Here is a 72,089-nt window from a genome sequence, read left to right as displayed (position 1 = left end):
TCTAGACTCGCCGAGTCGCCCTTGCACTCGACGAGTCCGGTCAAGTTGACCGTTGACCTGCATGTAATTTCGTAGAGTCAGTTGTCTTGTTTGATAAGATCATTAATAAGGGTATGTGGTATTATAGGGAGCCTGCAGATTGGCGGATCAAGTGCGAGTAGTTTCAAGAGTTTATAGCTTATATTCTACGAGGTGAGTCTTCTCACTATACTGCACCCGGAAGGGTTTGACTGTGTGACCGGAAGGTCGGATATGCTATGTCTTTTATATGTGCTATAATTGAAAGGAATAGTTGCTATGCATGCTATGTATGTTTCTATGGGCCGGAAGGCAATGTATTATGTGACAGGAAGGTCAGTGATGATTTATGATATATGTGATATATGTGTTAGAGTAAATGTATTATTTGTTATATATGTTTATGGGCCAGAAGGCAATCATGTTATGGGCCGGAAGGCAATTTATCTTATGGGCCGGAAGGCAATTATCTTATGGGCCGGAAGGCAATTATTTTATGGGCCGGAAGGCATTGTACTGTGGACCGGAAGGTCCGGGCCTGGAAAGGCGTATATGTGTAAGTGGTATACTGGGGAACTCACTAAGCATTTATGCTTACAAGTTGTTATGTATGTGTTTCAGGTACTAGCGAGGACCATGGGAAGGCGCCGGCGTGACGCGTACACACTGCCATTGTTGGAGATCTTGGGGATTCTTTTAATTGTATTTTGAAATGAAACTTGGAGAAAATACTGTTGTTTGAATAAAATATTTTTATTTTAAATGAAAATTTTATTTGAAATTTGAGCTATTACAACATCCCTGCATGTTTTTAAACTAAACAAAAAAGTTAATATCCAATTGTGTGAAAAGATAAAAGATTGAGAGCATTGATTTCAACGATATAACCCTCAAAGCATGTTAACCCAACTCTAGTCCATCAAGGTTATCATGCACATCCCTTGGGTCGCTAAGCATCAACTCTTGATTAGGAAACCTCAAAGCATGTTAACCCTACTCTAGTCCATCAAGGTTATCATGCACATCCCTTGGCTCGTTAAGCATCAACTCTTGATTAGGAAACCTCAAAGCATGTTAACCCAACTCTAGTCCATCAAGGTTATGATGCACATCCCTTGGGTCGTTAAGCATAAACTCTTGATTAGGAAACGTCAAAGCATGTTAACCCAACTCTAGTCCATCAAGGTTATCATGCACATCCCTACATGTTTTTAAACTAAACAAAAATGTTAATATCCAATTGTGTGAAAAGATAAAAGATTGAGAGCATTGATTTCAACGATATAACCCTCAAAGCATGTTAACCCAACTCTAGTACATCAAGGTTATCAAGCACATCCCTTGGGTCGTTAAGCATCAACTCTTGATTAGGAAACCTCAAAGCATGTTAACCCAACTCTAGTCCATCAAGGTTATCATGCACATCCCTTGGGTCGTTGAGCATCAACTCTTGATTAGGAAACCTCAAAGCATGTTAACCCAACTCTAGTCCATCAAGGTCCATCAAGGTTATCATGCACATCCATAGGGTCGTTATGCATAAACTCTTGATTAGGAAACCTCAAAGCATGTTAACCCAACTCTAGTCCATCAAGGTTATCATGCACATCCCTGCATGTTTTTAAACTAAACAAAAAAGTTAATATCCAATTGTGTGAAAAGATAAAAGATTGAGAGCATTGATTTCAACGATATAACCCTCAAATCATGTTAACCCAACTCTAGTCCATCAAGGTTATCATGCACATCCCTTGGGTCGTTAAGCATCAACTCATGATTAGGAAACCTCAAAGCATGTTAACCCAACTCTAGTCCATCAAGGTTATCATGCACATCCCTTGGGTTGTTAAGCATCAACTCTTGATTAGGAAACCTCATAGCATATTTTTTAACTAAACAAAAAAGTTAATATCCAATTGTGTGAAAAGATAAAAGATTAGGAGCATTGATTTCAACGATATAACCCTCAAAGCATTTTAACCCAACTCTAGTCCATCAAGGTTATCATGCACATCCCTAGGGTCGTTAATCATCAACTCTTGATTAGGAAACCTCAAAGCATGTTAACCCAACTCTAGTCCATCAAGGTTGTCATGCACATCCCTTGGGTTGTTAAGCATCAACTCTTGATTAGGAAACCTCAAAGCATGTTAACCCAACTCTAGTCCATCAAGGTTATCATGCACATCCCTTGGGTCGTTAAGCATAAAGTCTTGAATAGGAAACGTCAAAGCATGTTAACCCAACTCTAGTCCATCAAGGTTATCATGCACATCCCTGCATGTTTTTAAACTAAACAAAAAAGTTAATATCCAATTGTGTGAAAAGATAAAAGATTGAGAGCATTGATTTTAACGATATAACCCTCAAAGCATGTTAACCCAACTCAAGTACATCAAGGTTATCAAGCACATCCCTTGGGTCGTTAAGCATCAACTCTTCATTAGGAAACCTCAAAGCATGTTAACCCAACTCTAGTCCATCAAGGTTATCATGCACATCCCTTGGGTCGTTAACCATCAACTCTTGATTAGGAACCTCAAAGCATGTTAACCCAACTCTAGTCCATCAAGGTCCATCAAGGTTATCGTGCACATCCCTTGGGTCGTTATGCATAAAGTATTGATTAGGAAACCTCAAAGCATGTTAACCCAACTCTAGTCCATCAAGGTTATCATGCACATCCATGCATGTTTTTAAACTAAACAAAAAAGTTAATATCAATTTGTGTGAAAAGATAAACGATTGAGAGCATTGATTTCAACGATATAACCCTCAAAGCATGTTAACCCAACTCTAGTCCATCAAGGTTATCATGCACATCCCTTGGGTCGTTAAGCATCAACTCTTGATTAGGAAACCTCAAAGCATGTTAGCCATACTCTACTCCATCAAGGTTATCATGCACATACCTTGGGTCGTTAAGCATCAACTCTTGATTAGGAAACCTCAAAGCATGTAAACCCAACTCTTGTCCATCAAGGTTATCATGCACATCCCTTGGGTCGTTAAGCATAAACTCTTGATTAGGAAACCTCAAACCATGTTAACCCAACTCTAGTCCATCAAGGTTATCATGCACATCCCTGTATGTTTTTAAACTAAACAAAAAAGTTAATATCCAAGTGTATCAAAAGATAAAAGATTGAGAGCATTGATTTCAACGATATAACCCTCAAAGCATGTTAACCCAACTCTAGTATATCAAGGTTATCATGCACATCCCTTTGGTCGTTAAGCATAAACTCTTGATTAGGAAACCTCAAAGCATGTTAACCCAACTCTAGTCCATCAAGGTTATCATGCACATCCCTTGGGTCGTTAAACATCAACTCTTGATTAGGAAACCTCAAAGCATGTTAACCCAACTCTAGTCCATCAAGGTTATCATGCACATCCCTTGGGTTGTTAAGCATCAACTCTTGATTAGGAAACCTCGAAGCATGTTAACCCAACTCTAGTCCATCAAGGTTATCATGCACATCCCTTGGGTCGTTAAGCATCAACTCTTGATTAGGAAACCTCAAAGCATGTTAACCCAACTCTAGTCCATCAAGGTTATCATGCACATCCCTTGGGTCGTTAAGCATAAACTCTTGATTAGGAAACCTCAAAGCATCTTAACCCAACTCTAGTCCATCAAGGTTATCATGCACATCCCTGCATGTTTTTAAACTAAACAAAAAAGTTAATATCCAATTGTGTAAAAAGATAAAAGATTGAGAGCATTGATTTCAACGATATAACCCTCAAAGCATGTTAACCCAACTCTAGTACATCAAGGTTATCAAGCACATCCCTTGGGTCGTTAAGCATCAACTCTTGATTAGGAAACCTCAAAGCAAGTTAACCCAACTCTAGTCCATCAAGGTTATCAAGCACATCCCTTGGGTCGTTAAGCATCAACTCTTGATTAGGAAACCACAAAGCATGTTAACCCAACTCTAGTCCATCAAGGTCCATCAAGGTTATCATGCACATCCCTTGGGTCAATAACCATAAACTCTTGATTAGGAAACCTCAAAGCATGTTAACCCAACTCTAGTCCATCAAGGTTATCATGCGCATCCCTGCATGTTTTTAAACTAAACAAAAAAGTTAATATCCAATTGTGTGAAAAGATAAAAGATTGAGAGTATTGATTTCAAAGATATAACCCTCAAAGCATGTTAACCCAACTCTAGTCCATCAAGGTTATCATGCACATCCCTTGGGTCATTAAGTATCAACTCTTGATTAGGAAACCTCAAAGCAGGTTAACCCAACTCTAGTCCATCATGGTTATCATGCACATCCCTTGGGTCGTTAAGCATCAACTCTTGATTAGGAAACCTCAAAGCATGTTAACCCAACTCTAGTCCATCAAGGTTATAATGCACATCCCTTGGGTCGTTAAGCATAAACTCTTGATTAGGAAACCTCAAACCATGTTAACCCAACTCTAGTCCATCAAGGTTATCATGCACATCCCTTGGGTCGTTAAGCATCAACTCTTGATTAGGAAACCACAAAGCATGTTAACCCAACTCTAGTCCATCAAGGTCCATCAAGGTTATCATGCACATCCCTTTGGTCGTTAAGCATAAACTCTTGATTAGGAAACCTCAAAGCATCTTAACCCAACTCTAGTCCATCAAGGTTATCATGCACATCCCTGCATGTTTTTAAACTAAACAAAAAAGTTAATATCCAATTGTGTAAAAAGATAAAAGATTGAGAGCATTGATTTCAACGATATAACCCTCAAAGCATGTTAACCCAACTCTAGTACATCAAGGTTATCAAGCACATCCCTTGGGTCGTTAAGCATCAACTCTTGATTAGGAAACCTCAAAGCAAGTTAACCCAACTCTAGTCCATCAAGGTTATCATGCACATCCCTTGGGTCGTTAAGCATCAACTCTTGATTAGGAAACCACAAAGCATGTTAACCCAACTCTAGTCCATCAAGGTCCATCAAGGTTATCATGCACATCCCTTGGGTCAATAACCATAAACTCTTGATTAGGAAACCTCAAAGCATGTTAACCCAACTCTAGTCCATCAAGGTTATCATGCGCATCCCTGCATGTTTTTAAACTAAACAAAAAAGTTAATATCCAATTGTGTGAAAAGATAAAAGATTGAGAGTATTGATTTCAACGATATAACCCTCAAAGCATGTTAACCCAACTCTAGTACATCAAGGTTATCAAGCACATCCCTTGGGTCGTTAAGCATCAACTCTTGATTAGGAAACCTCAAAGCATGTTAACCCAACTCTAGTCCATCAAGGTTATCATGCACATCCCTTGGGTCGTTAAGCATCAACTCTTGATTAGGAAACCACAAAGCATGTTAACCCAACTCTAGTCCATCAAGGTCCATCAAGGTTATCATGCACATCCCTTGGGTCAATAACCATAAACTCTTGATTAGGAAACCTCAAAGCATGTTAACCCAACTCTAGTCCATCAAGGTTATCATGCGCATCCCTGCATGTTTTTAAACTAAACAAAAAAGTTAATATCCAATTGTGTGAAAAGATAAAAGATTGAGAGTATTGATTTCAACGATATAACCCTCAAAGCATGTTAACCCAACTCTAGTCCATCAAGGTTATCATGCACATCCCTTGGGTCATTAAGTATCAACTCTTGATTAGGAAACCTCAAAGCAGGTTAACCCAACTCTAGTCCATCATGGTTATCATGCACATCCCTTGGGTCGTTAAGCATCAACTCTTGATTAGGAAACCTCAAAGCATGTTAACCCAACTCTAGTCCATTAAGGTTATAATGCACATCCCTTGGGTCGTTAAGCATAAACTCTTGATTAGGAAACCTCAAACCATGTTAACCCAACTCTAGTCCATCAAGGTTATCATGCACATCCCTGCATGTTTTTAAACTAAACAAAAAAGTTAATATCCAATTGTGTGAAAAGATAAAAGATTGAGAGCATTGATTTCAACGATATAACCCTCAAAGCATGTTAACCCAACTCTAGTACATCAAGGTTATCAAGCACATCCCTTGGGTCGTTAAGCATCAACTCTTGATTAGGAAACCTCAAAGCATGTTAACCCAACTCTAGTCCATCAAGGTTATCATGCACATCCCTTGGGTCGTTAAGCATCAACTCTTGATTAGGAAACCTCAAAGCATGTTAACCCAACTCTAGTCCATCAAGGTCCATCAAGGTTATCGTGCACATCCCTTGGGTCGTTATGCTTAAACTCTTGATTAGGAAACCTCAAAGCACGTTAACCCAACTCTAGTCCATCAAGGTTATCATGCACATCCCTGCATGTTTTTAAACTAAACAAATAAGTGAATATCCAATTGTGTGAAAAGATAAAAGATTGAGAGCATTGATTTCAACGATATAACCCTCAAAGCATGTTAACCCAACTCTAGTCCATCAAGGTTATCATGCACATCCCTTGGGTCGTTAAGCATCAACTCTTGATTAGGAAACCTTAAAGCATGTTAGCCATACTCTACTCCATCAAGGTTATCATGCACATCCCTTGGGTCGTTAAGCATCAAGTCTTCATTAGGAAACCTCAAAGCATGTAAACCCAACTCTAGTCCATCAAGGTTACCATGCACATCCTTTGGGTCGTTAAGCATAAACTCTTGATTAGGAAACCTCAAACCATGTTAACCCAACTCTAGTCCATCAAGGTTATCATGCACATTCCTGTATGTTTTTAAACTAAACAAAAAAGTTAATATCTAATTGTGTGAAAAGATAAAAGATTGAGAGCATTGATTTCAACGATATAACCCTCAAAGCATGTTAACCCAACTCTAGTATATCAAGGTTATCATGCACATCCCTTGGGTCGTTAAGCATAAACTCTTGATTAGGAAACCTCAAAGCATGTTAACCCAACTCTAGTCCATCAAGGTTATCATGCACATCCCTTGGGTCGTTAAGCATCAACTCTTGATTAGGAAACCTCAAAGCTTGTTAACCCAACTGAAGTCCATCAAGGTTATCATGCACATCCCTTGGGTCGTTAAGCATCAACTCTTGATTAGGAAACCTCGAAGCATGTTAACCCAACTCTAGTCCATCAAGGTTATCATGCACATCCCTTGGGTCGTTATGCATCAACTCTTGATTAGGAAACCTCAAAGCATGTTAACCCAACTCTAGTCCATCAAGGTTATCATGCACATCCCTTTGGTCATTAAGCATAAACTCTTGATTAGGAAACCTCAAAGCATCTTAACCCAACTCTAGTCCATCAAGGTTATCATGCACATCCCTGCATGTTTTTAAACTAAACAAAAAAGTTAATATCCAATTGTGTGAAAAGATAAAAGATTGAGAGCATTGATTTCAACAATATAACCCTCAAAGCATGTTAACCCAACTCTAGTACATCAAGGTTATCAAGCACATCCCTTGGGTCGTTAAGCATCAACTCTTGATTACGAAACCTCAAAGCAAGTTAACCCAACTCTAGTGCATAAAGGTTATCATGCACATCCCTTGAGTCATTAAGCATCAACTCTTTATTAGGAAACCTCAAAGCATGTTAACCCAACTCTAGTCCATCAAGGTCCATCAAGGTTATCATGCACATCCCTTGGGTCAATAACCATAAACTCTTGATTAGGAAACCTCAAAGCATGTTAACCCAACTCTAGTCCATCAAGGTTATCATGCACATCCCTGCATGTTTTTAAACTAAACAAAAAATTTAATATCCAATTGTGTGAAAAGATAAAAGATTGAGAGCATTGATTTCAACGATATAACCATCAAAGCATGTTAACCCAACTCTAGTCCATCAAGGTTATCATGTACATCCCTTGGGTCGTTAAGCATCAACTCTTGATTAGGAAACCTCAAAGCATGTTAACCCAACTCTAGTCCATCAAGGTTGTCATGCACGTCCCTTGGGTCGTTAAGCATCAACTCTTGATTAGGAAACCTCAAAGCATGTTAACCCAACTCTAGTCCATCAAGGTTCTCATGCACATCCCTTGGGTCGTTAAGCATAAACTCTTGATTAGGAAACCTCAAACCATGCTAACCCAACTCTAGTCCATCAAGGTTTTCATGCACACCCCTGCATGTTTTTAAACTAAACAAAAAAGTTAATATCCAATTGTGTGAAAAGATAAAAGATTGAGAGCATTGATTTCAACGATATAACCCTCAAAGCAAGTTAACCCAACTCTAGTATATCAAGGTTATCATGCACATCCCTTGGGTCGTTAAGCATAAACTCTTGATTAGGAAACCTCAAAGCATGTTAACCCAACTCTAGTCCATCAAGGTTATCATGCACATCCCTTGGGTCGTTAAGCATCAACTCTTGATTAGGAAACCTCAAAGCATGTTAACCCAACTCTAGTCCATCAAGGTTATCATGCACATCCCTTGGGTCGTTAAGCATCAACTCTTGATTAGGAAACCTTAAAGCTTGTTAACCCAACTCTAGTCCATCAAGGTCCATTAAGGTTATCATGCACATCCCTTGGGTCGTTAAGCATAAACTCTGGATTAGGAAACAACAAAGCATGTTAACCCAACTCTAGTCCATCAAGGTTATCAAGCACATCCCTTGGGTCGTGAAGCATCAACAATTGATTAGGAAACCTCAAAGCATGTTAACCCAACTCTAGTCCATCAAGGTTATCATGCACATCCCTGCATGTTTTTAAACTTAACAAAAACGTTAATATCCAATTGTGTGAAAAGATAAAAGATTGAGAGCATTGATTTCAACGATATAATCCTCAAAGCATGTTAACCCAACTCTAGTCCATCAAGGTACATCAAGGTTATCATGCACATCCCTTCGGTCGTTAAGCATTAACTCTTGATTAGGAAACCTCAAAGCATGTTATCCCAACTCTAGTCCATCAAGGTTATCATGCACATCCCTTTGGTCGTTAAGCATCAACTCTTGATTAGGAAACCTCAAAGCATGTTAACCCAACTCTAGTCCATCAAGGTCCATCAAGGTTATCATGCACATCCATTAGGTCGTTAAGCATCAACTCTTGATTAGGTAACCTCAAAGCATGTTAACCCAACTCTAGTCCATAAAGGTTATCATGCACATCCCTTGAGTCATTAAGCATCAACTCTTTATTAGGAAACCTCAAAGCATGTTAACCCAGCTCTAGTCCATCAAGGTCCATCAAGGTTATCATGCACATCCCTTGGGTCAATAACCATAAACTCTTGATTAGGAAACCTCAAAGCATGTTAACCCAACTCTAGTCCATCAAGGTTATCATGCACATCCCTGTATGTTTTTAAACTAAACAAAAAAGTTAATATTCAATTGTGTCAAAAGATAAAAGATTGAGAGCATTGATTTCAACGATATAACCCTCAAAGCATGTTAACCCAACTCTAGTATATCAAGGTTATCATGCACATCCCTTGGGTCGTTAAGCATAAACTCTTGATTAGGAAACCTCAAAGCATGTTAACCCAACTCTAGTCCATCAAGGTTATCATGCACATCCCTTGGGTCGTTAAACATCAACTCTTGATTAGGAAACCTCAAAGCATGTTAACCCAACTCCAGTCCATCAAGGTTATCATGCACATCCCTTGGGTCGTTAAGCATCAACTCTTGATTAGGAAACCTCGAAGCATGTTAACCCAACTCTAGTCCATCAAGGTTATCATGCACATCCCTTGGGTCGTTAAGCATCAACTCTTGATTAGGAAACCTCAAAGCATGTTAACCCAACTCTAGTCCATCAAGGTTATCATGCACATCCCTTGGGTCGTTAAGCATAAACTCTTGATTAGGAAACCTCAAAGCATCTTAACCCAACTCTAGTCCATTAAGGTTATCATGCACATCCCTGCATGTTTTTAAACTAAACAAAAAAGTTAATATCCAATTGTGTAAAAAGATAAAAGATTGAGAGCATTGATTTCAACGATATAACCCTCAAAGCATGTTAACCCAACTCTAGTACATCAAGGTTATCAAGCACATCCCTTGGGTCGTTAAGCATCAACTCTTGATTAGGAAACCTCAAAGCATGTTAACCCAACTCTAGTCCATCAAGGTTATCATGCACATCCCTTGGGTCGTTAAGCATCAACTCTTGATTAGGAAAACACAAAGCATGTTAACCCAACTCTAGTCCATCAAGGTCCATCAAGGTTATCATGCACATCCCTTGGGTCAATAACCATAAACTCTTGATTAGGAAACCTCAAAGCATGTTAACCCAACTCTAGTACATCAAGGTTATCATGCGCATCCCTGCATGTTTTTAAACTAAACAAAAAAGTTAATATCCAATTGTGTGAAAAGATAAAAGATTGAGAGTATTGATTTCAACGATATAACCCACAAAGCATGTTAACCCAACTCTAGTCCATCAAGGTTATCATGCACATCCTTTGGGTCGTTAAGTATCAACTCTTGATTAGGAAACCTCAAAGCAGGTTAACCCAACTCTAGTCGATCATGGTTATCATGCACATCCCTTGGGTCGTTAAGCATCAACTCTTGATTAGGAAACCTCAAAGCATGTTAACCCAAGTCTAGTCCATCAAGGTTATAATGCACATCCCTTGGGTCGTTAAGCATAAATTCTTGATTAGGAAACCTCAAACCATGTTAACCCAACTCTAGTCCATCAAGGTTATCATGCGCAACCCTGTATGTTTTTAAACTAAACAAAAAAGTTAATATCCAATTGTGTGAAAAGATAAAAGATTGAGAGCATTGATTTCAACGATATAACCCTCAAAGCATGTTAACCCAACTCTAGTACATCAAGGTTATCAAGCACATCCCTTGGGTCGTTAAGCATCAACTCTTGATTAGGAAACCTCAAAGCATGTTAACCCAACTCTAGTCCATCAAGGTTATCATGCACATCCCTTGGGTCGTTAAGCATCAAGTCTTGATTAGGAAACCTCAAAGCATGTTAACCCAACTCTAGTCCATCAAGGTCCATCAAGGTTATCGTGCACATCCCTTGGGTCGTTATGCATAAGCTCTTGATTAGGAAACCTCAAAGCACGTTAACCCAACTCTAGTCCATCAAGGTTATCATGCACATCCCTGCATGTTTTTAAACTAAACAAATAAGTTAATATCCAATTGTGTGAAAAGATAAAAGATTGAGAGCATTGATTTCAACGATATAACCCTCAAAGCATGTTAACCCAACTCTAGTCCATCAAGGTTATCATGCACATCCCTTGGGTCGTTAAGCATCAACTCTTGATTAGGAAACCTCAAAGCATGTTAGCCATACTCTACTCCATCAAGGTTATCATGCACATCCCTTGGGTCGTTAAGCATCAACTCTTCATTATGAAACCTCAAAGCATGTAAACCCAACTCTAGTCCGTCAAGGTTACCATGCACATCCTTTGGGTCGTTAAGCATAAACTCTTGATTAGGAAACCTCAAACCATGTTAACCCAACTCTAGTCCATCAAGGTTATCATGCACATCCCTGTATGTTTTTAAACTAAACAAAAAAGTTAATATCCAATTGTGTGAAAAGATAAAAGATTGAGAGCATTGATTTCAACGATATAACCCTCAAAGCATGTTAACCCAACTCTAGTATATCAAGGTTATCATGCACATCCCTTGGGTCGTTAAGCATAAACTCTTGATTAGGAAACCTCAAAGCATGTTAACCCAACTCTAGTCCATCAAGGTTATCATGCACATCCCTTGGGTCGTTAAGCATCAACTCTTGATTAGGAAACCTCAAAGCTTGTTAACCCAACTCAAGTCCATCAAGGTTATCATGCACATCCCTTGGGTCGTTAAGCATCAACTCTTGATTAGGAAACCTCGAAACATGTTAACCCAACTCTAGTCCATCAAGGTTATCATGCATATCCCTTGGGTCTTTAAGCATCAACTCTTGATTAGGAAACCTCAAAGCATGTTAACCCAACTCTAGTCCATCAAGGTTATCATGCACATCCCTTTGGTCGTTAAGCATAAACTCTTGATTAGGAAACCTCAAAGCATATTAACCCAACTCTAGTCCATCAAGGTTATCATGCACATCCCTGCATGTTTTTAAACTAAACAAAAAAGTTAATATCCAATTGTGTGAAAAGATAAAAGATTGAGAGCATTGATTTCAACGATATAACCCTCAAAGCATGTTAACCTAACTCTAGTACATCAAGGTTATCAAGCACATCCCTTGGGTCGTTAAGCATCAACTCTTGATTAGGAAACCTCAAAGCAAGTTAACCCAACTCTAGTGCATAAAGGTTATCATGCACATCCCTTGAGTCATTAAGCATCAACTCTTTATTACGAAACCTCAAAGCATGTTAACCCAACTCTAGTCCATCAAGGTCCATCAAGGTTATCATGCACATCCCTTGGGTCAATAACCATAAACTCTTGATTAGGAAACCTCAATGCATGTTAACCCAACTCTAGTCCATCAAGGTTATCATGCACATCCCTGCATGTTTTTAAACTAAACAAAAAATTTAATATCCAATTGTGTGAAAAGATAAAAGATTGAGAGCATTGATTTCAACGATATAACCATCAAAGCATGTTAACCCAACTCTAGTCCATCAAGGTTATCATGCACATCCCTTGGGTCGTTAAGCATCAACTCTTGATTAGGAAACCTCAAAGCATGTTAACCCAACTCTAGTCCATCAAGGTTGTCATGCACGTCCCTTGGGTCGTTAAGCATCAACTCTTGATTAGGAAACCTCAAAGCATGTTAACCCAACTCTAGTCCATCAAGGTTCTCATGCACATCCCTTGGGTCGTTAAGCATAAACTCTTGATTAGGAAACCTCAAACCATGCTAACCCAACTATAGTCCATCAAGGTTTTCATGCACACCCCTGCATGTTTTTAAACTAAACAAAAAAGTTAATATCCAATTGTGTGAAAAGATAAAAGATTGAGAGCATTGATTTCAACGATATAACCCTCAAAGCAAGTTAACACAACTCTAGTATATCAAGGTTATCATGCACATCCCTTGGGTCGTTAAGTATAAACTCATGATTAGGAAACCTCAAAGCATGTTAACCCAACTCTAGTCCATCAAGGTTATCATGCACATCCCTTGGGTCGTTAAGCATCAACTCTTGATTAGGAAACCTCAAAGCATGTTAACCCAACTCTAGTCCATCAAGGTTATCATGCACATCCCTTGGGTCGTTAAGCATCAACTCTTGATTAGGAAACCTTAAAGCTTGTTAACCCAACTCTAGTCCATCAAGGTCCATTAAGGTTATCATGCACATCCCTTGGGTCGTTAAGCATAAACTCTTGATTAGGAAACAACAATGAATGTTAACCCAACTCTAGTCCATCAAGGTTATCAAGCACATCCCTTGGGTCGTGAAGCATCAACTCTTGATTAGGAAACCTCAAAGCATGTTAACCCAACTCTAGTCCATCAAGGTTATCATGCACATCCCTGCATGTTTTTAAACTTAACAAAAACGTTAATATCCAATTGTGTGAAAAGATAAAAGATTGAGAGCATTGATTTCAACGATATAATCCTCAAAGCATGTTAACCCAACTCTAGTCCATCAAGGTCCATCAAGGTTATCATGCACATCCCTTCGGTCGTTAAGCATTAACTCTTGATTAGGAAACCTCAAAGCATGTTAACCCAACTCTAGTCCATCAAGGTTATCATGCACATCCCTTTGGTCGTTAAGCATCAACTCTTGATTAGGAAACCTCAAAGCATGTTAACCCAACTCTAGTCCATCAAGGTCCATCAAGGTTATCATGCACATCCATTGGGTCGTTAAGCATCAACTCTTGATTAAGTAACCTCAAAGCATGTTAACCCAACTCTAGTCCATAAAGGTTATCATGCACATCCCTTGAGTCATTAAGCATCAACTCTTTATTAGGAAACCTCAAAGCATGTTAACCCAGCTCTAGTCCATCAAGGTCCATCAAGGTTATCATGCACATCCCTTGGGTCAATAACCATAAACTCTTGATTAGGAAACCTCAAAGCATGTTAACCCAACTCTAGTCCATCAAGGTTATCATGCACATCGCTGCATGTTTTTAAACTAAACAAAAAATTTAATATCCAATTGTGTGAAAAGATAAAAGATTGAGAGCATTGATTTCAACGATATAACCCTCAAAGCATGTTAACCCAACTCTAGTCCATCAAGGTTATCATGCACATCCCTTGGGTCGTTAAGAATCAACTCTTGATTAGGAAACCTCAAAGCATGTTAACCCAACTCTAGTCCATCAAGGTTGTCATGCACGTCCCTTGGGTCATTAAGCATCAACTCTTGATTAGGAAACCTCAAAGCATGTTAACCCAACTCTAGTCCATCAAGGTTCTCATGCACATCCCTTGGGTCGTTAAGCATAAACTCTTGATTAGGAAACCTCAAACCATGCTAACCCAACTCTAGTCCATCAAGGGTTTCATGCACATCCCTGCATGTTTTTAAACTAAACAAAAAAGTTAATATCCAATTGTGTGAAAAGATAAAAGATTGAGAGCATTGATTTCAACGATATAACCCTAAAAGCATGTTAACCCAACTCTAGTATATCAAGGTTATCATGCACATCCCTTGGGTCGTTAAGCATAAACTCTTGATTAGGAAACCTCAAAGCATGTTAACCCAACTCTAGTCCATCAAGGTTATCATGCACATCCCTTGGGTCGTTAAGCATCAACTCTTGATTAGGAAACCTCAAAGCATGTTAACCCAACTCTAGTCCATCAAGGTTATCATGCACATCCCTTGGGTCGTTAAGCATCAACTCTTGATTAGGAAACCTTAAAGCTTGTTAACCCAATTCTAGTCCATCAAGGTCCATTAAGGTTATCATGCATATCCCTTGGGTCGTTAAGCATAAACTCCTGATTAGGAAACAACAAAGCATGTTAACCCAACTCTAGTCCATCAAGGTTGTCAAGCACATCCCTTGGGTCGTGAAGCATCAACTCTTGATTAGGAAACCTCAAAACATGTTAACCCAACTCTAGTCCATCAAGGTTATCATGCACATCCCTTTGGTCATTAAGCATCAACTCTTGATTAGGAAACCTCAAAGCATGTTAACCCAACTCTAGTCCATCAAGGTTATCATGCACATCCCTTGGGTCGTTAAGCATCAACTCTTGATTAGGAAACCTCAAAGAATGTTAACCCAACTCTAGTCCATCAAGGTTATCATGCACATACCTTGGGTCGTTAAACATCAACTCTTGATTAGGAAACCTCTAAGCATGTTAACCCAACTCTAGTCCATCAAGGTTATGATGCACATCCCTTGGGTCGTTAAGCATCAACTCTTGATTAGGAAACGTCAAAGCATGTTAACCCAACTCTAGTCCATCAAGGTTATCATGCACATCCCTGCATGTTTTTAAACTAAACAAAAACGTTAATATCAAATTGTGTGAAAAGATAAAAGATTGAGAGCATTGATTTCAATGATATAACCCTCAAAGCATGTTAACCCAACTCTAGTACATCAAGGTTATCAAGCACATCCCTTGGGTCGTTAAGCATCAACTCTTGATTAGGAAACCTCAAAGCATGTTAACCCAACTCTAGTCCATCAAGGTTATCATGCACATCCCTTGGGTCGTTAAGCATCAACTCTTGATTAGGAAACCTCAAAGCATGTTAGCCATACTCTACTCCATCAAGGTTATCATGCACATCCCTTGGGTCGTTAAGCATCAACTCTTGATTAGCAAACCCCAAAGCATGTTAACCCAACTCTAGTCCATCAAGGTTATCATGCACATTCCTGCATGTTTTTAAACTTAACAAAAAAGTTAATATCCAATCGTGTGAAAAGATAAAAGATTGAGAGCATTGATTTCAACGATATAATCCTCAAAGCATGTTAACCCAACTCTAGTCGAGCAAGGTCCATCAAGGTTATCATGGACATCCCTTGGGTCGTTAAGCATCAACTCTTGATTAGGAAACCTCAAAGCATGTTAACCCAACTCTAGTCCATCAAGGTTATCATGCACATCCCTTGGGTCGTTAAGCATCAACTCTTGATTAGGAAACCTCAAAGCTTGTTAACCCAACTCAAGTCCATCAAGGTTATCATGCACATCCCTTGGGTCGTTAAGCATCAACTCTTGATTAGGAAACCTCGAAACATGTTAACCCAACTCTAGTCCATCAAGGTTATCATGCATATCCCTTGGGTCTTTAAGCATCAACTCTTGATTAGGAAACCTCAAAGCATGTTAACCCAACTCTAGTCCATCAAGGTTATCATGCACATCCCTTTGGTCGTTAAGCATAAACTCTTGATTAGGAAACCTCAAAGCATCTTAACCCAACTCTAGTCCATCAAGGTTATCATGCACATCCCTGCATGTTTTTAAACTAAACAAAAAAGTTAATATCCAATTGTGTGAAAAGATAAAAGATTGAGAGCATTGATTTCAACGATATAACCCTCAAAGCATGTTAACCTAACTCTAGTACATCAAGGTTATCAAGCACATCCCTTGGGTCGTTAAGCATCAACTCTTGATTAGGAAACCTCAAAGCAAGTTAACCCAACTCTAGTGCATAAAGGTTATCATGCACATCCCTTGAGTCATTAAGCATCAACTCTTTATTACGAAACCTCAAAGCATGTTAACCCAACTCTAGTCCATCAAGGTCCATCAAGGTTATCATGCACATCCCTTGGGTCAATAACCATAAACTCTTGATTAGGAAACCTCAATGCATGTTAACCCAACTCTAGTCCATCAAGGTTATCATGCACATCCCTGCATGTTTTTAAACTAAACAAAAAATTTAATATCCAATTGTGTGAAAAGATAAAAGATTGAGAGCATTGATTTCAACGATATAACCATCAAAGCATGTTAACCCAACTCTAGTCCATCAAGGTTATCATGCACATCCCTTGGGTCGTTAAGCATCAACTCTTGATTAGGAAACCTCAAAGCATGTTAACCCAACTCTAGTCCATCAAGGTTGTCATGCACGTCCCTTGGGTCGTTAAGCATCAACTCTTGATTAGGAAACCTCAAAGCATGTTAACCCAACTCTAGTCCATCAAGGTTCTCATGCACATCCCTTGGGTCGTTAAGCATAAACTCTTGATTAGGAAACCTCAAACCATGCTAACCCAACTATAGTCCATCAAGGTTTTCATGCACACCCCTGCATGTTTTTAAACTAAACAAAAAAGTTAATATCCAATTGTGTGAAAAGATAAAAGATTGAGAGCATTGATTTCAACGATATAACCCTCAAAGCAAGTTAACACAACTCTAGTATATCAAGGTTATCATGCACATCCCTTGGGTCGTTAAGTATAAACTCATGATTAGGAAACCTCAAAGCATGTTAACCCAACTCTAGTCCATCAAGGTTATCATGCACATCCCTTGGGTCGTTAAGCATCAACTCTTGATTAGGAAACCTCAAAGCATGTTAACCCAACTCTAGTCCATCAAGGTTATCATGCACATCCCTTGGGTCGTTAAGCATCAACTCTTGATAAGGAAACCTTAAAGCTTGTTAACCCAACTCTAGTCCATCAAGGTCCATTAAGGTTATCATGCACATCCCTTGGGTCGTTAAGCATAAACTCTTGATTAGGAAACAACAATGAATGTTAACCCAACTCTAGTCCATCAAGGTTATCAAGCACATCCCTTGGGTCGTGAAGCATCAACTCTTGATTAGGAAACCTCAAAGCATGTTAACCCAACTCTAGTCCATCAAGGTTATCATGCACATCCCTGCATGTTTTTAAACTTAACAAAAACGTTAATATCCAATTGTGTGAAAAGATAAAAGATTGAGAGCATTGATTTCAACGATATAATCCTCAAAGCATGTTAACCCAACTCTAGTCCATCAAGGTCCATCAAGGTTATCATGCACATCCCTTCGGTCGTTAAGCATTAACTCTTGATTAGGAAACCTCAAAGCATGTTAACCCAACTCTAGTCCATCAAGGTTATCATGCACATCCCTTTGGTCGTTAAGCATCAACTCTTGATTAGGAAACCTCAAAGCATGTTAACCCAACTCTAGTCCATCAAGGTCCATCAAGGTTATCATGCACATCCATTGGGTCGTTAAGCATCAACTCTTGATTAAGTAACCTCAAAGCATGTTAACCCAACTCTAGTCCATAAAGGTTATCATGCACATCCCTTGAGTCATTAAGCATCAACTCTTTATTAGGAAACCTCAAAGCATGTTAACCCAGCTCTAGTCCATCAAGGTCCATCAAGGTTATCATGCACATCCCTTGGGTCAATAACCATAAACTCTTGATTAGGAAACCTCAAAGCATGTTAACCCAACTCTAGTCCATCAAGGTTATCATGCACATCGCTGCATGTTTTTAAACTAAACAAAAAATTTAATATCCAATTGTGTGAAAAGATAAAAGATTGAGAGCATTGATTTCAACGATATAACCCTCAAAGCATGTTAACCCAACTCTAGTCCATCAAGGTTATCATGCACATCCCTTGGGTCGTTAAGAATCAACTCTTGATTAGGAAACCTCAAAGCATGTTAACCCAACTCTAGTCCATCAAGGTTGTCATGCACGTCCCTTGGGTCATTAAGCATCAACTCTTGATTAGGAAACCTCAAAGCATGTTAACCCAACTCTAGTCCATCAAGGTTCTCATGCACATCCCTTGGGTCGTTAAGCATAAACTCTTGATTAGGAAACCTCAAACCATGCTAACCCAACTCTAGTCCATCAAGGGTTTCATGCACATCCCTGCATGTTTTTAAACTAAACAAAAAAGTTAATATCCAATTGTGTGAAAAGATAAAAGATTGAGAGCATTGATTTCAACGATATAACCCTAAAAGCATGTTAACCCAACTCTAGTATATCAAGGTTATCATGCACATCCCTTGGGTCGTTAAGCATAAACTCTTGATTAGGAAACCTCAAAGCATGTTAACCCAACTCTAGTCCATCAAGGTTATCATGCACATCCCTTGGGTCGTTAAGCATCAACTCTTGATTAGGAAACCTCAAAGCATGTTAACCCAACTCTAGTCCATCAAGGTTATCATGCACATCCCTTGGGTCGTTAAGCATCAACTCTTGATTAGGAAACCTTAAAGCTTGTTAACCCAATTCTAGTCCATCAAGGTCCATTAAGGTTATCATGCATATCCCTTGGGTCGTTAAGCATAAACTCCTGATTAGGAAACAACAAAGCATGTTAACCCAACTCTAGTCCATCAAGGTTGTCAAGCACATCCCTTGGGTCGTGAAGCATCAACTCTTGATTAGGAAACCTCAAAACATGTTAACCCAACTCTAGTCCATCAAGGTTATCATGCACATCCCTTTGGTCATTAAGCATCAACTCTTGATTAGGAAACCTCAAAGCATGTTAACCCAACTCTAGTCCATCAAGGTTATCATGCACATCCCTTGGGTCGTTAAGCATCAACTCTTGATTAGGAAACCTCAAAGAATGTTAACCCAACTCTAGTCCATCAAGGTTATCATGCACATACCTTGGGTCGTTAAACATCAACTCTTGATTAGGAAACCTCTAAGCATGTTAACCCAACTCTAGTCCATCAAGGTTATGATGCACATCCCTTGGGTCGTTAAGCATCAACTCTTGATTAGGAAACGTCAAAGCATGTTAACCCAACTCTAGTCCATCAAGGTTATCATGCACATCCCTGCATGTTTTTAAACTAAACAAAAACGTTAATATCAAATTGTGTGAAAAGATAAAAGATTGAGAGCATTGATTTCAATGATATAACCCTCAAAGCATGTTAACCCAACTCTAGTACATCAAGGTTATCAAGCACATCCCTTGGGTCGTTAAGCATCAACTCTTGATTAGGAAACCTCAAAGCATGTTAACCCAACTCTAGTCCATCAAGGTTATCATGCACATCCCTTGGGTCGTTAAGCATCAACTCTTGATTAGGAAACCTCAAAGCATGTTAGCCATACTCTACTCCATCAAGGTTATCATGCACATCCCTTGGGTCGTTAAGCATCAACTCTTAATTAGGAAACCTCAAAGCATGTAAACCCAACTCTTGTCCATCAAGGTTATCATGCACATCCCTTGGGTCGTTAAGCATAAACTCTTGATTAGGAAACCTCAAACCATGTTGACCCAACTCTAGTCCACCAAGGTTATCATGCACATCCCTATATGTTTTTAAACTAAACAAAAAAGTTAATATCCAATTGTGTCAAAAGATAAAAGATTGAGAGCATTGATTTCAACGATATAACCCTCAAAGCATGTTAACCCAACTCTAGTATATCAAGGTTATCATGCACATCCCTTGGGTCGTTAAGCATAAACTCTTGATTAGGAAACCTCAAAGCATGTTAACCCAACTCTAGTCCATCAAGGTTATCATGCACATCCCTTGGGTCGTTAAACATCAACTCTTGATTAGGAAACCTCAAAGCATGTTAACCCAAATCTAGTCCATCAAGGTTATCATGCACATCCCTTGGGTCGTTAAGCATCAAACTCTTGATTAGGAAACCTCGAAGCATGTTAACCCAACTCTAGTCCATCAAGGTTATCATGCACATCCCTTGGGTCGTTAAGCATCAACTCTTGATTAGGAAACATCAAAGCATGTTAACCCAACTCTAGTCCATCAAGGTTATCATGCACATCCCTGCATGTTTTTAAACTAAACAAAAACGTTAATATCAAATTGTGTGAAAAGATAAAAGATTGAGAGCATTGATTTCAATGATATAACCCTCAAAGCATGTTAACCCAACTCTAGTACATCAAGGTTATCAAGCACATCCCTTGGTTCGTTAAGCATCAACTCTTGATTAGGAAACCTCAAAGCATGTTAACCCAACTCTAGTCCATCAAGGTTATCATGCACATCCCTTGGGTCGTTGAGCATCAACTCTTGATTAGGAAACCTCAAAGCATGTTAACCCAACTCTAGTCCATCAAGGTCCATCAAGGTTATCAAGCACATCCATAGGGTCGTTATGCATAAACCCTTTATTAGGAAACCTCAAAGCATCTTAACCCAACTCTAGTCCATCAACGTTATCATGCACATCCCTCCATGTTTTTAAACTAAACAAAAAAGTTAATATCCAATTGTGTGAAAAGATAAAAGATTGAGAGCATTGATTTCAACGATATAACCCTCAAATCATGTTAACCTAACTCTAGTCCATCAAGGTTATCATGCACATCCCTTGGGTCGTTAAGCATCAACTCATGATTAGGAAACCTCAAAGCATGTTAACCCAACTCTAGTCCATAAAGGTTATCATGCACATCCCTTGGGTTGTTAAGCATCAACTCTTGATTAGGAAACCTCATAGCATGTTTTTAAACTAAACAAAAAAGTTAATATCCAATTGTGTGAAAAGATAAAAGATTAGGAGCATTGATTTCAACGATATAACCCTCAAAGCATGTTAACCCAACTCTAGTCCATCAAGGTTATCATGCACATCCCTAGGGTTGTTAAGCATCAACTCTTGATTAGGAAACCTCAAAGCATGTTAACCCAACTCTAGTCCATCAAGGTTGTCATGCACATCCCTTGGGTTGTTAAGCATCAACTCTTGATTAGGAAACCTCAAAGCATGTTAACCCAACTCTAGTCCATCAAGGTTATCATGCACATCCCTTGGGTCGTTAAGCATAAAGTCTTGATTAGGAAACGTCAAAGCATGTTAACCCAACTCTAGTCCATCAAGGTTATCATGCACATCCCTGCATGTTTTTAAACTAAACAAAAAAGTTAATATCCAATTGTGTGAAAAGATAAAAGATTGAGAGCATTGATTTGAACGATATAACCCTCAAAGCATGTTAACCCAACTCTAGTACATCAAGGTTATCAAGCACATCCCTTGGGTCGTTAAGCATCAACTCTTGATTAGGAAACCTCAAAGCATGTTAACCCAACTCTAGTCCATCAAGGTTATCATGCACATCCCTTGGGTCGTTAACCATCAACTCTTGATTAGGAACCTCAAAGCATGTTAACCCAACTCTAGTCCATCAAGATCCATCAAGGTTATCGTGCACATCCCTTGGGTCGTTATGCATAAAGTATTGATTAGGAAACCTCAAAGCATGTTAACCCAACTCTAGTCCATCAAGGTTATCATGCACATCCATGCATGTTTTTAAACTAAACAAAAAAGTTAATATCAATTTGTGTGAAAAGATAAACGATTGAGAGTATTGATTTCAACGATATAACCCTCAAAGCATGTTAACCCAACTCTAGTCCATCAAGGTTATCATGCACATCCCTTGGGTCGTTAAGCATAAACTCTTGATTAGGAAACCTCAAAGCATCTTAACCCAACTCTAGTCCATCAAGGTTATCATGCACATCCCTGCATGTTTTTAAACTAAACAAAAAAGTTAATATCCAATTGTGTAAAAAGATAAAAGATTGAGAGCATTGATTTCAACGATATAACCCTCAAAGCATGTTAACCCAACTCTAGTACATCAAGGTTATCAAGAACATCCCTTGGGTTGTTAAGCATCAACTCTTGATTAGGAAACCTCAAAGCAAGTTAACCCAACTCTAGTCCATCAAGGTTATCATGCACATCCCTTGGGTCGTTAAGCATCAACTCTTGATTAGGAAACCACAAAGCATGTTAACCCAACTCTAGTCCATCAAGGTCCATCAAGGTTATCATGCACATCCCTTGGGTCAATAACCATAAACTCTTGATTAGGAAACCTCAAAGCATGTTAACCCAACTCTAGTCCATCAAGGTTATCATGCGCATCCCTGCATGTTTTTAAACTAAACAAAAAAGTTAATATCCAATTGTGTGAAAAGATAAAAGATTGAGAGTATTGATTTCAACGATATAACCCTCAAAGCATGTTAACCCAACTCTAGTCCATCAAGGTTATCATGCACATCCCTTGGGTCGTTAAGTATCAACTCTTGATTAGGAAACCTCAAAGCAGGTTAACCCAACTCTAGTCCATCATGGTTATCATGCACATCCCTTGGGTCGTTAAGCATCAACTCTTGATTAGGAAACCTCAAAGCATGTTAACCCAACTCTAGTCCATCAAGGTTATAATGCACATCCCTTGGGTCGTTAAGCATAAACTCTTGATTAGGAAACCTCAAACCATGTTAACCCAACTCTAGTCCATCAAGGTTATCATGCACATCCCTGCATGTTTTTAAACTAAACAAAAAAGTTAATATCCAATTGTGTGAAAAGATAAAAGATTGAGAGCATTGATTTCAACGATATAACCCTCAAAGCATGTTAACCCAACTCTAGTCCATCAAGGTTATCATGCACATCCCTTGGGTCGTTAAGCATTAACTCTTGATTAGGAAACCTCAAAGCATGTTAGCCATACACTACTCCATCAAGGTTATCATGCACGTCCCTTGGGTCGTTAAGCATCAACTCTTCATTAGGAAACCTCAAAGCATGTAAACCCAACTCTAGTCCATCAAGGTTACCATGCACATCCTTTGGGTCGTTAAGCATAAACTCTTGATTAGGAAACCTCAAACCATGTTAACCCAACTCTAGTCCATCAAGGTTATCATGCACATCCCTGTATGTTTTTAAACTAAACAAAAAAGTTAATATCCAATTGTGTGAAAAGATAAAAGATTGAGAGCATTGATTTCAACGATACAACCCTCAAAGCATGTTAACCCAACTCTAGTATATCAAGGTTATCATGCACATCCCTTGGGTCGTTAAGCATAAACTCTTGATTAGGAAACCTCAAAGCATGTTAACCCAACTCTAGTCCATCAAGGTTATCATGAACATCCCTTGGGTCGTTAAGCATCAACTCTTGATTAGGAAACCTCAAAGCTTGTTAACCCAACTAAAGTCCATCAAGGTTATCATGCACATCCCTTGGGTCGTTAAGCATCAACTCTTGATTAGGAAACCTCGAAGCATGTTAACCCAACTCTAGTCCATCAAGGTTATCATGCACATCCCTTGGGTCGTTAAGCATCAACTCTTGATTAGGAAACCTCAAAGCATGTTAACCCAACTCTAGTCCATCAATGTTATCATGCACATCCCTTTGGTCGTTAAGCATAAACTCTTGATTAGGAAACCTCAAAGCATCTTAACCCAACTCTAGTCCATCAAGGTTATCATGCACATCCCTACATGTTTTTAAACTAAACAAAAAAGTTAATATCCAATTGTGTGAAAAGATAAAAGATTGAGAGCATTGATTTCAACGATATAACCCTCAAAGCATGTTAACCCAACTCTAGTACATCAAGGTTATCAAGCACATCCCTTGGGTCGTTAAGCATCAACTCTTGATTAGGAAACCTCAAAGCAAGTTAACCCAACTCTAGTGCATAAAGGTTATCATGCACATCCCTTGAGTCATTAAGCATCAACTCTTTATTAGGAAACCTCAAAGCATGTTAACCCAACTCTAGTCCATCAAGGTCCATCAAGGTTATCATGCACACCCTTGGGTCAATAACCATAAACTCTTGATTAGGAAACCTCAAAGCATGTTAACCCAACTCTAGTCCATCAAGGTTATCATGCGCATCCCTGCATGTTTTTAAACTAAACAAAAAATTTAATATCCAATTGTGTGAAAAGATAAAAGATTGAGAGCATTGATTTCAACGATATAACCATCAAAGCATGTTAACCCAACTCTAGTCCATCAAGGTTATCATGCACATCCCTTGGGTCGTTAAGCATCAACTCTTGATTAGGAAACCTCAAAGCATGTTAACCCAACTCTAGTCCATCAAGGTTGTCATGCACGTCCCTCGGGTCGTTAAGCATCAACTCTTGATTAGGAAACCTCAAAGCATGTTCACCCAACTCTAGTCCATCAAGGTTCTCATGCACATCCCTTGGGTCGTTAAGCATAAACTCTTGATTAGGAAACCTCAAACCATGCTAACCCAACTCTAGTCCATCAAGGTTTTCATGCACACCCCTGCATGTTTTTAAACTAAACAAAAAAGTTAGTATCCAATTGTGTGAAAAGATAAAAGATTGAGAGCATTGATTTCAACGATATAACCCTCAAAGCAAGTTAACCCAACTCTAGTATATAAAGGTTATCATGCACATCCCTTGGGTCGTTAAGCATAAACTCTTGATTAGGAAACCTCAAAGCATGTTAACCCAACTCTAGTCCATCAAGGTTATCATGCACATCCCTTGGGTCGTTAAGCATCAACTCTTGATTAGGAAACCTCAAAGCATGTTAACCCAACTCTAGTCCATCAAGGTTATCATGCACATCCCTTGGGTCGTTAAGCATCAACTCTTGATTAGGAAACCTTAAAGCTTGTTAACCCAACTCTAGTCCATCAAGGTCCATTAAGGTTATCATGCACATCCCTTGGGTCGTTAAGCATAAACTCTTGATTAGGAAACAACAAAGCATGTTAACCCAACTCTAGTCCATCAAGGTTGTCAAGCACATCCCTTGGGTCGTGAAGCATCAACTCTTGATTAGGAAACCTCAAAGCATGTTAACCCAACTCTAGTCCATCAAGGTTATCATGCACATCCCTTTGGTCATTAAGCATCAACTCTTGATTAGGAAACCTCAAAGCATGTTAACCCAACTCTAGTCCATCAAGGTTATCATGCACATCCCTTGGGTCGTTAAGCATCAACTCTTGATTAGGAAACCTCAAAAAATGTTAACCCAACTCTAGTCCATCAAGGTTATCATGCACATCCCTTGGGTCGTTAAACATCAACTCTTGATTAGGAAACCTCTAAGCATGTTAACCCAACTCTAGTCCATCAAGGTTATCATGCACATCCCTTGGGTCGTTAAGCATCAACTCTTGCTTAGGAAACCTCAAAGCATGTTAACCCAACTCTAGTCCATCAAGGTTATCATGCACATCCCTTGGGTCGTTAAGCATCAACTCTTGATTAGGAAACCCCAAAGCATGTTAACCCAACTCTAGTCCATCAAGGTTATCATGCACATCGCTTGGGTCGTTAAGCATCAACTCTTGATTAGGAAACCTCAAAGCATGTTTTTAAACTAAACAAAAAAGTTAATATCCAATTGTGTGAAAAGATAAAAGATTGGGAACATTGATTTCAACGATATAACCCTCAAAGCATGTTAACCCAACTCTAGTCCATCAAGGTTATCATGCACATCCCTTGGGTCGTTAAGCATCAACTCTTGATTAGGAAACCTCAAAGCATGTTAACCCAACTCTAGTCCTTCAAGGTTATCATGCACATCCCTTGGGTCGTTAAGCATAAACTCTTGATTAGGAAACCGCAAAGCATGTTAACCCAACTCTAGTCCATCAAGGTTATCATGCACATCCCTTGGGTCGTTAAGCATAAACTCTTGATTAGGAAACCACAAAGCATGTTAACCCAACTCTAGTCCATCAAGGTTATCATGCACATCCCTACATGTTTTTAAACTAAACAAAAAAGTTAATATCCAATTGTGTGAAAAGATAAAAGATTGAGAGCATTGATTTCAACGATATAACCCTTAAAGCATGTTAACCCAACTCTAGTACATCAAGGTTATCAAGCACATCCTTTGGGTCGTTAAGCATCAACTCTTGATTAGGAAACCTCAAAGCATGTTAACCCAACTCTAGTCCATCAAGGTTAGCATCCACATCCCTTGGGTCGTTAAGCATAAACTCTTGATTAGGAAACCTCAAAGCATGTTAACCCAACTCTAGTCCATCAAGGTTATCATGCACATCCCTTGGGTCGTTAAGCATAAACTCTTGATTAGGAAACCTCAAAGCATGTTAACCCAACTCTAGTCCATCAAGGTTATCATACACATCCCTACATGTTTTTAAACTAAACAAAAAAGTTAATATCCAATTGTGTGAAAAGATAAAAGATTGAGAGCATTGATTTCAACGATATAACCCTACAATCATGTTAACCCAACTCTAGTCCATCAAGGTTATCATGCACATCCCTTGGGTCGTTAAGCATCAACTCTTGATTAGGAAACCTCAAAGCAAGTTAACCCAACTCTAGTCCATCAAGGTAATCATGCACATCCCTTAGGTCGTTAAGCATCAACTCTTGATTAGGAAACCTCAAAGCATGTTAACCCAACTCTAGTCCATCAAGGTTATCATGCACATCCCTTGGGTCGTTAAGCATAAACTCTTGATTAGGAAACCTCAAACCATGTTAACCCAACTCTAGTCCATCAAGGTTATCATGCACATCCCTGCATGTTTTTAAACTAAACAAAAAATTAATATCCAATTGTGTGAAAAGATAAAAGATTGAGAGCATTGATTTCAACGATATAACCCTCAAAGCTTGTTAACCCAACTCTAGTATATCAAGGTTATCATGCACATCCCTTGGGTCCTTAAGCATAAACTCTTGATTAGGAAACCTCAAAGCATGTTAACCCAACTCTAGTCCATCAAGGTTATCACGCACATCCCTTGGGTCGTTAAGCATCAACTCTTGATTAGGAAACCTCTAAGCATGTTAACCCAACTCTAGTCCATCAAGGTTATCATGCACATCCCTTGGGTCGTTAAGCATCAACTCTTGATTAGCAAACCCCAAAGCATGTTAACCCAACTCTAGTCCATCAAGGTTATCATGCACATTCCTGCATGTTTTTAAACTTAACAAAAAAGTTAATATCCAATCGTGTGAAAAGATAAAAGATTGAGAGCATTGATTTCAACGATATAATCCTCAAAGCATGTTAACCCAACTCTAGTCGAGCAAGGTCCATCAAGGTTATCATGGACATCCCTTGGGTCGTTAAGCATCAACTCTTGATTAGGAAACCTCAAAGCATGTTAACCCAACTCTAGTCCATCAAGGTTATCATGCAGATCCCTTTGGTCGTTAAGCATCAACTCTTGATTAGGAAACCTCAAAGCATGTTAACCCAACTCTAGTCCATCAAGGTCTATCAAGGTTATCATGCACATCCCTTGGGTCTTTAAGCATCAACTCTTGATTAGGAAACCTCAAAGCATGTTAACCCAACTCTAGTCCATCAAGGTTATCATGCACATCCCTTGGGTCGTTAAGCATCAACTCTTGATTAGGAAACCTCAAAGCATGTTAACCCAACTCTAGTCCATCAAGGTTATCATGCACATCCCTACATGTTTTAAAACTAAACAAAAAAGTTAATATTCAATTGTTAACCCAACTCTTGATTAGGAAACCTCAAAGCATATTAACCCTACTCTAGTCCATCAAGGTTATCATGCACATCCCTGCATGTTTTTAAGCATCAACTCTTGATTAGGAAACCTCAAAGCATGTTAACCAGACTCTAGTCCATCAGGGTTATCATGCACAACCCTTGGATCGTTAAGCATCAACTCTTGATTAGGAAACCTCAAAGCATGTTAACCCAACTATAGTCCATCAAGGTTATCATGCACATCCCTTGGGTCGTTAAGCATCAACTCTTGATTAGGAAACCTCAAAGCATGTTAACCCAACTCTAGTCCATCAAGGTTATCATGCACATCCCTTTGGTCTTTAAGCATCAACTCTTGATTAGGAAACCTCAAAGCATGTTAACCAAACTCTAGTCCATCAAGGTCCATCAAGGTTATCATGCACATCCCTTGGGTCGTTAAGCATCAACTCTTGATTAGGAAACCTCAAAGCATGTTAACCCAACTCTAGTCCATCAAGGTTATCATGCACATCCCTTGGGTTGTTAAGCATCAACTCTTGATTAGGAAACCTCAAAGCATGTTAACCCAACTCTAGTCCATCAAGGTTATCATGCACATCCCTGCATGTTTTTAAACTAAACAAAAAAGTTAATATTCAATTGTTAACCCAACTCTTGATTAGGAAACCTCAAAGCATGTTTACCCAACTCTAGTCCATCAAGGTTATCATGCACATCCCTGCATGTTTTTAAGCATCAACTCTTGATTAGGAAACCTCTAAGCATGTTAACCAGACTCTAGTCCATCAAGGTTATCATGCACAACCCTTGGGTCGTTAAGCATCAACTCTTGATTAGGAAACCTCAAAGCATGTTAACCCAACTCTAGTCCATCAAGGTCATCATGCACATCCCTTGGGTCGTTAAGCATCAACTCTTGATTAGGAAACCTCAAAGCATGTTAACCCAACTCTAGTCCATCAAGGTTATCATGCACATCCCTTGGGTCGTTAAGCATCGACTCTTGATTAGGAAACCTCAAAGCATGTTAACCCAACTCTAGTCCATCAAGGTTATCATGCACATCCCTTTGGTCGTTAAGCATAAACTCTTGATTAGGAAACCTCAAAGCATGTTAACCCAACTCTAGTCCATCAAGGTTATCATGCACATCCCTACATGTTTTTAAACTAAACAAAAAAGTTAATATCCAATTGTGTGAAAAGATAAAAGATTGAGAGCATTGATTTCAACGATATAACCCTCAAAGCATGTTAACCCAACTCTAGTCCATCAAGGTTATCATGCACATCCCTTGGGTCGTTAAGCATCAACTCTTGATTAGGAAACCTCAAAGCATGTTAACCCAACTCTAGTCCATCAAGGTTATCATGCACATCCCTTGGGTCGTTAAGCATCAACTCTTGATTAGGAAACCTCAAAGCATGTTAACCCAACTCTAGTCCATCAAGGTTATCATGCTAAGCCAAATTCAGTATCGTCAAAGTCAGCATCTGGGTCGTCAGCTAATCTTAGATGGAAACCCAAACGATCAAAACCAAAGAAACACATTGCAAAAACACTTGTAAATGTTTCTAAACCTAACTATTTATGGGTGCCCGAAATTTCAAATGTCCAATCACCTCAATGTTCTGTGTGTCCATATGTTAATAAATCTGTTTTGTCAAATGAAAAAGTTAATTTTGTTACTTACAACGAAAAACCTAGTGTTTCTATGACCTGGGTTGCTAAATCTAAATAGTCCCGCACATCATGCAGGAACAGCTACGGAGGAATATCGTCAGACCTTGGTATGTCGATAGTTGTTGTTTCAGACACATGACAAGAGACATCTCCCGATTCCAAGACATTCAGAATATTAATACGGGGTTTGTATCCTTTGCGGGAGGAGAAGTAGGAAAGATCACTCAAAACGGTATAGTGACAAATAGTGTGCTAAGCTTTGAGAATGTTAACTATGCTCTTGAGCTGAAACACAGTTTGTTGAGAGTACCTCAGATCTGTGATAAAGGCTATTCGACTCATTTTACAAATAAAGAGTGTTATATTTTTGTAACATCCTGTTTGGATTGTCCGTGATTAGTTGCCGTGGGCCACGAGCCGGGTACGAGGAGGTCTCGGGTTGCAGCGAGTTGCTAAAAGCGTAGGGCATCTCATCACCTTTCTGTAGATATGTGGATCTTTGGAACCATAGTTATATCAAAGAAGCTATGGTAGTTTGGAAGATATGGCAAGTTTAGTTCTTAATGAGAAATGGGTGGCAATCAGGTATGCTTAACGTACCTATGAGCATAGGATGGATGCGAGGACCACCTAATACATTGGGTGTACTATAGGGTATGCTGGGCGTACTAGGCACAGGAGGAAAACCCTAATTCGAGTAGTGTCCCTATTTAAAGAATGAGATGGTCTCATTTCTGGCCACCTTCCTATGTCAATAAACCCTCTCAAATCCTAATATCCGTTCTTTAGCTTATGTGTGTGGCCATGTGGAGCTTATATGTGTTCTTGTGGGCTCTTCGGAGTTAAGAAGGAGCATGGAAGAGAATGGATTTGAAGTCCAGACCTTGGATCTGAGCTTTCTTGGGGTTAAAGCATCATTTGAAGGTATAAAGCTCAAAGCTTTCTCATTCATTTTGATTTATGCTTAGTATGGTCCATTTTAGGGTTTTTGGTCCCAAAGCTTGAGCTTTTGTGAGTTGTTAAACTCTAGAGCCCCATTATCCATCCTTTTGAATGTTTTGATGGAGTAGTTTCATGAAAATGAGATATTAGAGGTTAGAATCAAGTCAAGCATGAGTGGAGAGCTTAATGAGTAAAGAGAATGAGTATTTTGTGTGTTTGTGATCACATCAGCCATGCAAAGGCTTAAAGTCCCTGACTTTATGGAGTAAGGATTGTTAGAGAGTCTAGATCCAAGAGATAAGTTAAGGTCTTAACAGGTTAAGACCTAGAAAAGCAGATCTAGCAAAGCTGAGCGTACGCCATGCGTAATTTTAGTACACCCCACGTACTGGGTTGAGGTCGCCGATCAGTTTCATGTGTACTTGAGTACGCTAAGCATACCAAAGGGGTACGCCCCGCGTAACCCCTCAGTGGGCTTTTGGGCTAGACCTTGTTGGGGTTGAATCTTTGGGTTTGTGTAATTGAGACTATGATTAGAGAATATTATAATTAAGCCTTGGGCCCTTGTGTTGGGATTGTCATGTAGATTGAGGTTTGGGCCTCGGGGAAGCCCATTTATTATTAGGCCTTGGTGGGCCAAATAGGTTTAGCGCATTGATGAGTTGGTAGGTGGTCAATCTTTAGACCTAATAAGCAAGAGGTTGGACTTAACTCCTAATTGAGAAAATTTTTGGGTTGGCACAGAGTTAGAGGCCGATGCATAGCAGTAGTGTCTATAGGAGTTGTTCTTCATCCGAGGTGAGTCTTCTCACTATACTTTACCAAGAGTGGTAACTAGAGTTATGTGACAGAGTATCCTGTATGCTATTTATATGATATGATACACTGCATTATTTCTATGTGATTTGTGCTATGTATGATTCAGAGTTTACAGAGTTAGGACCGGAAGGTCCACAAAGTTAGGACCGGAGGGTGCATAGAGTTATGGGACTGGAGGGACCCACTGAGTCACATTGACCAGAGGGTCATACAGATTTATAGCCTCGAGTGGCTAATATGTGTTGTATGTGGTATTTTGGGGGAACTCACTAAGTTTTGTGCTTACTGTGTTATGTGTTATGTATTTCAGGTTCTTATCAGGATCGCGGGAAGGCGGCAGCTCGATTGTACAAGCTAAGAGAAAAGAGTTGTAAATGAGGATCCTGGATTTTGATAATGCTTTGAAAACTTTGTTGAGTATTAAATGGTGTTTATTTAAAATGACATGTGTTTTATGAAATTAAAAATGAAAATTTTGGCTTGAAAATTTACGTTGTTACAATTTTGAAGTCTAGAATCATCGTACCTGAAGAATGGATTTTAGTTCGATCTGAAAGAGAATGGAATGCCTATGTTATTGACATGAATCATAACATTCCCAAACAAGTCACTTGTCTTTTCTCTAAAGTCTCAGAACATAATTTCATGCTTTGGCACCGTCATCTTGGCCGTGCTAATGCCAAGAACCTCAATCAGATTGCTAAAAATGAGATTGTGTGCGGTCTTCCTGTCAAGGGCTTCATAACCTTTGAAAAGTGTGTGGCGTGTACTCAAGGAAAGCATCATCGCATGACACATTTGCCAAAGTCGGTCAATTCAATTAGCAAGGTTCTTCAACTATTGCATATGGATTTGTTTGGTCCAGTCAACGTTCTCAGCATCAACAAAAATTCTTATTGTCTTGTTGTGATTGATGATTACTCTCATTTCACATGGGTTTTCTTTCTATCCAACAAGAGTGGGATTGTTGGCTTGATCAAGAAGTTCATTGTGATGATTGAGAATTAGACAAACAAAAAGGTGAAGGCGCTTAGAACTGATAATGGCAATGAGGTCAAGAATGCAGTTTTTGGATTACTTCTGTGTAGAAAAGGGAATCTTGTGTTAATACAATTATGTTCGGACACCAAAACAAAACGATGTTGCATAATGGAGAAAGCGTACTCTGATGGACATTGCAAGGACGATGCTCTATGATTCCAAATTTTCAGTCTTCTTCTAGGCTGAGGCGATCAACACTGCTTGTTACGTTTAGAATCGTGTCCTGATCAACAAAGCTCAAATGAAGACCCTGTATGAGATTTTATTCAATCACAAGCCATTAGTTGCTCATTTCAGAATATTTGGATGTCCTTGTACCCTTCTTCACCTCGAATCCAACCCCAAGTTTAATGCAAAGGCCGATGACTGCTATTTTTTGGGATACGCCACACATACTGCTTACCGTGTATACAATAAAGCCACCAAGAAAATTGTGGAATCTTATGACATGTGTTGGCTGGAGGAAATGAGACAGATGCGACAGTTGCACCTGATTGGTTATTTGATTATGCATCATTGTTTAAATCCTTTAATGTGTATTCCGATAATGTTTTAGGTTCCTGATCACGGTCAAGTACAATTGTTGAAGATGAAGAGGAAGATGTTGTGTACAGACCACCCCTGGCGATCCCCGTGTCTCCTAGAGTGGAAGAAGTTGTTCCAAGTAATTCCTTAAGTTCTCTAAGTCAATGAATATGTTCTGATGCTGAAGTCACTCCCCTTACCCCTGCTGAAAGAGAGGTCATGTCAAGGGATACTTCCGTTGCTACTCAATTGTTCATGAGCTTCTCTTTCCTAAACCGATTTCAAATAAATACTTGGCGAGTACCTCTCACGATCCTAGATCGTCTGAGGCGAGTAATTCAGCTGAAGATATATTCTTAAATATCAACACACTTCCAGTCTTAATCGATGATATCAGCCATGAAATCCCAGCAAGAATTCAATGCGATCATCTAATTGAAAATGTCACTGGCCCAATAGGAGAAGGCGTTAAAACGAGAAGTCAGAGTGGAGATGCCAATACATGTCTCTATTCGTGCTTTATGTATCAGATTGAGACCAAAAGTGTGACAATGTCGTTAAATGAGCCTAGATGGGTTGATGTGATGCACGAAGAGTCAAATCAATTCGAAAAACTGGCTGGTTGAGTTACCGAAGGGAAAAAAGTATTTAAACATGCGCTCGGTGTTTAGAAATAAGCAAGACGATCCCGGGGTGATTGTGCGCAATAAGGCTCGATTGGTCATTCATGGATTCAGGCAGATCGAGGGTCTAGACTACACAGAAGTATATGTTTCGGTTGCACGTTTGGAAGCCATTCGTATATTCCTAGCATATGCTCCATACATGAAATTTACTGTTTATCAGATAGATGTCAAGACCGCCTTCTTGTATGGCACTATGAAGGAGGAAATTTATGTTGATCAACCTCCTGGTTTTGTCAACTCCAAGTTTCCGAATCATGTCTACAAGTTGGACAATGCTCTATATAGGTTACATTAGGCTCCCGGAGGTTGGTATGCCACTCTTGCAGAGCACTTGCTTGCACATGGGTACACATGGGGAACGATCGATCAAACCTTATTCATCAAGCATGTAGGTGCAGACCTGGTTCTTGTACAACTCTATGTGGACGAAATCATTTTCGGGTCGACAAGTTCCAAGTTGTGCAAAGAGTTCGAGACTATCATGAAGAAAAGATTTGAGATGAGTTCGTTGGGTGAAATGACTATGTTTTTAGGGCTTCAAATTCGACAAGATTCAGCCTGAATCTTGTTACATCAAGGCAAATACGTTGAAGACATGCTGGAGAAGTTTGGATTTAAAGATTCAAAGATTGAATTGACTCCAATGGTTGAAATATCGTTGTTGTCTCCCGACCTAGAGGGGGAGCTTGTTGATCAGACAAACTACCGCTTGATGATTGGTTCCCTAATGTATCTAATGGCCAATAGACCCGACATCATGTTTGCAGTCTGTCAATGCGCGCGTTATCAGGCTAATCCTAAACTTTCGTGTTTAATTGTTGTCAAAAGGATTTTTAGGTATCTTAAAGGTAGCCCTAAATTGGGTCTTTGGTATCCTAAAAATCGTGATTTCAACTTATATGCATTTGCTGACAGTAACTATGGAGGATGTGAGCTTGACAGGAAATCAACATCGGGAGGATGTCAATTTTTGGGAGACCGGTTGGTATCTTGACAATGTAAGAAACAACAAACCGTGTCAACATCAACAGCTGAGGTTGAGTATGTTGCTGCTTCGGCTTGTTCCTCCCAATTCATCTGGATTCAGCATTACTTCTCGATTATGGCTTGAATTTTCTTGAAACTCCAATATTTTGTGACAATGATGCTGTTATCCAAATTGCCAAAAATCCAGTCCAACACTCCAAAACCAAGTACATCAACATCAAGGTTCATTTTATTGAAGATTGTTATGAGAGCTCGCTCATTCGTTTGGAACAAATCCACATTGATAACAATGTGGCATATTTGTTTACCAAACCATTCAACAAATCTCGATTCTATGTGCTTGTGAGCTTTCTAAAAAAGATCTATTTTGAAGACTAATTTTGTTTTAGGATAGACTTTATTAGTTTAAATTTACGCATTTTATTTCCATTCTTTCATATGCATAAATTTATGGGGAGAAATTAAAACACAAAAAAATATAAAACAAAAATTCCAAAAATATTGTCTCGTGATGGTTCGTTTGAAGGTTCTTATTTGGGATGTGATATCAAGCAAGTGATAACAGACAATTTTAACTTGTGTAAAATACTGAATTTGAATTGTTTAGACTCTGTGTTCAATGTGTTGGTAGGCACGAAAGATTCAAAAGGACTTGGCATAGATTGACAACTAAAAGGACTTGACTTTGTGGACCTAGTTAGTTCCGTTTGGTCTAACAATACAACACTCTGGTAGATTGAGCAGTGAGATATACATGGGAACTTACGGGATACACTAAAATAATATATATCTAGAATTGTGGATTAACTTTTCCTTGATGTATGGTCCCATGTCCTTAATTCTGGTGCTGATATGGCGACTGGGGAATTCCGATAAAGTAGGTCTGTAGAAGATTATTTTCTTGCTTTCTTTCTATCAGTCACATGTTGTCTTCTCTCTGTGATTGGAAGAGATCTGACCCGTACTGCAACATATGCAACTCTATCTATATGCATCTCCTTCTATATGCAATTATTTATGTCTGTTAGTCATATGATGTCTCCTTTGCATGATAAGATTTTATCCGACCTGGAACACAACATATGCAAAATTCTATTTCTCAATCCCTCTAATTCAGTTAGTCATATGTTAATCCCTCTACATGATTAGAAAATATCCGACCTGGGAATACGACATATGCATTTCTAAATCTATCTTCTTCCTTAATAATTGTGTGTTCATCTAAAGTAAGGAGTACTTTGGAAGTTCTTGATTACCTGGGTATATCAGGAAATGGGAAACACATTCTAGTACATCTAAAATTGAACATTTAATAGGTTGTATGTAGATCTCACTGCTAAATTTAGGTGGACAACAATATCTTTGGTCGTCGTCAGCCAAATGGTCCCTTTAGGAATATTATTTAGGTATATAGGGTCAAAAGTCTTGTCACTTATAATCTATCAAATATTGTCACAAAATTTTGTGTTTAAGTGGATTACAATATCGGCGATTGACCAGATCTATTATTGAAGGTGAAGGTACTGAAAACAGGTTAAGGTTGTCTTAAAACTTTGATCCCAAAAGTATAAATTTTTGAAGTGGTGAAAAGTTTTTAGAGTCATTTTATTTTATTTTATTTTTATTTTTATTTCTAAAAATTAAAAAATTAAAAAAATTAAAAATTGTTAGTTTGAATTTAATTTTTTAGATTTTATCTTATTTTTATTTTATTTTTATGTCTTCAAATTGTTTTCATTTTAATTAAATTGGATGTATTGGGTTTGAATTTAAGGCATTTGGTTTGCAGCCCATGGGTTTTTGGCCGGATCTGGTATTAGGTATAAAAGGGAGCATTTGCGGCTGCAAACCCCACTTTCCTCACAATTTCGTTTATAGCCACAAACATCTCTTCCCTTTCTCTCTCAACTTCTGATTTCGATCCATCATTTGTTTGTGCGTTTTTTCTGAAATTAAACCTCAACTTATCAAGGTATAATGATTGTGAAGGCCATAATGCTAAAATCTAACTTGATTCATTCATATTTTGCAGGTTATAAATGCCTATATGTGTTCGGAATTGTTTACCGTCATAGATCTGATTACAACCATAAATGCGTTTACCGTCGTTAAGCCGTTTACAACTGTAAATGCGTTTACTGTCGTAAACCCATTTACAGCCGTAAACATGTTTACAGCTGTAAACTCGTTTTTCAACCATATACTTATTTTTCATTTGAATAAAGAAAATAAATTTAAGGCCAAATCAACTTGTAATTGAATTTTTTTTAATTGCTTAAATTCTTGATTTTCTCACTTGGCTTGTTTTAATGCAGATCAAATGACTAACTTGAACTTTTCGGAAAATCACAATATTGTTGCTTATTTGTCAGATCCTCCAGCATGACATCAAGAGTTTAGGTCCATGATTCATGGACTTAGAACTTGCAGACTTGCTCATGCTTATCAAACGAATCCAGAGGAGTTGGTTATGTAGTTTTGGGATAAAGCTTCAGTTAGTGAATGAGAAAATAGAGAAAGCATAGTGGAGTCTGTTATACAAGGAAGAAAGATTATAGTGTCAGAACGGATTATACGCAAAGTACTTCAATTCAAAGACCAGCCAGGATTTCCGACTGAAATTCATGTTGAAAAGACTGAAGAGATTCTAGAGAGAATGAGCTATGAAGGAGTGTTCCCTCCCACAATGAAAAGGCTTTTGCCTCCGTATTGGCATTTTCTTGCTCACTCCTTCGTAATTTGCATCTCTGGTAGAAAAACAAGTGTTGATGAAATTTCACTTCTTAACACTGGCGCCATAGTTGCTTTAATCATGGATATTGAATTTATTTTTTCAAGATATGTGCTGAATAAGATGAAGAACAACTTACAAGGGAAGAGGAAAGAAATTTTTTTGATGTATCCAAGATTCCTTCAGATGACCTTTGATAGTAAATATCCAGACTTAGAAAGGAAAGGTGATTCCTTGGATTTGAAAACTTTGGGTGCAAACACGTTGGGTTTAATGAAGCAAAATCGCAAGGGTACAAAATTCGTATTTCAAGGAAAATAGCCGTTGGAGAAATTTGGTCAATTTGCTAAGATTGGTGAAGCTTATGAATCAAAAAGTTCCTTTAATGATGAAGATGATGAGGTCGCTGTTTCTGATCATGAAGAAGATGTTCTTCATGTTGCAATTATTGTTGAAGAACATGTGCCAGTAACCAATAAAGATGAAAATGATGATGATGAATAAATGGGTCAAGAGGATGATGTCTTAGTTTTGATGATGATAAGGATGAAGATGATGATGGAACTGAAATGGTTCAAGGTGATGACTTATCAGGCTATGAGAATGCTGATCTGGACTTTGATTTCGAGCAGAATATTGATTTCGAGCCAAACAATGATGACCTCAATTTGTTTTTTGATGACATCAATGACATTGTAAATCCTTCAACTGATTCAGGGAGAGATGTTAACGTTCCTAAAGTGTCACTTTCAACAAGTGATCAGATGGCCGAGGTTATTGCTAATCTGGATTCTTCTGCAAGGATTCCTCCCCGTGCAGATCTTACTCCTGCCATTACGCCATCTAATAGTGATCTTCATGAGACACCATCCTCCCAGCCTCCACTCAAAAGGAGAAGAGTCGATTCAAGGCCGAGAGTGCTTATCAGGGAACATGTTCAAGACATTTAACAGTCCGCTGCAGCCGAAACTCCAACCGAACCAACCCACTTTGATAACCAAACAATGCATGAGGAGCCCAACACTGCTCGCTCACCTTTTGAAACCGAGAGTTCTTCAGCTCCTGGTGGCTTACCAACTCCCCAACCTGTGCATGATGTTGCCTCGGAGAGGCTTGCCAGATTTTTAGCTCAACAAGATTCTGACCCTACACCCCGAGGCAAAGGTGTATCTATTGGTGTAAGGAGTTTTGGGGGAGTTGATCTATTAATTTCTGAGCTTCATGCAGAGATTGGAATCTTGAACCCGAAGATTATCGAGAGAGATATTTTGATAAGAACTCTAGATTTTCGAGTTTCTGATCTTGAAAAGGAAAATCTTGAAAAATCTCAACAAATTTCAGTTCTGTAGCTCAATCTGGGTGCTCTATCCACTGGCTACTTTGATTTTAAGAACAAGCTGATTAGTGAATTTTGAGACAAATTCAAGACATCCAGCGGAGAGACCAGTGCAGTCGAGACTCATCTCAATGCCCATATCCAAGCATCTCAATAAGACCCACTCAATGATCCTCCAACTGTTCGAACCACTCGTATTGTTGATCGATTTGATGTCGAACCTGCTTAAGGTAATCCCAGAGTTACTTTGAAGCTAGATCAGAAGCGTGTCTCTACTAAAAGGAAAGGGAAATAGCTTTTCATTAAGACATCTGACAAGAATGTGTTGTTGGTTTTAGTGTCACCATGTCATTTTAAGTAATTGGAACCAACATGTGAGGTAAGAGGCTTCATGATTTGTACTCTAATATATGTACGGGGTTGTGCGGAGTGCATGTATGTATAAGATCGAATCAGAAGTTGGTTCAACGACTAGTCGGGGGTCCGGGGTTTCCAAAGGGGCAGTGCCCCTAGCGGGGTCCAAGGGGCAGTTCCCCTGGCTGGGGTCCCGCTGCATTAAATTCGGATTAACATTACTTGCTTCCAAAGCAACTAATGACAGCCCAACCCTAATGAAACCCTAATCGTGTTTAATATATAAACAACTCTTCCTCTACAGAAGAGGGTTACGATCTTAAGCTCTTGTTTTCATTAGACTTTCACAGAATCCTATAGTATATTGGCTTACGTCTTGTGTGCCTAGAAACGTAAGTTTCCACTTTGATTATCCTAGGCTGAATTTCTTGTAACCCAGACATAGGTTAGAAATATCAGTTCGGAAAGTGATATCACGATCTAAGTTTTTATCCAAATCTCTACCACAAACCCTAAACTTCCCAACAGAATGTTCGTGGAGACCAACCTCAACTGACCGTAACTGAGCTGGAAAAGAAGCGGTTCAGAACCAAATATGGCGACCAATCAAGAATACTGATGTGGGGATTTTAGACAAATTAAATATTTGGGCGGTGAAAAGAAAGAGTGGAAACACGGAATACTATAAACACACGAATGATTTTGGGTCTTGGATAAAAGTAGATCTGACTAAGCTTGCTAATGCTCCCTTCCATAACCCATCAGTTGATCCTCAAGGGAGTTACTTCAAACTCTTTTTGGAGAATCAAGTGAAGAGGAAGTTTGTTGGAATGAAGACAACATAATCATTTGTGAAGAAAGCTAAAGATGTCCTTGATCCAAAAACCAACAAAGCCATGAGAACTGTGATGTGGCCTCCTACAAATCAGATGAAAGAAATTCTCATTATTCAGGATTTCTATGATGAATCTCTTCATGATATGGAATATTAGGTTTTCGATGAGGCCACAGCCACTGCTGTAATCAAATTCCCAACTGGTGTATTTCATGTTGTTACGATGAAGGATCTCCTCCAGTTCGGTGAATGTGACAATCACACCTTGGCTTAACATCAAATCGTGGTGAAAAATGAGATTTTCAAGCCCACCGCTAAAGAGTTCACAAGTATGATCGCTGAGATTATTAGCAAGAATATGTGGTTGGGGGCAATGGGAAGATCCGAGCTCATGTTAGTCTCAAACCAAAAGGGAGACTGTTAGGTCATATTTTATTGTTTTGAGCTATGCATTTTTTTTTTGTATATGTTGTGTTGGTATTTTTCATGTAATTATAAGGGTTGCAGTTTGTGTGTTGTTTGCGGCTGAAACGCGTTTACGGCTGTAAATGTGTTTGCAACCACTGTTCCCTATATATAGTGTCTGTTGGTGTCAGATTACGGTAGCAATTTACAGTCGTATGCGTGTGTTTTCGAGTCCATTGTACCTGACGTTTGCAGCTAATATAAACGTGTGCAATTTGGATCATTCTTGCTTCTATTCCTTGTTTTATCATTTTTTGGTTTGATCTTGTGTTGATAACTAGCTGGTTCTCAGTTTTTCAGGACTTACAGGTGGTCATAGGATGGTGTAACTCATCACAATAAGAACATTGCCAAAAAAGGTAAGGAAAAACAATGTTGACTACAATCTTAATCCATGAAATTTAAAGGTCATATGAGCTCACCACTATTTAATAGTGGTGATGAGATGATTGTGGGCTAAATGAAATTTAAATGTTGACTACAACCATCGGTGACAGTGGTGGTTTGTGGTGGTGATGTTTGGTGTTTTAGTGAGAAATATAAGAAGAATGAATGCTAGATGAAGGAGATTTCATACCAAAACAAAAGATTATTGCAGACACCTCCTTTTTGCTCCACTTTCTCCTCTTAAGATTTCGACAAACAAGCTTTCCACGACCAAACTCTTGTCAACCACCACAAACACTCGATTTCTCTATCTCATTTCATTTCCGTACCGCACCTCCCCTCCCTCTTCACACTCTAAAACTGGTCATAACACCTCAAGACAGAGATTTTAGATCTACGATATCATATTTAGGTAATAACCTTCCATTATTATAAACTTTAATATAAATTATAATTAAATGTTTCCCAACGATGTGACAGAATTCCATAAATACATAAAAAAAACAAATGCATACCTCAAATGTCGTTGATTTGACATATGAAAATGCAATGGCCTTCACAAAGTTGTTTTTTGACATGATGTACTAGTTTTTACACTTAATGCTTTATTTTTTCGTTTCCACAAATAGAGCTTTGAGAGATAATACATCACTTACGGTTTAAGATTTGTAAAATTAAAGAAAAAACTTCTTTTTATAGGTAAAGTGACTCTCTCTTCTTCTGCATACGATTTACTACTAAATTACAATTGATTATACTTTTATATCGTGATTACAGAATACTAATATAAAAATATTTATTCGAAGTTTTTTTGTTAAAAAAATATTATTTTTTAATATGTAATATAACATCTTACTACAGGAAGTTAAATGTTTTGGTATCATTAAATGGAAAAATATTTTATTGGTGTATCATGTTTTCAAAAGTGTTTGATTATTTTATTATAGTAATAATAATAAATAATAATAAGACATGAAAAATAAAATACAATTTTGTGAAATGACAAAAACACCCTTGCCTCGACATCGGAAAACACGCGCTCCCTTTTTTTCCTCTCAATATCTCTCTATGGTACAAGAAGTGTCATGCCTGCACTTCACCTGCCGCTGCCCAAAAACTGGTGCTGGCTTTTATGGACCCCAAGTTCGCCGGAAAACCAATCGCCTCCGCCTCATATTACGGCGGTGGACGGATGGACATCGAACAGATGCCTGAAACACCCAACCGAGGCGCCCACCACCGCCGCGCCCAGTCAGAGACGTTCTTCCGTTTCCCAGACGAAGACATCCTTCTAGATGATGTTGTTGCCGACTTTAATTTCGCCAACATCGACTTACCTTCTCTCTCATCCGACGCTCCCATCCCCACAACCACCGGCGAATCATCGTCTAAGTCGGAGGGAGAGTCATCAGACGTCAACGCCGTCAAATCGACGGCGAGTAGACCTCCGGGACCCGTTAATCATATCAGAAGCCTCTCTGTGGACGCTGATTTCTTCGATGGGTTAGGTTTAAGCTCCGCCGCCGAGGCGAGCGGTGGGTATCGTCATAGGCATAGTAATTCGATGGATGGGTCCGCCGCGTCGTCTTTTGAAGGGGATTCGATGTTGATGATGTTGGATAATTCGAAGAAAGCCCTTGCCCCTGATAAACTAGCTGAACTTGCTTTGATCGACCCCAAGAGAGCTAAAAGGTTTCGATCGTGTCCTTATTTTCTCTCAAAGTTTCTAACTTTTTTGTTACTTCTTCAATTGGGTCCCATTTAATTGATCAATTTCTTCACAAACCTACGCAATTTGCTAAAAGTTTTCATCTTTTCAAAAGATCTTTTGTTTCTCATCCTTCTTATGCTTAAGGGTTGTTTAAATTATGCATTTTGAAAGTGATCACGTAATTATTGCCACTTAAATCTATATCATGATTATCATTGTCGGATTGTTAGTTTGATAATTAGAGTAAAATTGCTTATGACTATTCGACTATCACAACTTCAATTAGCACATAATCACTTTAAGAACATGTATCCAAACAAATTCCCAATTAGTAGTGGAGTTTAATTTCATTACATATTGGTAAAAGGCCTGATATTTGATTCAATTTTATATGGCTTTGTGGTTTGTATGTAGAATTCTTGCAAATAGACAATCAGCTGCACGATCAAAGGAGAGGAAAATAAGGTATACAAGTGAATTGGAGAGAAAAGTACAAACCCTTCAAAATGAGGCAACAACATTGTCTACCCAAGTGACAATGCTCCAGGTATGTGTAAAAAGACGTAAATACCCTTGTGGTTGAAATTAGCCCTAGGAAAAACTTGTCATGTCTCCTAAATGGTAACTTTAAAATTATTGACAGGATTAAAATACTTTTGAACAATAATAAAAATAGAAAGAAAAGACGTGAAATTCGATATAAATTTATTGTATTCATTATTTTTTATTGTGATGCAGCGGGATACGACTGGACTAACCTCTGAGAACAAAGAGCTCAAGCTGCGGTTACAAGCCATGGAACAACAAGCAAAACTTAGAGATGGTAATTAGCATTTTAAAGATAAAAAGACTTAATAATGAGGACATGACTTAATCCATTAAGCTATATATTGTTGTTCATTTTTGACTTAAATACGATAAGATTTTTTGTTTCATTGAGTCCTAATTGTTTACGAATTTGTTCTCATTTATTTTTTCCCTACCATTTCCTCAAGTATCCAACGTTTTTTCTTAAATATTTACTAAGGCATTATACTTTAAAAAATCGACCAAATTATAGCTTTGTATCTTTAACTTTTTAACTTTTTTCTTATTAGGACATTGTACTCTGAAAAATCTACCCTATTATGCCTGGAATTTTTTTTTTCTTTTTTTTTTTTTTTTTAAATTTGGATAATGTAATAGGTAGGATTTTCTAAGAGAGTCTATAATGGTTTATTTGTTTTGTAACATCAACAAAAAACTATCTTTATAAATCTTCTCTAATGCATAAGCTTTTTCTAATAATAATAATTTATCCTCGAATATTTGAAATGTTTTATAAAGCACCCTTCTCTAATTTGTTGTTTTAAACTAACGTCATATTTGATATTTGTTTTATTTTTATGAAGTATGTAGTTATATTATTAAAAAAAAAAACGATAAAAATAATGTAATGAGCGCTATGTTTTTTAAATATGTAACATTTGTGTTTTTAATCGACATGAAAAATGCAAATGAAAGCATGTTCTATTTTTTTTTCATTCATCGTTATTAATTTTTGTAATTTCAAAGTTAAATTACTTTGTATTTACATAATTTATTTTTTCATTTTTTTTTTGTTCAACAGCTTTGAATGAAACCCTAAGAGCAGAAGTGCAGCGGCTCAAAATCGAGACCGGTCAACTGCCGCCACTTAATGGGATGAACTACCACCACCACCGCTCATTGCCGCCCCAATATTCATCACACCAACAAACATTTCATCACTTTGGTAATCAGAACCCTCAACAGCCGCCACAACAGCAGATCCGGCCACCTGATGCTGCCACTAACCGCCCGCCCAAACCGACCTTCATGGACTTTAATTAACAAATATCATAACATTTTCGGGTGCATTTGGGCTTTGAGGGCTTTTTGGTATTATATCATTTTGTAGATAAAAATGGGATGTGTGGATGCATGTGATAATTATTTGTTATATAACTTAAAAGCTCTTTTTTTTTTTTATATATATGGAACTTGGGATGATGATGCTTAGGCTTGACTTTGAAAAGTCAACTGTGAATTTGGTTTTAAAAACGTGTTTTGTATCCTTATTAATCATGATTAATTCATTTTAACTAAAATGAGAGGTATAAAAATAAAATATATATTTTTTCGGTTAAAATGAGAGATGTAACAGTCAAATTATTATTATTATTATTATTATTTTAAATTTGATTAGTGAAAAATAATAAATATATCATCTCCCTTTCGAAATGACTAATGACATACTTTTCTAAAACGTAAATTGTCGATCAATCTGACTACTATTGGACATCGTTGCAACCTCACATCTCACCTTGTGACACCAATAAAAAATTTATTTTTTATTTTTAGATTATAGTTGAATAAACTTTGCTAATGTTATGAAATATTAGTTTGTGAATGATTATTGGATTTTTCATTTCTCCCATAACTTCTCATCATTATTTAGCATTAGTGACAACCATTTCAATGTGTTTTATGAATGTAATAATACACCATCATAATGTGCATTCATATTATAGCTAATCTTTCATCTTATTTGGATAGTATAAATAGTGAGCGATATGTATTAGGCACTTGATGATTTCATCACAAGTATTGGAATAAAAGTTTTCTCTACTCTCTTGTCTTTCTTTACTTTATAATTTATCTTGTTATTTGATCATATTTTATAACACGTTATCAGCACGAATCTACCATAGAGGTCTAACTCCTTATTGTTCTTATCATTTTTAGGTATGTATTTTTTTTTTTATTTTTTTTTTATAATTTTACATGTACAATGCTTATAACTTATTTTATAGAATTTCTTAACTAACAATTCCTTAACATACAAGTCTTTATTTTGATTTCTATCTTCATTATGGAAAACCATGCTAGAGAAAACTTTCTATAGTTTTCATACTACTAACATGCTCCTGCAGTAGCAATATCATGAGAAATGTTTAAAATAAATATGAATTAATCTCATGTCTTCTTGTGGCTAAACAAAAAGAAAAGTTATTGATGAAAAATCACCAATCAATCCCGACCGGTTCTAGTGCATTCCCTGAAGTGAATGCAACATCATATAATCATAATAGTCGTGAGTCTAACCGAGGTCGTGGAAGTTATCATAATTATCATGAAAATAACAAGATTACAAGCAACCACTAGAAGTTGGAAAATAGCAAAAATCCACATCCTAATGATAAAATTGATCAAGGAAAAAATAAAGTTGAAAATGTTTGTCACCGATTTGGAATGACCGTTCATTGCTCTTGTACATGCCGCTTACCAAAGCATTTTGTTGATCTTTGTCAAACTTATCTAAAATCTAAAGAAAAATAATATATCAAAACAAATTTTATTCAAAGTGATATTCATGAAGATCAACTAGAAATGACACATTTAGATGTTGCCGATTTTCTTGTCTACCCAGAAGGGACAAGTGGTGATATGGATGGTGATTGATCAGAATAATGTAAAGTTTTGTTTCATGACATTTATTATGTTTTTATGTCATATTTGTTTCATGAGAAATGATATCGTCACAATCTTCCCAAATTAATAAAATATGAATTTATTTCTCTAAGTTGAATGTTTCTTATGTTTTTATTTATTTATTGAAAAGAAACATGGATATTCGCAAAAAAAATAGTAAAGATACATATCTTGCAGATAATGCAATAACACATAGCATTTTTAATAATGAAAAGTATTTTGCTTACTTATCAATTAGAGAAGCAAATATTAATATAATAACAAGTAATGCAAAAATGATTGAAGGCTCCGGAAGAGTGAATATAATATTACAACAAGGGACACTAATTACAAATTAGTGATGCATTATTTTTGTCTAAATCACCAAGATTGAAGGCTCCAGAAGAATGAATATAGTATTACCACAAGTGGAAATAATTACAATTGGTGATGCATTATTTTTATTAAAATCACCAAGAAATTTATTAAGTTTTAAGGATATTCGGTCTAACGGATATCCTATTGAAACAACTAATGATGGTAATAAAAATTATCTCAACATTACAAAAATGATATCGGATAAGAAAAGTTTTTTGGAAAAATTACATGTATTGTCCTCCAGATTGTACTATACAAATATTACAATGATTCATGCTATTGAAAATATTACAATGATTCATGTTATTGAAAATAAAAAATGTATGATATTACCTTCATAGTTTGGCATGACTGTTTGGGCCATCCCGGATCAATTATGGTATGTAGAATAAATGAAACTTGAAGTGGTCATTCCTTGAAAAACCAGAAGATTTTTCAAGATAATGAATTGTGTTGCATGATCTCAAGGAAAATTAATTTCCAGTCCATCATTGAACAAAGTTGGGTATGAAAGTCTTAGTTTCTTACAAAGAATTCAAGAGGATATATATGGACTAATTCATCCAACACCATGTGGACCATTTAGATATGTTATGGTTTTAATTGACGCGTCAACTAGATGGTCACATGTGTGCTTGTTGTCTAGTCATAATTTGGTTTTTGCAAGATTACTTGCATAAATAACTTGCCTAAGGGCACATTTTCCCGATTAACTAATTATGAAAATTTGACTTGATAATGTTGGAGAATTTACATCATAAGCTTTTAATGATTATTCCATGTTGATTACGACAACTATTGAACATCATGCTGCATACGTTCATACACAAAATGGTTTAACTGAGTTGTTAATCAAACACCTTTAACTAATTGCAAGACCATTACTAATGCATTATAAACTTCCTAATCAACATAAGGGCATGAAACTTTACATGCAACATCACTTATATGCATAATGACAACTAGTTATCATGAGCTCTCCCCTACTCAACTGGTTTGCGGTCAGGAACCAATTATTTACCATCCAAGGATGTTTGGATGTATAATTTATGTACCCATTTCTCCACCTCACTTCACAAAAATGGGTCATCAGGAAGAATCAGAATCTATGTTGGATATGAATCTCCATCTATAGTAAAATATTTAAAATCATCAATTGGAGATTTATTTACAGCTATATTTGATGATTATTATTTTGATGAATCATATTTTCCAACATTAGGGGGAGAAATAAAGAAGCTGGAAAATAAAATCTCTTGAAAGGAATTGTCACTTTCAGTTTTAGATCATCATTCAAGTCAATGTGAACTTGAAATAAAAAAAAATTCCTTTACAAAATGTAGCAAATCAATTGTCAGATGCATTTACTGATCCTAAGTGAGTAACAAAGTCTCATGTACCAACTATACTTACTCCAGTTATAATTGATATCTCAGAAGGAAACAAAAAAAAAATACTACTGCAAATGAATCTTAGGCATGCTTGAAGCGTGGAAGATCAGTCAGTTCCAAAGATAAAAATCCTCCAAAATGAAATGAAGCAAATACAATTGATGGTCCAAAAGAGAAAACATAATCTCTTGAAAAGATTAATGAAGCTCTAGAAGAGCCCAATGACATAACAAAAGAAAATGAGGTACCTGAAAAAATGAAAATGATGAGATCTCAATAATTATGTCATGACAAAAATAAGATGGAACCAAAATAAGATAGATGTCGACGATAATTTTTCATATCATGTTCCACGCGCGATTATAAAGAAAATGAGGATCTTGAACCTTCAGTAATGTATGAATAGAAAATATTGGTCAAAATGGAAAGATGAAATAAATAAAGAGCTTAATTCTATTACTCAGCGAAAAGTTTTTGGACATGTAGTTCGTATACTAAATAGAGTAAGAACAATGGGACACGAATGGGTATTTATGCGCAAAAGAAACGAGAAAAATGAAGTTGTGAGATATAAAGCAATATTTGTTGCACAAGGTTTTACCCAAAGACCCGAAATTGATTATGAAGAAATGTATTCTCCAGTAGTTGATGCAATTACATTTAGTTATTTTATAAGTTTAACAACATATGCAGAACTGGAGATGTGTCTAATGGGTGTATTTACCGGTTATTTATATGGTTCACTTGAAAATGATATGTATATGAAAATCCCAGAAGGGTTTAAGGTGCCAGAAGCACAAACTTCTAATTCTCGTGAAGTATATTTGGTAAAATTAAATAAATCTTTGTATAGATTGAAACAATTTGGCTGTATGTGTTTCAATTGTTTTAGTACATTTTTGTTGAAAGAGTGCTATAAAAATGATCCATTAAGTCCATGTGTATTCATAAAAAGATTTGGATCAGAATTTGTGATAATTGTTGTTTACGTAGATGATTTGAACATAATTGGAACTCCTGAAGAATCGGAAAATGCCACTTCTTGTTTGAAAGAAAATTTTGAAATGAAAGATCTTGGTAAAACGAAATTTTGTTTGGGTCTTCAAATTGAGCACACCAAAAATGGAGTTTTTGTACATCAATCTAGTTATCTAGAAAATGTGCTTAAAAAGTTTTATATGAATAACTAACATCCATTGAGTACCCCCGATGGTACTAAGGCATTTAGATGGCAAAAAGGACCAGTTTCGGCCTTGTGAAAAACATGAAAAACTTCTTGGTCCCGAAGCACCATATCTTAGTGCTATTGGTGCACTGATGTATCTTGCTAATAATACGAGACCTGGTATATCTTTTGCTGTAAACTTATTAGCAAGATATAGTTCTTTCCCAACAAGAAGACATTGGAATGGAGTCAAACACATTCTTCGATATCTTCGAGGTATTATGGATATGGGCTTATATTATTCAAATTCATCAAATGCGGAGTTAATTGGTTATGCAGATGTTGGATATTTGTCTGATCCACACAAAGCTCGATCCCAAACAGGTTATTTCTTCACTTGTGGAGGTACCACAATCTCTTGGCGTTCTGTTAAACAAACTTTAGTTGCTTCTTCTTCTAACCATGCAGAGATTATAGCAATTCATGAGGCAAGCCGTGAATGTATTTGGTTAAGAAATTTAACTCATCACATTCGTGAGAGTTGTGGTCTAACTTCTAACAGGGACGCTCCAACCATACTATATGAATATAATGTGGCTTGTATAGCCCAATTCAAGGAAGGGTTTATCAAAGGAGACGAAACCAAACATATATCACCAAAGTTTTTTTTACTCATGATCTTCAAAAAGAGCGTGGCATCTGTTGGAATAGTGTCTAAGGCTGCAACTATAATAGGCAAGTATTTGATCCTGTTGTGCATGGTCCTTTTGGGTTGCCTTCACCATAGCAACTTGATGGATGATTTGTTAAAAGAGAGTAAATATTATAAGGAATACTATATGGTTATTTGATTAATATAAGTCATAGATTAATTGGAATTAATTTGGTGACTTAAAGAGATTAATTAAATAAGAGGGTATAAACTGTCAATTGTTTGATAGTTACACTTTAGACTATAAATCCTTATCCTAGATAGGATGGACGATTTCTAGGGCTTGGATAAGCCAAAATCGTCCATAGGGTTATCAAGGAAAGGATATGGATCAACTTAAAGTCTAAGTTATCCAATTAGGGTTAAAGCTGTTATCCTTAAGGAGTCTACAAGTATAAATAGACCATAGGGGTGAGGGAATTCAACACACCATCTAAAGTAGAGATACTCTGGCCGAATTCCTCCCCTCTCCTCTCTCCTAAATCATCTTGCTTGCTATTGGTGTTTGTAAGCCATTAGAGGAATGACATTTGTGACTCTAGAAGCTCCAAGACAACAAGATCAACAAGGAATCCAAAGGTATGATTCTAGATCTATTTCAATGTTGTTATTTAACCTAATTAGCCATTAGAAGTCTTGGATTCAAAGCATGTTTAACTAGAAAGCCTAGATCTAAGCATTAGGGTTTTGCATGCGCACATAGGAAAGTTCTTATGGCTAAAACCCATCAGTGGTATCAGAGCCTAGCTTGGTTTTCTTTAATTTGTTTCTTGATTAACTGAAACAAACCTGCAAAATTCGATTTTGGGTTTATGATTCATGGACTCGGCGAGTTCCAAAGTGGACTCGGCGAGTCCCTTTGTGTACTCGGCGAGTCCGGGCGTCAGGATTAGGCAAAACCGGGATTTTTTCATGTTTATCTTATGGAAACTTACCTTAATCATATTAGATCAACCCTAATCCGTTTTTTTTATATATATGACTATAATCTTGATCTAATTAAAGATATTTATCATCTAATAAAATATTTAATTTCCTTATGTGATAAATGATTAATTATTTTGATAATTATCTTAAAAGAAATCTTGGATAAATCAAATAAAGATAATTAGGATATTAATTGTTAATTGGAATTATTTGTTATTTGATCCTCCATGTTTTAAATGTTTAAAACCTACCCTAAAGTTTTGAAATTTATATTTGTGATTAAAAGTTTTAATTTAGACAACTTAAATTTCAAACCCTAGATTTTAAAAGGTTTTAAAATACAACCCTATACTAATATGATATTACTAGAATAATATATATATGTATAACTAAATGCTAGTCTTACCGTTAGTAGGCCTCATTCACGAAGCCGATCTATAAGGTGGGTATAAGGTTGCGGCCTATAAAATGGCGCTTAATGGGTGTACACTCACACCCACCGCTTGCTTGATTGGTGGAGGGTCGTTAGCCGAACGGGTAGGATAGGGCAACCTCATCTTCTCATTAAAAGTATAATAAGAAATACAAAGTAACTACACGTTTTAAAAATTTACCAATCTTAGTTACTTTAGGAAAAGTGAATTGATACAATCCCATGAAATTACACTTTGCACCTTGCTGAGAAGTTAGTGGAGCGTGTGTGGTTTACCGGCACACTAATTGGTTCTAAGCGAAGGTGGCAAAGGGTGATTCATTGTTTATCATAGTTCGATGGAGCGTGTGTGGTTTACCGGCACATCGAATAGGTGATCGTTACAATGAAGGCACCATGTGAATTTGCATGGTAATTCACACCCGCTTTGTGATCCTCGGCATCCCAGTCACAAACGAGAGGGGCATATCGAGATTTAAACATGCCATTGAATAGTTTCAATGAATCTCATCCGAACCTAGGAATTCTCAATAACACTTAGGACTAATAGTTTAAGTTTTGTAATGGAGAATTAGTGAATCGTCATTCACTTACCTTCAATTTATTTGCATGTTAGATTACGGCATCCCTTTTCTAGTATGTAAATGTTATTGTTGGATCCTAGCCCTAATTTTCTTATTGGGTGATAATTAGGGATTATTATTCTAATCTATCTTTGTCCTTTTTCTAATTGAAGATGTCGAACGCAAGCAACGCTGCTGCTAGTTCTTTCACGTTGATGAGCCTTTGCCAAAAGGTCACCTTCGATGGAACGAACTTTAGCGAATGGATAAGATACATTCGCACCATTGCTCGCTATGAGGATAAAGAGAATGTCCTCGATGAGAAGCTCGAGAAAATCAACCCCGAAGTTGCTACTCCCGAAGAAATCACCGCCATTGAAACTCATGAGCGAGATGCAACGAAGGTACATTGCATCATGATCGTCACCATGAACTCCGAATTCCAAAAGTCCTACGAGGACATGTATCCATACGAGATGCATCAAGACTTGTTGGAGAGATACCACCAAAACGCGAGACAAGAGTGTTACGAGATTTTCACTAACATGATCTCCGCTAAGATGGGTCATGGAGAATCTCTTACCGTGCACCTGCAAAAGATGCAAAGGTATGTCGACCGCCTTCGCAAGTTAAATGTTGACTTCGGTGAAGACTTGGCGATCGATATGGTGCTTCACTCTTTGCCTCCGATGTACAACCAATTTAGGATGACCTACCACATGAACAAAGAGGAGGTCACCCTAAGCAAACTCCAAGGTCTTTTGAGAGTCGCTGAGAGCAACTTCAAAGACAAGTTTGTTGCACCTACTCCCAATCCATCTGCTGCTCCTGTCTTGGCTATTGGTCAAGGGAAGGGAAAGAAGAGGAAAGCTTCATCGAATAACTATCGCAAGGTGAAAGCCCGAGATGGTGCCTCTTCTAGTGGGACCAAAGTTGATCCCGCTAAGCCCTGCTCCAACCCAAAGGAGGCAGAGTGCCACCACTGCCACAAGATAGGACATTGGAAGAGAAGCTGCCCGGATTACTTGCAAGCGGTCAAAGAAGGAAAGATCAAGCCATCTTTCGCAGGTATATACACAATCAAATCTAACGATTCTAATCATGCTATTTCTTGGGTTCTTGATACCGGTTGTGGTTATCACATTTGTTCTAATGTGCAGGGACTAAGAAGAAGTAGGGATGTAGAGCAAGGAAGGATCAATCTAATCATGGGGAACAGAAGATCGTCGTCTGTGACCAAGATTGGAGTGTATTCTTTAGTGCTTAGGAATAGTTTGGTTTTAGATTTGAACAATTGTTGCTATTCGCCAGAAATGGCTAGAAACATCATTTCATTTCATGGTTTATATAGACAAGGATTTAGATTTTCTTTTAATAATGAGAATGGTTCTATTTTGGCTTATCTAAATGGTGTCTTTTACTTTGAAGCTATACCATGTAATGGAATATATGAAACTGTTATGATTGTTGATAACTTAGGAAATGATGTTTTGAATATTGATTCTTCCACTAGTATGGATAAAACATCCTTGTGGCATTGTCGTCTTGGACATGTCAACAAGAAACGCATAGCACAACTCCAAAAGGATGGAGTGTTGGAGTCATTCGACCTTAGGGAAGATGACACATGCGAGTCTTGTTTACTTGGAAAGATGACTAAGTCACCCTTCACGAGTACTTGTGAAAGGGGTGAGGGGCTATTGGACCTAATACATACCGATGTATGTGGACCCTTTAGATCAACCACGAAGGATGGGAACAGCTTCTATGTGACTTTTACCGATGACTATAGTAGATATGGGTATATCTACTTAATCAAGCAAAAGTCAGACACCTTTGAAAAGTTCAAAGAGTTCAAGAATGAAGTGGAGAATCAATTGGGCAGGAAAATCAAGATGCTTCGATCCGATCGAGGAGGAGAGTACCTAAGTCTTGAATTCCACGATTATCTCAAGGAGTGTGGAATAGTTTCGCAATTGACGCCTCCTAGGACACCGCAGTTGAATGGTGTGGCAGAAAGGCGTAATCGAACCTTATTGGATATGGTTCGCTCTATGATGAGTCGTGCTTCACTACCTATCTTCTTTTGGGGGTATGCCTTAGAGACTGCCGCCCATATCCTTAACCGAGTCCCTACTAAGAAGGTTGCCGAAACACCTCACGAGATGTGGACAGGGAAAGCTCCCTCGTTGGCACATATCAAGGTTTGGGGTTGCGAGGCTTTCGTAAGACGAGATACTCACGACAAGCTTGAACCTCGAAGTGAGCGATGTATTTTCATCGGCTACCCGCAAACATCCTTTGGATATCTCTTCTATAGACCGAAAGATAATGTTGTCTTTGTTGCGAGGAGAGGAGTTTTCCGAGAGTGAGAACTCATACACCAAGGAGACAGTGGGAGGCAAATCGAACATGAAGAGATTCAAGAGTCGATAGATGAAGGAACCTCTACCGCTGGCATTCAACCCGAGGAGGAAACTCCGGTTGAACCGATTGACGAATCCTTACCTCTCAGACGTTCCGATAGAGTTAGAGTTCATCCCCAGTTTTATGGTTTTCATATTACTACCGAAGGGGACACGTATATTAGTGATGGTACACTAGTAAATCTTGATGAACCTAATAGCTATAAGGAAGCCATGGCAGGCCCGGAGTCTGCGAAATGGAAAGAGGCAATGGATAGCGAGATCCAATCCATGTACGATAACCAAGTTTGGAATTTGGTTGATTATGTGCCTGAACGTAAGACCGTTGGGTGCAAATGGATCTTCAAAAAGAAGACCGACGTGGATGGGAACGTACACACATATAAGGCGCGATTGGTCGCGAAGGGCTTTACTCAAACTCCCGGAGTTGACTATGATGAGACCTTCTCACCAGTTGCGAAGATTAAATCTATTAGAGTGATGCTAGCAATTGCCGCATTTCATGATTATGAGATTTGGCAAATGGATGTCAAGACCTCTTTCCTTAACGGAAAGTTGGCTGAGGATGTTTACATGGCTCAGCCAGAGGGGTTTGTGGATCCGAAGCATCCGGATAGAGTGTGTAAGCTTGAGAAGTCCATTTATGGACTTAAGCAAGCGTCTCGCAGATGGAATCTTTACTTCGATGAGAAAGTCAAAGAGTTTGGATTTGTACGAAGCGAAGACGAATCTTGTGTATATGTCAAAGCCAGTGGGAGTATAGTAAGCTTCCTCGTTCTATATGTCGATGACATATTACTCATAGGGAACGACATCCCGACTCTGCAGGAGGTTAAGTCCTGGATCGGGAAGTGCTTCGCTATGAAGGACCTCGGAGAGGCTTCTTACATTTTGGGAATAAGGATAGTAAGAGAAAGAAGTAAGAGACTAATTGGACTTAGTCAGAATACTTACTTAGAGAAGGTACTAAAACGTTTTAGTATGGAAAAATCAAAGAAGGGAGAATTACCGATACAAGGAAATGCCAAGTTGAGTAAGACTCAAAGTCCGAGTACCGAAGCTGAGATAGCAGAAATGAGCCGAGTACCATACGCTTCCACAGTTGGCTCAATCATGTACGCTATGACTTGTACTCGCCCTGATGTAGCCTTCGCTTTTAGCATGGTTAGCAGATATCAAGGGAACCCTGGCAAAGCACATTGGATTGCGGTGAAGAACATCCTTAAGTACGTTCGGAGGACGAAAGAATGGTTCTTAGTCCTTGGAGGGAGTGATGACTTGAAGGTGCGAGGGTATAGTGACGCCAGCTTTCAGACCAACAGGGACAACTACCATTCGCAGTCGGGCTGGGTCTTTACCCTAAATGGAGGAGCAGTGACATGGAAGAGTTCCAAGCAGGAAACCGTAGCTGATTCAACGTGCGAATCAGAGTACATTGCAGCGATCGAAGCGTCGAAGGAGGCAATATGGCTAAAGAACTTCATTGGTGATCTTGGAGTTGTGCCGGCCATAAAGGAGCCCATGGAGATTTTCTGTGATAACGAAGGTGCGGTTGCCTTGACCAAGGAACCGAGGGATCATGGTAGATCTCGACATATCGACAGAAAATATCACTTCATTAGACATCGTGTAGAAGAAGGAAAACTCGTAGTGAAGAGGATATCATCAGAAGATAACCCAGCAGATCCGCTTACGAAGGGACTGAGTAGGGTTAAGCACTTGCAGCATGCTAGGAGTATTGGGCTGAAGGATGATATTAGTATAGATTAGATAGTATTAGAAACGTATAATAGATAAATGTAATTAACATTTGATGATTAAATAAAGGAGTTTTATTTATGAGTAAAGTTACTGTCACATGTTAATTGTTTAACTATTGTTTCACTTTGCATGTTTTAACTTCCAGAATAATTGAGTTTATTAGGAATAATCGGATTATTCAAATGGTCCACAATCGTTCATATGCTGGGAGTAGATATGAATGAAGATTGTCATGAATTGGTGTGTAGAATGTCTAAATGGTGTTAGACATAGCAAGGGTTGCTGCAACGTTCATGAGTGCTTATGAACTGGTTTTGAGCATTGGAATAAACCCGCACTTGCTAGAATCACTTTATGGAATACGATATAAAAGGTGATCGCAAGACGATAATATCATATAGTCTTAAAACCTAGATATATGATTTATTATTTGTTAATTGATTGTGCATTGATAATGCGAAAACGCATCAGTAACTTGGTGTTATAAAACGCATTGTTGTGTATAGTTGGTTAATGAATAAGTAAATGCATATAAGTCGAAGTTTATCTGTAAATTTTATCCTAAGAGGGTAGAAGAGATATCTTGGCCACTCGATGATTTGATTTGACTTATGTGCCGGGCCCGGTCAGAACCGAATTGATGTGTTTGATTAAGTTCTATGTCAAATAAATCAGAGATCGAGAAATCTAAATGCTTGACTAACCATTCCATAGGATTGCCAGCATGATATCTAACAGAGGACTGTACGATCCCTTATCTAAAGGACAAGATTGATTAGATCAGAGTTGACAGCGTCTTTGAGAGCTACGATTGCAAACCGAATTGCACTTGTATAGTTACTAGACTTATCCAAGTGGGAGACTGTTGGAATAGTGTCTAAGGCTGCAACTATAATAGGCAAGTATTTGATCCGGTTGTGCATGGTCCTTTTGGGTTGCCTTCATCATAGCAACTTGATGGATGATTTGTTAAAAGAGAGTAAATATTATAAGGAATAATATATGGTTATTTGATTAATATAAGTCATAGATTAATTGGAATTAATTTGGTGACTTAAAGAGATTAATTAAATAAGAGGGTATAAACTGTCAATTGTTTGATAGTTACACTTTAGACTATAAATCCTTATCCTAGATAGGATGGACGATTTCTAGGGCTTGGATAAGCCAAAATCGTCCATAGGGTTATCAAGGAAAGGATATGGATCAACTTAAAGTCTAAGTTATCCAATTAGGGTTAAAGCTGTAATCCTTAAGGAGTCTACAAGTATAAATAGACCCTAAGGGTGAGGGAATTCGACACACCATCTAAAGTAGAGATACTCTGGCCGAATTCCTCCCCTCTCCTCTCTCCTAAATCATCTTGCTTGCTATTGGTGTTTGTAAGCCATTAGAGGAGTGACATTTGTGACTCTAGAAGCTCCAAAACAACAAGATCAACAAGGAATCCAAAGGTATGATTCTAGATCTATTTCAATGTTGTTATTTAACCTAATTAGCCATTAGAAGTCTTGGATTCAAAGCATGTTTAACTAGAAAGCCTAGATCCAAGCATTAGGGTTTTGCATGCGCACATAGGAAAGTTCTTATGGCTAAAACCCATCAGCATCAACATCCAGAAAATTCATTCAAGTAACAACTTGGCAGATTTGTTCACTAAAGCACTCCCTACATCCAAATTTGAAAACATGGTACGAAATATTGGGATGTGACGCTTTAAGGAAATCAAGTGATGTGATGATCAGGGGGAGTTGGAAACATATTGTACTCTTTTCCTTAACTATGTTTTTCCCACTGGGTTTTCTTAGCAAGGTTTTTAACGAGACAATTGTTCCAAATATCTATTATTAATCATGTACTCTTTTTCCTTAATTAATGGTTTTTCCCATGAGGTTTTACCTATTAAGGTTTTAACGAGGCATGATACAATCGTCATTCAAGAGGGAGTGTTATGAAATATTAGTTTGTGAATGACCATTGGATTCTCCATTTCTCCCATAACTCCCCATCATTATTTAGCATTAGTAACAACCATTTCAATGTGTTTTATGAATGTAATAATACACCATCATAATGTGAATTCATATTATAGCTCATCTTTCATCTTATTTGGATAGTATAAATAGTGAGCCATATGTATTAGTCACTTGATGATTTCATCACAGGTATTGGAATAAAAGTTTTCTCTATTCTCTTGTCTTTCTTTACTTTATAATTTATCTTGTTATTTGATCATATTTTATAACAGCCAAAACTATAATTAGAAAAAATTAAATATAATGAACTGCATTTAATAAAAACTATGACGATATCAATGTCACTATTTGTAAACGTAATAAAGTTAAATTTTAGTCTTCAAAAACTCAGAGTGGTGGGTATGAGCAACGCCCTTTTGGTGTTTTTGGGTGATATAACCCACAAACACTGCCTCATTCACTGTTTTTGGGCGTTATACGTCTGCCGTTGCCACCTCCACCTTCGTTTAACGTCCGTTTATTTGTTTTTAGCTAAAAACGTCGTTGCCCACACCGATGAGGCTAATATTATCTTGTGAATGACAAATTGTATTATTTGGAACACAAAGAATGTTGCAAAAAATAACATTTGTAAATAGCAACTTATGTTTTTCTATAAAAGTGTTTATCATCTTATTCCTATGCAATATATATGTATTATCAAAATGTATTTAAAAGCTTATATTTAAAAGTTTAACCAAACCTAAATCTATTGTATTAAAAAAAGTAATTTTATTATATTATGAATCAAATTATGCCGGTAGAAAACGTAATAATGACAAAAAAAAAAGGCAAACGAAAGTTTTAAATCACATCTCTACCTACGCATGGATATAAAGAACGTCAAAAACGGAGCTCGTATACGAAAGTTATGGAATTTAGAAGATAATTAGCTTTTAGAGTAATCTGCGAGTGACACGTGGCGTGATCTGAGCCCACCGCTTCATCCCCATGCCTTGCCACTAGATGGTGACACTTAGCACCTCAACATGTCGTGTAGGGCTCAGAAATACATCGTGTTGGTCAGTTGCCCAACTTATAAATAGAGGTGCAAATCTCTCATTTCTTCACACCATTCTTATCCCACTCTCTCACAAACACCCTCATAGCCCTTTCCACTCCCTAGCACTTCCTAAGTGTTGGAGACGAGTCTTGGAGTGCCAGAAGGCTCCGAGATGAAGAGATTTTGGCTCAGATGTTATGTCCGCGTAGAGCCCGGTTCCTCGCTGAACCCCCTTGTAAGTGAGTAATGGTTAACCTAATTTGAGTATAACTTATGTTTAAGTTCATTATCGTTATTATGAACCTATAAACAAGATTTATTAGTGATTCAAAGTCATTATACTGATTGAGCCACTTATGGGAGAGGTGTCTAGAATGGTCACGTTAGGCTTGCTTGTTGGATTTCAGAAAAGCTATATGTCGAAATGGTCCTGCCTCCCAACTGTCCTGTCTGGCTGATCCTTATTTGATAGATAACAAAAGTAGACTTTGAGTTAATGATGAATCTAGACTAATAATTAGTCACACTAAATATTAGACTAAAATCTAGTAATAATGATAGTAGGTTTTGTCGAAGGAAAAGAAAATTGTTAGAAGCGAAGTGATGCCCGAATTTTGAGTCATCACTTTCACATGTCAGGACATAGTTACTTTCATCTTAAACATAGATATGAAGTATTTAATATTAATACATGCTATACATGCTTATTATCTGTGATTCTAATATCTATGTTGGATGAACGATTTGTACATGTTTTACTTGATTTAAACTGTATATGTATTTTTATACTTATAATTATATTGGGTAAAGATGGGTAGATGAACGGCAAGAGGTGAAAAATGATATAGATAATGAGAGGTTAAAGATGATGAGAAGCCTTGACTTAAACGATGATCCAGTCATCTAACAAAGTATAGATGACGACCACAGACTATTCTAGATAGTCTAGTGGAACGCTAGCAGGCTCGCAACCTATAAGTGTTTTTGAACTATGTGTTCACCAGATGTACTCTAAATATCTTGGCAGTTGCACCTAATGGATAATATTGGCATATGTGCCTAATAGATAACCTTTGAACTATGTGTTCACCAGATGTACTCTAAAATCCCTGGTAGCTATGGACTTAGTGTCTTATAAATGAACATTGACATCTATGGATTTAGTGCCTTATAAATGAACATTTGTAGCTATGGACTTAGTGTCTGTTAGATAAACCCTGAAAGCAATGGACCCCGTGCCTATTCCTTAGGAGAATCCTTAGGAATGAATAAATGAAGAATAGATGATTCTTAGAGTAGATCCCTAATAATAAAGAAGATAATGGGGATGGAAAGATGGGTTAATTGTTTGATGATTAAACATAATAATATTATTGTGGGTTGAAAACCCTATGTACTAACTAGGTTTCCCAACCTGAGCCACTCAATTTATATGTAGCACAGGTGTTGATATGAAGCTACATTACACTGAGAGATTAACGGAGATGTAAATCATTAGTGTAAATGAATGTAATGTCTGTTAATGCTTATGTTTCTGTATTGACAATAACATCCCAATGTTTTAATATGAAATACATTTCTTCGAATATGCTTTGATAATATCTTTATCATGTTTTAGGGGAACAAATTCCGCAATATTATTCTTTAAAATGGATACTCTGATTTTTAAATAAGCATAAACAAATCAGTCTTTTCTGGTTGTGAAAGTAGGGATGTCATAGGGGGTAGGTGTGACAACCCAAAATTTTCCATTCAGTGAAACCATCCACTTCAATAGAAGCCAAGCCTGTTGCTGCTAACTTTCAAACTTTTGGGACAAGTTTGAGCAATTCAGGATTTACACTTAAGGAGATGTCAGGAGAGAGGTTGCACTTGGGTTTTGTGCAAATTTGTTATTCCAAAACTCTATGATATTAGAGTTCATTCCGGGAATAAAATATTTTCTGCCAGAAATCCCAGGACTATATATAGGATTCTGAACCAAATTATTCATTAATTACAATTCCAACTAGAGAAAAGCCAAATTCTCTCTCACGGATCTTCGGACTTTTGTTCCAGAATGTGAGTACTTCTATCTAGTGTTGTTTTAAAGCTTTATATATGCTTAGTACACTAGAAATCATAGGAAAACACCAAGATCTGTGAGTTTACTGCCCAAGAACACCTTGGGGAGTAAACTCCATTTCAAGGGCCAAAGTGTGCCCAATGACCCCTAGACCTTGGAAACCAAACATGGGACAAAACTTTACATGTTTAGGCATCAAAATCATTTAAAATCAAGGACCAAAAGTGAGTTCACGGCCAAGGAAGTTCTTGGGCCGTGAACTCCATTTTAGGGTGCCAAAATGCCCTAAATGCCTTCCATAACCCAAGAGACAAGCATAGAACTTTACCTAGATGTGTTTAGGACCCAAAACAACCAAAATATCATCTCCCATAAGTGTTTACGGCCGCAAACACATGAACAAATGGTCCATGGGCCGTAAACTCAAAGTAGAGGTGTTTTGATGCCACAAACACTTCCAAGGGCTTAGGCATGAATTTAGAATGATTCTTTATGACCTTTAGGACCCTCATAAACATATTTGGCCATGAGTTTACGATTGTAAACTCATTTGGGCTGTAAACACCCCAAAAGTGCCAAAAGATGAGGTCTTTCTCATCCTAGGTTAAAGCTAATGTCCCTAAATCACCCCCTAGACTTCAAACTTGCACTAACCCATGAGTAACCATGAGTTTATGGCCGTAAACTCCCTTGGGCCGTGAACTCATGGTAGTAAACTCATTTAAGTGCCTTTATACCTTCTTATGTTGAATCACATGTGATTCCAACACGTGGTCAAGGTGTTTCCTAGTCCCGGAAGGTGTTTTCTTTCATATAGTTGTTATAAACACTATATTCATGTCAATATATGTCCTTATATGTAATTTAGGACTTATTGTGTCTCGGGACTTCATTTGTGGAACTTCTCATCCTTACACGCATACCCATTTGAATCACCCACATCAGGTGAGTTCATACCCCGTAATGAATCTTTTAACTATTTTAATTGTTTTAAGGGGGGGGGGGGGGGATACAAGTTGAACACAATGATAATTGTGTAATTATTTGTTGTTAATCATTCTTTCAAAATGTTACTTATGTTATTTATAACTTGTTAAAACATTTCAAAACTCTTCTAAAGGTTATGTTACTTTATAGTTATACAAAAACTTCATTTTTAAAGTATAAGCATAACTTTGTAGATAAATGAGTCTTTTCAGTATCAGTCCAGTTAGAACATTAGTAAACTATTATAGGTATAGTTTAGGAGAATGTTATTCATTACTTCTAGTACAATGAAGCACACACAAAACAGAACAGAACAGAACAGAACAAACAGTGAAGAGAATCAAACAATACCAGAACATAACATAACAAACAAGTAAATTTGCTATAGCATGATAACATGCAGACAGGACCTAACTTTAATGTGAATTACACGGCTTGCATGGATTTGCTCGAGTCGCGTTTGGTTCCCTCAATCTCCATACATGAGAGCGGGTTAGTAGGGGTTCTAGCTTTCACATTATGACTGTAATAAAACACACTTATGTTTTTAGGTTGATAGTACCTCCGTATGTCATTATAAACGACATCAGGGTACTCACTTTCTCCCATTACTTTCATAAAGTGTCGGCAACACTTGAAGGTTGATCTATTCTCTAATCGAGGTAGGTTATAAACTAGGGAGAATGTACTTTACAATTGACAAAGGAACAATAGAGTCTTGGTAGAAGACTCCTTTCATAACAGTAGAGTCATGGTAGAAGACTGCTTTCAAAACAGTAGGGTCTTGGTAGAAGACTGCTTTCAAAACAATCGAGTCTTAGTAGAAGGCTACTTTTAAAAGTTAGGACCATGATGCTAACCTTATGATTCCGTAATGTATACACTATAGGATACATATATGTTAAGTAGATGCCGACAACTAATAGGATGTGTGTTCTTCGCTGTACGTCTTGTTCCCGTTGGATGTAGGCTTACACCGAGGTCACCCAATCTATTATCTACCCGAATCTATATATATGTATGCTTAGTATACATTAATTCATCATAAGGATACCAGGTATGGATCAGGTCATAGGACACAGGGTCAATGCACAGTTTTTCCTAGTACAAAACTTTCGTTTCAAAGTCAGTACTTTTGATATACAAAATTAGCGATTTCCCAGTTAAGGGCTTAATCCATTTTATTAAGCCAGTACAGTCTTAAAGACTTTAAGTGAGTTAACTCTATAATACCTTAGTTTATACACCATGTTTGTATATAAGATTAGTATCTGACAGCTAGTAGGATGTTTGCTCTTCGCTGTATGTCCTGTTCCCGTTGGATGTGGGCTTACACCGAGGTCACCCAATCTACTATCTACTCGATATCAAATTATATATAGCAGTATAAGCAAAGCTATTATAAAAGTAATCACCATAGTCAATATTTTATTATAAGAAATATAGGTTTTCTTAAAAGGAACTCTCCATTAGATATAAAGGAATCATTACAAATAACTCCATGGGTAACAAGTGAATACACCATGGTTATATATGACAACGATCTAACAACCAATGGAATGTGTGCTATCCGCCTTACTCACTGTACCCCATTGGGTTGTGAGTTGAGGGTAGATGCGCACAATTGATTGTTTGTTTACTCCAAGTATATATAACTTGTACCCACTTAGTACGCATAGAAAGGCTTGTAGTGTCATTTTACTTAACTTCCATTAAAGTAGGAAATATAGGATTTTCTAGAGGAACAGGCGATCATTTCAAAACAGATCTTACAACTTACATCACTTTTACATATACTTTTTTCCACATTTTACAGCTTACTCACATCACTAAAATATTATGAACTCACCAGCTTAATTGCTGATCAACTCTTTCAAATAACTTGTATTCTCAGGAGACTATTAGACAGGTGCTCGTGCTGGGACTTCAAAAGATGGAGCATTATAGCTTCAAGTCTTGTTTTGTTATTTGTTTATGACTTCTTTGTTTTGTGAACACATACATTGTAAACACTTTCTTTCTAAATGAAATGGTTGTTCATTACTTGCTTATCATATACATATCTCGTGATACTTGACATGACGTCCTCCACCCCCGAACGTTTCCGCCGTTCCGGTTTTGGGGTGTGACAGATTGGTATCAGATCATTGTTTATACTGAACTAAGTATATTGTGACAACCCGAAACTTTCATCCTGTGTAATTGGTCCACGTGTTGTCTTGGAATCTTGAATTCATCACCCTTTGGAAATCTTGTAGTTCCGAATGCGTTTTGGACACAATATAGTCTAGTTATGGGTCTTAGGAGGTGTTGGAAAGTGTTTTACATCATGAAATTGAATTAAACACACCAAAAGAGGTGTGTGCGGCCACACTTTTGTGTGAACAGCCACACACCCATGTGTGCGGCCACACACCGAACCACACACCCTCCAGCCTCACACTCAAACATATATATAGCTGGGTACCTTCTTCATTCATTCATTTGGATACTCCTCACTCTCTCCCTACTTTCTCTCTCTAAAATCTCGAACCAAGAACACCTTGAAGACCTCATATTTGTGACCTAGTACATCTTCAAGCTTATTAGAGGTAAACACTTGAGTCCCAAGCCTTAAAACTCATCATGTTCATCATATTCATGGACCATTGATGGTGAACGGCCGCACACCTTCATGAGGGAGCAGCACACATTCAAAACTCCTTAATGTAAAGAGCAAACACTTCATTTGGACTCACAAGAGGTGTGTACGGCCGCACACACTTGTGTGCAGCCGCACATACACATATGGCCGCACAAAGGGCCGCACACAAGTGCCGGCAGCACACTAGGCCGCACACACACATATAGTGTGTATTCTGGCCATACACCCTCTTGTATAGACTTATAAACCCTCATACAATCATATATGATTATAACACGTCATTATAAGTGTTTACTAGTCCCTAAGGTGGTCCCAAAATCATCAATTAGATGTTCATAACACTAATTAAATCCATATATGTGCCTACATATGCTAAATAGGCTTCGCATGTGTACTCAAGTCACCACTTGACACCTAGCATCAAATCCAACTTTGTCATCAGAACCACTCACTACAGGTGAGTTCATACCCCTTTAATGAACCTTTCAAATGTTTTCATATGTTTTAGGGGGGGGGGGGGTATACAAGTCAATTATAGATGTTGATGGAGATTAATCACATGTGATTCACTATCCGTAGTTCAAATTACATGTGATTTACCACTACGCCTTATAAAAAGATTTTACGTTTTCAAAACTATTTTGAATAAATAAACAACTTTTTAAATGTTCCCTTTGGACAAGATTTTTCTTAAATAAATTTTCTTATAAAATGTAACCACACTAATATATTTATATAAGTAAGACTTGAAGGACTTAGGACCGATAGCTCGCCTTATTTCCTGTTCTTGTTTGATTGTGGGCCTAGGGTAGTTGTTATCCGTCCGACTGTCGTTGATTTCTTAATTATATATCATGTATATTAGTGTTGGATACGAGCATTTTCACTTCATCCGACGCTTAAACCACTAAATTGGTAAGAACTATACACACTAAGTTAACTATAATAGGTATAGTTAAGGCCATTACTACTCGCTATAACTACTACTCTACACACTATAATACACACCATTACGAGACGATACACTAACAAGAGAACACACTACGAGTCATTCCAAAGACTACTACACTATAATACAAGAAAAGGCGCTAAACAGAAGATAACACATTAACTCACTATGAGATTCTCTATTCGCTATATACTATGCCCAGAGTTTTTCCGACCGGAAGACGACACTACATGTATAGATCTATACAGGGCAGACACTATAACATCCCGACTGTTAACTTCAGTCCAAGCCGTGCAGGCCCAGGGATGCCACTACTTCACTACACTGTGTATGACCGGGAAGGTCATGGGGTTCTCTATTGCTCACACTATCGGTAACATACAAGGAATACACTATATCCACACTAAAATACTAAACTAAAGTACAATTTAACATCCCGACTGTTAACTTCAGTCTGAGCCGTGCAGGCCCAGGGATGCCACTACTTCACTACACTATGTATGACCGGGAAGGTCATGGGGTCCTCTATTGCTCACACTATCGGAGACATACAAGGAATACACTATAACCGCACTAAAATACTAAACTAAAGGTTAAGTTAATATCCCGAAGTAACCAAGTATCTAGCACTAAAGGAAGTTGGTACCACTATTATTGACTTCAGGCATAACTTACCATATTGCATTACTTATTAGAGAGTCACTATTATACTCTTACGATAAATGGTTTTCAAAGAAGAAAAATGACATGTTTCTTAAAGGTTTTCACTTACAATGTATTTCTGGAAAATATAGGATTTTCTAGGTTTTACTACTACTTATGACTGTGAACTACAACTCTTCACACTATCGGTTCTAATGCTTTTTGATACAAAAACTTACACTAAATTCTTATGAACTCACCAGCTTTATGTTAATATTCATTTTCAAAATAACTTGTATCCTCAGGTCAAAGATAGACAGGTACAGGTGCATCATTTTGGAGAAGGTGGAGCATACAAGATCCATCTCTTATTTTTGTATTACTTTTGGTGTTTGTTGAACATTACGAAACACACTTGTAGCTAAACTCACTATGTAAATGAAATGGTTGTAAGTTTCTTGTTTTTATTATTATGCAATCGTGATGATACTGTACATGACGTCCTCCACCCCGAAACGTATTCTGCCGTTATCGGTTTTGGGGTGTGACATATATCAACCGATAAAAGATATACGTCTATAAATACAATGGGGCTTAAGTGCTCTGGATAATGATATATTTTAGAGTATAACTGCAAGTTATAAAAATATACCTACTTGCTCATACATGTACATAATAGAACTAGGATCACAAGGAGAACATAACTAAAAGTATTTAAAGGTTGGACACTGTCATCAACCTGAATAGTTATGTAATCATAGCTAGGATCAATATAGCCTGATCAACTATATTCATTCGAGATGTGACCGACATGTGTTTGGGAATGATGTGGTGTTGCAACAGAGTTAAAACTTACCAAAACACCAGCCAAGAGAACGCCAAAACAAGTACAGTTAGAGTTAGAGTACTATGGGAGTATTCTATGATACGATAGCGCGATAACAAGTTTGAACATAACAAGTACATTACGTTAGGATACTATAGGAGTATTTTAGTCCAGATAAACAACTTATGTGATAACTTAAAAGACCCTTGCGGATAGGTCTATAATATTACAGGGTATATTCATAAAGTTTTATATATAATCAAGATCTTATAGACATAGAATCTGTGACCGATGCTTCGCTATCCATTCCTTTTAAGGAAGTAGTGTTGAGGTGGGATCAATTGTTCGAAGGTCTATTTGATCTTCAATTATATACAATACCAACTGGTATACCTAGTATAATTATAGGAGGATTCCGTAAGGATCACCCCATAAAGTTACCTTAAAGCTCATAGGTTCTTTAGTCACTTTCATTCTCGCATGACAAGCCCAGATAAACGTAACCACTTCCTCATAGTAGACAACAGAAGAGTTCAGGAGGAACAAGGACAAACCAATGAGATGATTTCAAGGAAAGATCAGGCGAAGTAACCAAAAACGTCTTACGCGTCACACTAATAAAATATTAATTAGGTTAAATTAGCGAGCGAGTGGAAACACTGCTCACATTTCATGTGTTAGAATTATTTTCTTACGTGCAACTGGTAACAGTTATTCAGGAAACAGATATTCATTCGAGGATAGTTATTTCAAATTCATAGAGTTTATTTGGTATAGACTCATTTATGAATTGTTTCTAGAACCCTGTGGAAGTCAGGACCCGATACATCCAGACTAGGATAACTTTGTCTTTTCAGTTTTCGGCTTGTGTCCGTTGCTATAGACTTATTCCATCTCATCTTTGTTCTCTTTTAGCAAAGATGCCTCCTCGCAGATCACCCAGACATGCTACTCCGATAACTCCCATACCTTCTCCACAAATCAATGCAGCAACTTTGAACGCTGTAGTGGCCGAAGCTGTGGCAACAGCCATGGCACAATATCAATCCACCAGTACAGGTGGAGGCGAAGTGCCTACCGATTCTAATCAAGGTGAGGTCCCTGTGTGCTAGGGAGAGTTGTCCTACAAGGACTTCACTAGATGTCAACCGCTGTCCTTTAAAGGGACTGAAGGAGTCATTGCCCTCCTGCAATGGTTCGAGAAAACAGAGTCAATCTTTGAAATCTGTTTATGCCCCGAAGGAAGCAAAGTGAAGTTTGCTGCCTGCACCTTCGATTGCAAGGCCCTAACATGGTGGAACAGCCATGTTAAGTCACTGACCCTATCAATGGAAAACTCCATAGGTTGGGAAAACCTAAAGGGGTTAATGCGGGAAGAATATTGCCCGTTAGGTGAGATTCAAAAACTGGAACAAGAGCTGTAGGATCTCATTATGGTCGGCTCAGACATAGTGACCTACATGGACTGGTTCATCGAACTAGCAGCTTTATGCCCCGGGATGATTACCTTGGAAAAGAAGAAGATAAAGAGATACATTTGGGGTCTGACTGCTCCGACCCAAGGAAATGTGTTATCTTCTAACCTAGCCACGTTCGATAGTGCTAAACGCTTGGCTCAGCGACTCATCGATCATGGAGTCCGCCACAACGTAAAAGTCCCTATTCCCACGCCATCAAGGGAAGAGGACTATAATCAAGAGTCGGAGAATAAGAGAAAGAAGAAGCGAACAACACAAGACATCCCACAAGAGCAACAAGCGAGTACTATGTACGCCGCTACGACGCCTACTGCTTCAGCATCTGCCAGTCGTTATGCTGGAAACCTTCCAAAGTGTGGAAAGTGCAACTTTCACCACACTGGAGTGTGTCGAGAAATGCAGTGTTTGAACTACCACAGAAAAGGACACACAGTCCGTTACTGCAGGGCACCGGCTCAACCGATCTCCCAAGTCCCTGGAGCTGAAAAAAACCAAGCCTGCTATGGCTGTGGTGAGACTGGACACCATCAGAAGAACTGCCCAATAATCAGGAACTCAGGCGCGGATGGACGCATTCTGATGATCACCGCAGGAGAATCTACCCTGGATTCGTCGACGAGTAGTGGTACATTTTGATAATGGTAATTTCTTTTAAAAATTAATATTATATTGATATAAGATTAAAAGTTGGGGATAAACACTTAAAAGTAACAATAACAACTCACATGTTGAAATAGGTCATGATATTCAGGAGAACTAAAAGATCCCTTAGAGAAGCTATTATGGCTCACCATATACATCAGGGTTGTGCGCAACTGAGAGGTTGCAGACTTAGAGTGAGTGACTCCGCTTAGGTCTCCTTCCTTAATTGGTTGAGGATTTGAGGCAGAGATGCTCAGTCGACTGCCTGGATCATCTTAAGTATTCGCAACTTGTATATGACGAGCGATGGTAGTGGTACCATGGGGGATCATGGTATAAAATCATCCCTTCAGTAAGTAAAGCACTTTTATTTGTATGTATGCGCACATAGCGGTACGATACATAGGAGTGCTAATTTCAAAACAGAAAACAGGAAACTTGAGAACAGTTACAAGGAGTACATTGTTGAACATACTAAGAGTACAGTACCAAGCATACCATGGATACATCGTCGTTCATCAGACGTTTCTTTCATTTGACCAGAAACTTTGTTCAGTATAGAGTCCGTTGTTTTCTTTCGTCATGAGTTGGCGTGGTCCTCACCATACTGAGTTCATATGTTTTTACCACCTCGATCGGCAAGTTCTTGAAACTTTCATCATTCGTATCGAAAGTCCGACCTGAATCAAAAATTTTATCTTTTGCATTCTAAAACCTCGAAGTACTCGTGCGAAGAGTACTTTGTCCTCTGAAGCCTTATCATCAGACGTCCGCAGACTGTCACGAAATTATAAGTCCCCAAAATTGCTTGTGTATCAATCAGATCCAATTGATGGTGCGGAATCCCAATCAATTGGATGATGTCAGATCAATATAGAAGAGAATGAGAAGAAGAAGATGATGAATCTAAAGATGTATTCAATATGAATGATGTTCCTTACAATAGATTCATGCACACACACACACACACACTCTTCTCTCAACTTTCTCTCTCTTCTCTCTTTCTTTCCTCTTTTCCAACCGTACACTCACATGCACTCCTCTATTTATATGGACCTCCAGCCATACACATGTGTACATCCGCACACCCTATGTACGGCCGTACACACAAACCGCAAACGCATACAACATTACATAAAAATATATTTTCCTAGAAAAGCAAAGTATAAACCATATTTTTGACCCAAAAATCTCCCCCTTGGTTTATAACTTTCTTTTCTAATTGGCCCAACAAACTCCCCCTACAAAGTAGCAGGCTTTTCTTGTTAATCTTCGTTGGGAACTTGGCTTCAGCATTAGTCTTCAAATTTATTGGGTGAGGAGGCTTGATGTACTGATTCTTGAAAGATAGCGCTTTCAGCTTGAGAATCTTCAGAGAGAACAACAGAGAGAAATAATCTTCTGGATCAGTTCAGCAGGTTCATAGATAGCAGCAAATTGATTGAGGAGGCTTCAATGCAACCTGTCACATAATCTTCAAGTACAACTTCACCATGCTTCTGGGGTTGACATATTGAATGATGGAAGAATAGTCTTCATTTCTTGCTCCTTCGAATGAAAATTCTTCGATGCTCACAGATGAAGCCTTGGCTCAATAATCTTCAACACAAACTTCATGAGTCTTATCTATACCTGAAATCACTTTTCAAGACAAAACAAAACTAAAAGAAAAATTAACACACAAAATAAAAATAGAAACAAAAATATTTTTGGATTTTCTGATTTTTCTGAACAAGAAATAACACTATTTTTGGATTTTAATTTACTGATTTTTGTTTGATTTTTGAATTATTTTTAATTCTCCCCCTAAAATTTATGCATAGAGGAAAACTATATACAAATTTAACAAAAATAAAATGATATCTAACTTTAAGAATGATTTGGGATCAAAGTTTTTAGACAACCTTTATCTGCTTATCGGTACCTTTCATATTCACATATGTGTCTGGTCGATCGTCAGTATTGTTGTCCACTTAAACATGAAAATTTGTGACAAATTTAGGACATACTATTTGTTACAAGACAGGTGAACTTAAGTTCCTAAAAATTATATTTGATCCTATGTTTCTAGATACTATATCTTGAGGACCATTAGCTGACGACGACCAGGGATATTGTTGTCCACCTAAATTGAGCAGCGAGATTTATAGACAATCTTTGAGTGTTCAATTTTAATTGTACTGGAACATGTTTCCAGCTTCCTGATATGCCCCAGCCATCAAGAACTTCCAGAGTACTCCTTACACTGGGTGAGCAGACAACCATTCAAAGAGAGGATAGATTCAGAATTCTATTACTTATTATTTATTTCTTCAGAGGGGTTGAGAAGTAGAAGGTTGCATATGCTGTGTACCAGGTCGGATTAGAAGTCGCGCAGAGGAGACAACATATGGCTAACAGATAAGAAGTCTTTCACATATATATAACCTGCAGAGAAATAGAGTTGCATATGTTGTGTACCAGGTCGGATTGGAAGTCGCGCAAAGGAGACAACATATGACTAACAGACGGAAAGAAAGAAAATGATATTCTACATACCTAATTTATCGGAATTTACCAGTCGCCCTATCCAACCAAAATTAAGGACAAAATCCGCACATCGAGGAAAAGTTAAACCACGGTTCCAAGTACGGGTTCAATTAATGTGAGGAGTAGATTCCCATATATATCTCCCTACTCAACCTATCCAAGCATCGTATTGTCAGGCTAAACGGAACTATCTAGGTCAAGATTTGTCAAGTCGTTTGATTTCCTAAGTTCAATTCTGCCTAGTCATGTCCATTTAGAATCTTTCGTGCCTACCGACACATCAAACCAGAGCATAGACCCTTCAACTTTGGGTACGTTACACAGAATCTGGTTGCCTGTTATCATATGATCATATCACTTCCCAGAACATCTCCCTCAAACATAATTTCTAATTTTTAA

At 37.8% G+C, this 72,089-nt stretch overlaps 1 protein-coding gene across 1 annotated transcript; it reads left to right on the top strand.

The window, feature by feature from the left end:
• The first annotated feature begins 42,036 nt into the window (after positions 1-42,036).
• LOC145001658 (transcription factor VIP1-like) lies at positions 42,037-44,709 on the top strand. Its single transcript, XM_078961011.1, has 4 exons — positions 42,037-42,664; positions 43,098-43,230; positions 43,422-43,506; positions 44,293-44,709. Exons 1-4 carry the CDS (start codon positions 42,105-42,107, stop codon positions 44,532-44,534), a joined length of 1,020 nt encoding a protein of 339 aa, XP_078817137.1. The 5' UTR covers positions 42,037-42,104; the 3' UTR covers positions 44,535-44,709.
• The last annotated feature ends 27,380 nt before the right edge of the window (positions 44,710-72,089 follow it).

Source organism: Lactuca saligna, chromosome 6 (genome assembly GCF_052625555.1).
Source record: "Lactuca saligna cultivar CGN05327 chromosome 6, ASM5262555v1, whole genome shotgun sequence".
Classification (NCBI taxonomy): domain Eukaryota; kingdom Viridiplantae; phylum Streptophyta; class Magnoliopsida; order Asterales; family Asteraceae; genus Lactuca; species Lactuca saligna.
The sequence above is the reverse complement of the archived record's forward strand: the minus strand, read 5'-3'. Positions and strand labels throughout refer to the sequence as shown.

Coding starts and splice junctions, on each gene's coding strand:
- LOC145001658 (XM_078961011.1), top strand. CDS start 42,105: ATGGACCCCAAGTTCGCCGGAAAACCAATCGCCTCCGCCTCATATTAC. Junction 43,231..43,421: donor CCCAAGTGACAATGCTCCAG/GTATGTGTAAAA, acceptor ATTGTGATGCAG/CGGGATACGACTGGACTAAC. Junction 43,507..44,292: donor ACAAGCAAAACTTAGAGATG/GTAATTAGCATT, acceptor TTTGTTCAACAG/CTTTGAATGAAACCCTAAGA.